This window comes from Heterodontus francisci, chromosome 2 (genome assembly GCF_036365525.1).
Source record: "Heterodontus francisci isolate sHetFra1 chromosome 2, sHetFra1.hap1, whole genome shotgun sequence".
Lineage (NCBI taxonomy): Eukaryota > Metazoa > Chordata > Chondrichthyes > Heterodontiformes > Heterodontidae > Heterodontus > Heterodontus francisci.
Genome location: NC_090372.1, coordinates 205,783,147 through 205,855,235, shown reverse-complemented (window position 1 = coordinate 205,855,235; position 72,089 = coordinate 205,783,147). Strand labels below are relative to the sequence as shown.

Here is a 72,089-nt window from a genome sequence, read left to right as displayed (position 1 = left end):
GGGGAGAGGAGTGAGGAGGGGGGAGAGGGGCGAGGGGAGAGGAGAGAGGAGGGGGCTACATTCAGAATACAGAACCGAGAACATGCTCGAAGTTGCACTAAATAAGCTGATCTACAATGCATTATTCATGCTGATCTGACCCAAGCAGCATTGGAAACTGATTGATCATCTAGTTAGGAAGATAGATTATAAATTAGATAAAACCATCATTACCAAAATGGATTATGAGTGACTACCACTCTCAAATATCCATTAATTAGCAATTCTATTAGATTATCAATGAAGCCCATGGGTTTCTTTCATTTCCAAGTAGCATTTACAACCAATCACTGTTACATATTAATGGTTGCTAATGCTTTACTAGCATAGTTTGATTCACTACTGAACTTCAGAAAAAATATGCATTACTGACATAATTAATGAAACGTTTTAGATACTGCAGACTGAGTGATCCAGTCCTCAGTACAGAATTGTGGAAAAAGAAAAAAAGTGTGCGAGTTGCTGGCACCTGCATTGCTCCACGTAGAGGCAGAATGTGCCATAATCCCTGCTCTTGAGGTGGAGTCACCAAGCGTGTAGGATTGTTCCAGAGTCTGCAGGAATCAACCATTAATTTCTCAGCAATCAAGGCAAAAGTATTATGGAGGTCGTAAAAAAAGTGCTGATTTTTTTACCTCCATTTTCTTTGAACTCTTACTTATTAATTATAAGAATATTGGAGATGGGAGAAATGGCAATTTGACTGATAATCAAGAATCATCCACCTGCGTAAAGAAAAGTGACTGCACTTTCCAATTGATCGGAGAAGGCAATGCGCTGAGAGAAAGGATATGTCTCCCATCTATACAGCCCTCAATGTCGGGATCCGTGGCAGGGCGGGGGCCTGAACATAGCCCCGAATGAGACCCAAGACGGACCTCGATGCCAGCAGGGCCCGATATTACCGGCAGCGGCAAGGCCTCGTGGCTGTACCCACCACACACCACCACCCCCACCGCACAGCGACGGGACTGCAATTTAAATAAATTAAAATACCTGAATTAATTACTCCCCCGTCGCCTCCTGATGTCCCGTGGTGATCTTCACCCCGGCGGCTGGCACTGTCGCATCTTCGGATCTCTGTCCGGGGAACCGAGGCATAGCACTGGTGGGGAGGGGGGAGGGGGTAAGTTTCTCAGTGCAGGGTGGTGGGGGGGTGGAAACAAGGTCAAATTAATGTCATGGATGTAGGGGATGGTGGGAAGTGTTAAAGTTTATAGTTTGTGCAGTTGGTGGGGGGGGAAGGTCAGATGGTAAATGGAAGTGTTTTTGAGCAGGGGGGAGGGTAAATAATTAATTTGTTATTGGATGGGGTGTGAGAGGGGCAAAAGAGATGTATTTATTTAATTTTGTTTAATCTTTCTTTAAATATTTAAATTTGCCAGTATGGCTAACAGATCTTTAAAAATGACAACAGCGCCTGCACACAGGCAGCTGACACCATTGCAGGGGATGGACAGGCTACCCCCTCCACGTGATCGGGGAGGGGAGGGGAGGGAGAGGGAGCCCACCCAGGCTATTTAAATGAGTCGATGTAATTGGAATCACGGCAGCTCTTTGGTGCGCAGCACGCACAGTCGGGCCGCCATTTTTCTCGCAAATTGGCGGTGGGCTTATGGAATTCAGCCCCTAGTGTGTCGAATTCCAGTGTGTATTCTTAGGTTGCTTGACAGGGTAGCTGAGAGACTGTTTTCCTTGGCTGGGGAGAACTAGGGATCATTGTCTCAGGTTAAGAGGTGGGCCATTTAGGAATGAGATGAGGAGAAATGTCTTCACTCAGAAGATTGCAAAGGTTTGGAATTCTCTGTGGATACTCAGTTAATGAGCGTATTCAAGACTGAGACAGATTTTTGGTGTCAAGAGATATAGGGATAGGGCGGGAAGTGGAGTGAAGTGAGTGAAGTGAAGTGGATTAAATTAGCCAGGATCTTATTAAATGGTGTAGCAGGCTCAATGGGCTGTATGGTCTACTCCTGCTCCTATGTCTGATGTTCCTATATGTGAAATCACTTCTATTCACTGCCTTTAATAAAAATCCTGATTCAAATACATAAAATTTGTGCTGAGCTTCAACACTGAGTGCAATAAAATATATTAAATCCTCGGCCTAATGTTGCTCAGACATGGCAACATATTTTAGAAGTCTAACCAGCTTGTGTAAAGTAGATGATAAACGGTTTCCTCTTGTTTAGATTTAATTACTGAGTGAAGAGTGACATGGCATGGAAAACAACCTTTGTCAGTTATGTTTTAAACTCCCCAATATGTATGGTACCTGGTTAGGCAATTATCAGGGCTGGATTGTAATAATTTGAATAATTGTCTGAACAGTTTGAAATTATAACCATGAGGTGATTAATTACAGGCTCGTGTAAACTGGTAGCTGTTTGGGAGATAAGAAGGTTTCTTCTGCTGTGTTAACAGGGCAGTCGATATGTGAAAGGCATCAGTGTGTGCAAAGTTTTCCAGCCTACAGTTAGTGCCTTGTGCATTACCCTTATCAGTGTAATAGATATGTCCCTGGTGCCCTGCAGTGAGACAGATTCAAAACTAGGATAAGTGTTTCCGGGAAACTATTTGACAGCAGCCGAGACCGAACGTAATAGGAGCAACGTGTTGATTGCATCTCTGTTGGGTGCAACATCAGTACAGCCAAGGGGTGAGACACTTCCAACACAAAAAGAAACACAGCATTAAGTTTAACAATTTCAAATCATAACCATTGCTCCCATTTTTTTTCATGCAGCAGCTGTTGTGACTGATTCTGCACTTGTCATTTGCACCTCCTCTGGACCTATCTTTTGTTTATTTGTCCCATTACCTTTCGCCTTGCAACGTCATCCCTTTTATCATTTAATCGGCTTCTGCCTTCCACCCCATCACAGACTTCTCTTTTTGTTCTTTCCTCCCCTCCTTCCTTTTCCTGCCTCTGTACTTTGTTACGAGAGTTTCCATTTTTTGTTAAAACTTGAGAATCTATAATTTTAAAATCTGAAGAGATTTCATGGACATTGAATCATCTGGAGACTGCTGAACTTTGTGGGTGTTTTTTTAAAAAGGAAGGTCAACAAAAAGGTTGACCAGTAAACAAGTACTGGAAAACATGTGATTTCAAGTAAACACAGCAGGTGTTATAACCTGAACGGACAGATGTTTACAAGGAAATGACAGATCATGATATGTGGCTGTCAGAGGATTGTTGCTAAACTGTTTTTGGTTTCATTTTGAACTGTTAAAAGCCAGCTGGTTTTTGGACTAAAGGAGGAGAGCTGAAGAAAATCCAAACAACTGTTACCTCTCTTTGATGAATCCCTGCTCTTGAAAAACAAAAGCATGTATCAAGTTGTACTGTTACCTCCTGTATTTTGAATCTGGAATGTTTGCAGACACCTTGCATCTTTAAAAAGATGTATGTGTGAGAACTGAAACCTTTGTTGTTGCACACCTGATGGAAAACCTATGTGAAGTCTTCTGCAGTTGAATTTCTTTGAATGCCTACCCAAACAGACTGTTCATCAACCTCGCCTGGAAAGATTCCTAGTGGCAGCCACCTATTCGACTTTGGGACACCTCACCAAAACAAAGGACTTCCATCTCTTCTCTTCAGTATAAGTTACTCTTTTATTTCTTCTATTTCTTCGTGACAGCTGGAAACAAAAATCCCTCTTTTTTTTCCAGTTAACTGGTTGTATTTGTGAGTGTGTGTGTGAGGGCTAGGATAAAAATAAGCGGCTTTAATATTTCAATTCACATATATATTTACTTCATTATTGGTTAAGATTTGGTTTTATAATAAACGGATAATTTTGTTGTTTATTAAAGAAACCTGGTTGGTGTGCTTTATTCTGGGGACAAATAGAGTATCTAATCGACTGTTTCAGTAAGTGGGAAAATTTGTTGATATGTTGTGACCTGTGGAGAAGTGGGACTGAATTAACAGTCGTAACAACTTGTTTACATAGGATTACATAGAATAAGAGGATATACAGCCCAGAAACAGGCCATTCAGCCCAACCATCTTTATGTTCCACTTGAGCAACCTCCTTCTTTCCTCATCTAAATCTATCAACATAACCCTCTCTTCCCTTCTCCCTCATATGCTTGTCTAGCTTCCTCTTAAATGCATCTATACTATTCGCTTCAAATACTCCCTGTGGTATCTAGTTCCACATTCTCATCACTCTCTGTGTAATGAAGTTCCTTCTGAATTCCCTGTTGGGTTTCTTGGTGTCTATCTTATATTGATGACACCTAGCTATGCTCATCCCCACAAGTGTAAACATTCTCTCTGTATCCACTCTATCAAAACGTTTCATAATTTTAAAGACCTATATTAGGTCGCCCTTCAATCTTCTTTTTCCAAGATGCAAAATATTGGTTTAAATTATCTGCCATTTCCCTGTTCCCCGTTATCAATTCTCCAGTCGCATCCGCAAAGGGTCCCACACTCACTTTAGCTACTCTCTTTCTTTTAATATACCCGTAGAAGCTCTTGCTGTTTGTTTTTATATTTCTTGCCAATTTACTTTCATAATCAATTTTCTCCCTCTTTATTAGCTTTTTAGTCTTCCGCTGCTAGTTCCTAAAAAAATTCCCAATCCTCTGGCCTACCACTAGTTTTTGCTGCCTTGTATGCCTTAGTTTTTGATTGGATAATCTCCTTGACTGCCTTTGTTAACCACGGGAGGTTCATCCTTCTCATCAAGTCCTTCTTTTTGACCGTGCTAAATTTTTGGTAAGCGTTATGAAATATCTGCTTAAATATCTGCTACTGCTCATCTACTGACCTTCCCCTTAGTCTATCTTCCCAGCCCGCTTTAGACAACTCTTTCTTCATGCCTCTGTAATTGCCCTTGTTTAAGTTGAAGACACTGGTTTGAGACCCGAGTTGCTCACCCCCAAACTGAATTTGAAATTCTACCATGTTATGATCGCTACCTCCGAGAGGATCCTGAACTATGATACCTCTTATTAATCCTACCTCATTACACATTACTAGATCTAAAATAACCTGTTCCCAGGTAGGTTCTGCAACGTATTACTCTAAGTAACAACCCCTGATGTACTCTACAATTCATCTTCCATGTTACCTCTGCCAATCTGATTTGTCCAGTCAATATGCAAATTAAAATCACCCATGACAATTGTAGCGCCCTTCTTACCCGCCTGTTATTTCCCGATTTATACTTTGTCCTAAGGTGTTGCAACTCTTCGGGGGCCTATAGACAACTCCCACCCATGACTCCTTCCCCTTGCTATTCCTTATTTCCACCCAAACTAATGCCACATCATGATCTATTGCACTTATATCACTACTCACCACTGCACTGATACCTTCCTTTATTAACAAAGCTACCCCACCTCCTTTTCCTTTTTGCCTATTTTTCTGGAACGTCGAATACCCTTGAATATTGAGTTCCCAGTCTTGGTCACCCTGCAACCATGTCTCTGTAATAGCTATCAAGTCATATTCATTTATTTTTATTTGTGCTGTCAACTCATCTATCTTGTTACAAATGCTGCATGCATTCAGATAAAGAGCCTTGAGCTTTGACTTTTTACCATTATTACTCATTCTGCTGCACTCTTCTGCTTATAATTTCTGCCCCTTCCTATCACACTTTGATTACCGCTCGCCTCTTCAATACCCTGCACCTCTGCTCTCTCGTTTCTTTTTGACTTTTTAAATTTCCCTTCAATTGAACCCACCCCCTCCACTAATTAGTTTAAAGTCCTACCTACAACCCTAGTTAGAAATATAGAAAAGAGAAAATTCTGTTGAAATATACTGGCCCATTTCCAATCCCCAACCCCTTCCCCTTACCTGGGTCTCACACAGGTGCAGTTTACTTGACTGCATTGCACCAGACCAGGCCTCAGTACACCTACATTTGGCAGGTTGTTTCATTTGATTGACCCAGTCAGACCAATGGGATCTCTGCCCCCAGATAATTGCTTCCTTGCCCCAAATTTTCAACCTTCAAGCTGAGGAAAAGCCACTGGAATCAGTGGTGGGCCGGCTATTTCTGGGCCCATCTGCAAGTGACTACCCTGCTGGTGAAGGAGCAGAAAAAGAACTGGGAGGGCTGGGAGCAGCTTGTCCTACTAGATTTGAATGGCTGCCCTGAGCCAAGCCGATTGTGCAAGCAGACAATCTCTCCCTCCCACCTTAAAACTAATGGAAAGGGGCCGACCCCTTAAACTGAGACAATGATCCCTAGTTCTAGACTCTCCAGCCAGGGAAAACAGCCTCTCAGCATTAACCCTGTAAAGCCCTCCAAGAAATCAATGAGATCAACTTTCATTCCTCTAAACACCAAACCACAGTGAACCTTCATTGCATCTCCTTTGAAGAAAGTATATCCTTCCTTAGACAAGGAGACCAAACCTGGACACAGTATATCAGGTGTGGTCTCACCAAAGCCTGACATATTTGCAGCAAGACTTCCTGGATTAGAAATTAAGATTGTTTGCACCCTTTCTAGGGCGGGGGGGAGGCTACAAGTGCCCTGAGACCTCCAAAATGGCATTCACGCACACTTGTGGGGAAAATAGCACCAGGCGCCATACTGGTGAGGGCTTTAGTATGCATGTAATGAACATCCATTGGAAGTATACAGAACAGGTGGGTCATGATGTCAGTCAGTGTGCAATGCTGATTTGATGCCAGTGATGCCATTTTGGAACGTAACGTCCCAGCTAATGCCCTCTGTTAACCTCCCACAACTAACCACGCGTTCAGCAGCAGGAAGGACCCTCACCAGTGCTCTTTAAAGGGAGCATCAACTACTTACAGGGTAGTTGCTGGTTGATTTCTTCTGGCTATCGCTTCAATTCAACAAACATTCGGTGCTCAAACGTCTACAGGGAGTAATGTGGCAGGTGCTGAAGAAGTTTTTACTGACTTCAAGGCTTCTGCACAAACTGACTATTCCCAGACTTGGTTGTACCATAGAATGGTTACAGTGCAGGAGGCCATTTGGCCCATCGTGTCCATGTGGGCTGTCTGTGAGAAAATGAACAAATGAAAATGACAGACAGGAAAAGACCAATGGGGCCATCATGGTTAATACTTCTACCCTCTCCCACCTCATCACCTCACATCTGCTCTCACAGTCAAATGATCACCCGGGAGAGACAAAAAATACAGAAAAAACCCAGGGCCAATAAAGGAAAAAATACTCTGTAAAATTCCTCTCTGATCCCCTCAGGCGATCAAAACCAGTCCAGGAGATCACATAGACCTCAGAGAGCAGACAGGACCTCGGTTTAATGTCTCATCCAGAAGATGGCACCTCTGACAGTGCAACACTCCCTCAGTACTGCCCTGGAGTGTCAGTCTTGATTTTCGTGCTCAAATGTCCAGAATGGGACTTCAGCCCATAACCTTCTGACTCAGGTGTGAGAATGCTACCAGCTGAGCCACAGCAATGGGCAAGTCCGTTAATTATTTATAGATCTATATCTTTGCTTCAGTATTCACTCGTGAGAGGGACCTTGTCGTTTGTGAGGACAGCGTGAAACAGGCTGATATGCTCGAACAGGTTGATGTTAAGAAGGAGGATGTGCTGGAAATTTTGAAAGACATGAGGATAGATAAGTCCCCGGGGCCAGACGGGATATACCCAATGATATTACGGGAAGCGAGGGAAGAGATTGCCGCGCCTTTGGCGATGATCTTTGCGCCCTCACTGTCCACTGGAGTAGTACCAGATGATTGGAGGGTGGCAAATGTTATTCCCTTGTTCAAGAAAGGGAATAGGGATAACCCTGGGAATTACAGACCAGTCAGTCTTACGTCGGTGGTGGGCAAATTATTGGAGAGGATTCTGAGAGACAGGATTTATGATTATTTGGAATAGCATAGTTTGATTAGAGATAGTCAGCATGGCTTTGTGAGGGGCAGGTCATGCCTCACAAGCCTTATTGAATTCTTTGAGGATGTGACAAAACACATTGATGAAGGAAGAGCAGTGGATGTGGTGTATATGGATTTTAGCAAGGCGTTTGATAAGGTTCCCCATGGTAGGCTCATTCAGAAAGTAAGAAGGCATGGGATACAGGGAAAATTGGCTGTCTGGATACAGAATTGGCTGGCCCATAGAAGACAGAGGGTGGTAGTAGATGGAAAGTATTCAGCCTGGAGCTCAGTGACCAGTGGTGTTCCGCAGGGATCTGTTCTGGGACCTCTGCTCTTTGTAATTTTTATAAATGACTTGGATGAGGAAGTGGAAGGCTGGGTTAGTAAGTTTGCCGATGACACAAAGGTTGCTGGACTTGTGGATAGTGTGGAGGGCTGTTGTAGGTTGCAACGGGACATTGACAGGATGCAGAGCTGGGCTGAGATGTGGCAGATGAAGTTCAACCTGGAAAAGTGTGAAGTGATTCATTTTGGAAGGTCGAATTTGAATGCGGAATACAGGCTTAAAGACAGGATTCTTGGTAGTGTGGAGGAACAGAGGGATCTTGGGGTCCACGTCCATAGATCCCTCAAAGTTGCCACCCAAGTTGATAGGGTTGTTAAGAAGGCATATGGGGTGTTGGCTTTCATTAACAGGGGGATTGAGTTTAAGAGCCGTGAGGTTATGCTGCAGTTCTATAAAGCCCTGGTTAGACCACACTTGGAATATTGTGTTCAGTTCTGGTCGCCTCATTATAGGAAGGATGTGGAAGCTTTAGAGAGGGTGCAGAGGAGATTTACCAGGATGCTGCCTGGACTGGAGGGTATGTCTTACGAAGAAAGGTTGAGGGAGCTAGAGCTTTTCTCATTGGAGCGAAGAAGGATGAGAGGTGACTTGATAGAGGGGTACAAGATGATGAGAGGCATAGATAGAGTGGATAGCCAGAGACTTTTTCCCATCACCAGGGGGCATAATTTTAAGGTGATTGGAGGAAGGTTTAGGGGAGATGTCAGAGGTAGGTTCTTTACACAGAGAGTGGTGGGTGCGTGGAATGCACTGCCAGCAGTGGTAGTAGAAGCAGATACATTAGGGACATTTAAGCGAATCTTGGATAGGTACATGGATGATAGCAGAATGAAGGGTATGTCGGTAGTTTGAACTTAGAGTAGGTTAAAGGGTCGGCACAACATCGTGGGCCGAAGGGCCTGTACTGTGCTGTACTCTTCTATGTTCTATGTCACCTCTAAGTCTAGGCTACTTTGAACTACATAGACCAAGATCTTTCAATCGATCTGAATGACTGAGATTCCTTAAATTAAGAATCATTCTTGTAGCTCACCTCTGGACCTTTTCCAAGGTTACAATATCATCCATCCTGTAGTCCTCTAGATGCAGTCTAACCAGTGACCTGTTTAGTGTCAAAATAGAGTTCCTGATTTATACCAAATGGTTTTGTTAATGTAGCCCAATACCATGTTATTCAGTTTCCCTACAGTTTCCCTATATTCGGCATGAACTCTCAGTGATCTGTGCACAATAGCACCAAGATCTATTTCTCTCTCAACCTCTTTCAGTATTGTTTCCTGCAAATGATACATGTATTCTGTGTTGGCCCAACCAACACTCATGACACTGTATTTATCTAAATTAAATACCATTGTGTGGCCCACTCCCCTGGCACCTCTAAATCTTTTTGGATTTGATTGGCATCCTCCACCATCTTAATCCATGCTGGTGTGATTGGCAATCTTGCTTACCATACTCACACCACCATTGTTTAGGTCATTAATAAAGACTGTAAATAGTAGTAGGCTCAGGACTGATCCTTAGGGGATTCTTCTTCTTCTTCTTTGGCCTCCTTGTCTCGAGAGACAATGGGTAAGCGCCTGGAGGTGGTCAGTGGTTTGTGGAGCAGCGCCTGGAGTGGCTATAAAGGCCAATTCTAGAGTCTACAGACTCTTCCACAGGTGCTGCAGATAAAATTGGTTGTCGGGGCTGTTTCGCAGTTGGCTCTCCCCTTGCGCTTCTGTCTTTTTTCCTGTTAACTGCTAAGTCTCTTCGACTCACCACACTTTAGACCCGCCTTTATGGCTGCCCGCCAGCTCTGGCGATCGCTGGCAACTGACTCCCACGACTTGTGATCAATGTCACAGGACTTCATGTCGCATTTGCAGACGTCTTTAAAGTGGAGACATGGACGGCCGGTGAGTCTGATACCAGTGGTGAGTATCCTTAGGGGATACCGCTAGTAAAACATCTCCAAACAAAACCACACATTCTACTATCTTTTGGCTGTGGGATTGGAGCTGATTTCTAATCCAGTATGTCAAATTACTGCTTCAGTACCTGAGGAGTCGCAAACGGCACTGAATATTGTGCAATCATCAGTGAATATCACCACTTCTGACGTTATGATGGAAGGAATGTCATGAATGAAGCAAATGAAGATGGTTGGGCCTAGGACACTACCCTGAGGAACTCCTGCAGCAGTGCCCTGGGGAGGAAAGGATTGGCCTCCAACAACTACAGCCATTTTTCTTTGTGCGAGGTATGACTCCAACCAGTAGAGAGCTTTCCCCCAAACTCCCATTGACTTCAAGTTTACTAGGGCTCCTCAGTGTCACACTTGGCCAAAGGCTGCCTTGATGTCACAGATAGTAAAAGAAAATATAAACACTCATGGTGTTAGCGAGGTGCAGTTTGTAGCACACTCGCCTCTGAGTCAGAGGTTTATGGATTCAAGTCATCCAAAAACTTGAGCACATAATCTAATCTGATGCTGCAGTGCATTACTGAGGGAGTGCTGCACTGCCAGAGGTGCCATCTTTCACCTGAGATGTTAAACAGAGACCTTGGCTGCCCTCCCAGATGTATGTCAAAGATCCCATGGCATTATTTAAAAGAACAATAGGAGAGTTCTTTCTGGTATTCTAACCAATATTTATCCCCCAAGCAAAATCACTAAAAGATAGATTATCTGGTCATTACCATATTGCTGTTTGTGGGAGCTAGCCCGTGGAAAAGCCCCTGGAAAAGACAGCATTACCCCTGAAATAATCAAGAGTGCCAAGCCTGCTATACTCTCAACACTACATGAACTGCTTTGCCTGTGCTGGGATGAGGGAGCAGTACAACAGGACATGCACGATGCCAATATCATCACCCTCTGTAAGAACAAGGGTGACCTTGGTGACTGTAACAATTACTGTGGAATCTCCCTGCTCAACATAGTGGGGAAAGTCTTCGCTCGAGTCGTTTTAAACAGACTCCAGAAGCTGGCTGAGTGTGTCTACCCTGAGGCACAGTGTGGCTTTCGAGCAGAGAGATCCACCATTGACATGCTGTTCTCCCTTCGCCAGCTACAGGAGAAATGCCGCAAACAACAGATGCCCCTCTACGTTGCTTTCATAGATCTCGCCAAAGCCTTTGACCTCGTCAGCAGATGTGGTCTCTTCAGACTACTAGCAAAGATCAGATGTCCACCAAAGCTACTAAGTATCATCACCTCATTCCATAACAATATGAAAGGCACAATTCAGCATAGCGGTGCCTCATCGGACCCCTTTCCTGTCCTGAGTGGTGTGAAACAGGACTGTGTTCTCACACCTACTGTTTGGGATCTTCTTCTCCCTGCTGCTCTCACATGCGTTCAAGTCTTCAGAAGATGGAATTTTCCTCCACACAAGATCAGATGGCAGGTTGTTCAACCTTGCCCGTCTTACAGCGAAGACAAAGTATGGAAAGTCCTCATTAGGGAACTCCTCTTTGCTGACAATGCTGCACTAACATCCCACACAGAAGAGTGTCTGCAGAGACTCATCGACAGGATTGCGGCTGCCTGCAATGAATTTGGCCTAACCATCAGCCTCAAGAAAGCGAACATCATGGGGCAGGATGTCAGAAATGCTCCATCCATCAATATTGGCGACCACGCTCTGGAAGTGGTTCAAGAGTTCACCTACCTAGGCTCAACTATCACCAGTAACCTGTCTCTCAATGCAGAAATCAAGAAGCGCATGGGAATGGCGTCCGCTCTTATGTCCAGACTGGCCAAGAGAGTGTGGGAAAATGGCGCACTGACATGGAACACAAAAGTCCGAGTGTTTCAAGCCTGTATCCTCAGTACCTTGCTCTAATGCAGTGAGGCCTGGACAATGCATGTTATCCAAGAGCGACGTCTCAACTCATTCCATCTTCGCTGCCTCCGAAGAATCCTTGTCATCAGGTGGCAGGACTGTATCTCCAACGCAGAAGTCCTCGAGGTGGCCAACATCCCCAGGATATACACCCTACTGAGCAAGCGGCACTTGAGATGGCTTGGCCATGTGAGCAGCATGGAAGATGGCAGGATCTCCAAGGACGCATTGTACAGCAGCTCGTCACTGGTATCAGACCCGCTGGCCGTCCATGTCTCCGCTTTAAAGACGTCTGCAAACGTGGCATGACGTCCTGTGACACTGACCACAAGTCATGGGAGTCAGTTGCCAGTGATCGCCAGAGCTGGCGGACAGCTATAAAGGTGGGCTAAGAGGAGCGAGTCGAAGTGACTTAGCAGTTGGCAGGAAAAAAGACAGAAGAGCCAACTGTATAACAGCCCCGAGAACTAATTTTACCTGCAGTGCCTGTGGAAGAGTCTGTCACTCTAGAATTGGCCTTTATAGCCAGTCCAGGCGCTGCTCCACAAACTACTGACCACCTCTAAGCGCTTACCCATTGTCTCTCGAGACAAGGAGGCCAAAGAAGGGAGCTTGCTGTGCACAAATTGACTGCCACATTTCTTTCATTACAACAGTGACCACACTTCAAAAAGTACTTCATTGGCTGTAGAGTTATGGGACTTCTAAGCTTGTGAAAGGCTCTATGTAAATGCAATTTATTTTCATTTCATGCAGGACTGAGTGAGTTGAGGCCCGAAAAAGGAATCCTGCGAAGCAGCCAATTGAAATCCTGATCCACGTACAGAAGAGGTTTTAGCTACATAGTTACAGGTTTGTCAGGATTCATCTGTTGCATGGATGAAAAATGAACGGCAGCAGCAGGAGGGTGGGGGTTTGCTTCTGACCTTTAAAAGCACCTGCTTCAATGACAGCCCTAGGGAAAGCCCTACACTTGTCCTCTACAATGAATACTATGCCGGGGTCAGACAGTCTCAAGGTCTGGCTCGGGCAGCAGTAGAATATAGTGCAGGCTTCCCCAACTGTGAATGCTTAAAGCGATATGCACAAGACTTCAGCTCGCTGGGAATGGCCAAAGGGATTGTAATATCATCAGCGTAGCTTAGAAACTTCAATAGGACAGGAATGTCACACTAGAAGCAAGGAATGCGAATACTACCTTAGGCTCAAGGGGAACTACTCCCTTCTTTATATAGTTCGAGAAGAATGTTAATTTATTGCTGTTTTCTGCTAGGTGGGTTCACGTAACATTGGTAAGTGCAATTGTGACATAGTTGGTCAAAATAAATGATGCCATATACTTTTAGCTCCTCTATTATCTAGACCTTTACAGCACAGTAGGCCATTCAGCCCTGAAGCTGTGCTGGTACTCTGTAAAAGCTATCCATTTCATCACATCCTCTTTCTCCATATCGTTATAATTTTTTTTCAAATGTTTATTGATTTCCCTTGCGAAAACTATTATGAGTTCTGTTCCCACCACTGTCTCTGCTGGTGCATTCCAAACACTGACAACTGGTGCCTTAAACAAACCTCTCCCCTCGTTCCTTTAGTGGCAAGCTTAAATGTATTGACCTCTCCAATATCTCAGTCACTTGGGTCATTCTTCATGAGTGAGCTGAGACAGCAGAAAGGGGAGGCCATCTGGCCTGAGGGGGCACCATTTGCAAGCCTATTTCTGGCCTTGAGGGAACTTTAGACACATATATTTTATAACTGGTGCCCAGTGGATAATGATGAGAAGCAGAGTTCCGAGCTCAGGGTGCTAATGCCAAATCCCCAGCTAAGATCAGTGAACTTAGTATGGACCAGGGATGGAGCCTTCCAGAGAAAAAAAAAATTCCCGCGATGGGGCCATTACTGGCAAAACATTTTTTGCTAACTCCTAGTTGCCCTGATATGACTGAGTGTCTTGGTAAGGCACTTCAGAGGGCTGTTCAGAGTTAACCATGTTGGTGTGGCACTGGAGTCGCATATAGGCTAGACTGGGCAAGGACAGCTGGTTTCCTTCCCTAAAGGATATTAGTGAACCAGTTTTTTTTTTTACAACAATCCAACAGCTTCAAGGTCATTTTTTTAAAAAAATGATACCAACTTTTATTGATTCCAGATATATTTAAATTGAATTCGAATTCTCAAACTGCCTTTGGGAGATTTGAACTCACGTTCTCTGGATTATTCTGTACCGAAACCTGGGACCTTCTTAGGCTTTAAGGGTCAGTTGGACACCAGGCAAAATATTCATGAGTAGGACTGAAAGCATGGTCTATTTTTGACCACTGCTTGAACTCTGAAAGCAGATTAAAGCCTTGTAAAGTTCACGGAGGTTGTTTAAGTCCGTTTTTTGATCTGCATTTTGTTTGCAGATGGCAGCTGTCATGGAGGAAGCTGACAGCCAGTGTGCTCCACATCACTAATGTGCAGTGGCTGGTTATACATACTCCAGAATCAACCTTCCTGGTGTACTTATCAAGGGATCACTAAGTTGATTATACTGGTAAACAATAAGCACCGTAGAGTATGAACGGGCATTGCTTTTCACAAAGGAATGCCCACAGCTCCTCTTCCGTCTACCATCTGTTGTGCGATGTGGATGTACTGTTCGTTTTTTTGCAGGACAGCCCAAAGATACCGGATTTCTGGAGCCGGGGGATTAAAAATTAAGCCTGATTACTTGTATCCAGTGACATAAGGAATCCAACATTGGCAATTTTAGATCCTGCTTTCCTTTGAGGCTCGAGTCCGTGAAAAAGAAGAAACTCATAAACCTGGGGCTTATCAGAGCAAATGATGCATTTCTCAAAGGACAAATCGACAAAAGGCCCCTTCTTCTATTGGTTGAAATGCTTAGCCCTGTAAAGAGATCCTTATGAATTGAAAGACAGCTTTATACAATGATATAGTGAATATTTGATACAATTTTCAATGCAAAGAGTCACGTAAACATCATTTTTTGTTTTTGGGTTAAAGTGGAAATGATTGCCTACCTGCTATAAAGCAAAGACTCCTATAATGCCCAGGCTGCAATATGAATGTGACCATGCAGGAAAAACTCTGAATAATAAAGCAAAATAAAATGACTGTATTTTTGTTTAATGGCTGGGATAGAATCATAGGAGGAGGCCACTCAGTCCATTGTGCCTGTGCCTGCTGTTTGATAGAGCTATCTTATTAGTTCCACTCCCCTGCCCTTTCCCCATAGCCCTTCAAATATTTTCAAGTATTTATTCAATTCCCTTTTGAAAATTACTATTGCATCCGCTTCCACTACCCTTTCAGGCAATGCATTCCAGAGGACAGGAGCATAGTGGTTGGACAAGGGAGCAACAGTAACGCAGAGAAACTGAGCAGAGAGGGGCGTCAGGGAAATCTGCAATTACCATGAATTTCAATCCGAAGCCAAGTTCCAGGAAGGAGGTGCTTTAAACAACAGAAACCTGCTGACTGCACGTAGTGCAATGTAGCAGTGCCGCAAGATCATCAACATCTCTTTCTGGTGGCAGTTTGTTTTAAAGATTTGTCTGTCCAGGCCACAGCATGCTTTGTTGATGTGCTGCACTATGAAATACTGGGATACAGATTCGCCCACATTAGTTTCCACATAGTGCTTCTATTCATAATGGGAAGTCTAGCTTAGACAGTGTTAGTGAGAAATTCCTCTCATCTAAGGAATGGTACAAGGTACAGTGTAACAGTGCAACAAAGAATATTTTTAAGAAGTCATATAAGGGGAGGGGGGGAACTAAAATAAGGCACCAGCTGTAAAAAAATAAAATGCAAAACTATATTTAGCTCATCAGTCCATAACTAGCTACATCTAATGGTAGTACATAACCACATGAATACATAATCATGCATGCCATACATCAGTACATATTGGTATAAACTACTTATCATTATGTATCCACATATGTTGTACACAACACCGCGTACTGTACATCAGTATCTAATAGCACATAATTTGTCAGCGTAAATGCCACATACCCTACGTCAGTCAGTACGTAACGTCACATACTATACGTTAGTACGTAAGCGGACACAACATATATCAGCATAACCACATACACTGTATGTCTGTGAATAATTGCATACATCTCATGTCAGTGTATACTAAGGATTTCTACATGGTTTAACCACCCTTGGCTGCTCCGCTTTCCCTTGGTTCCTTCAATTCCACTTCCTGCTTTTTCTTCTGGTACAGATTCTGCAGGTACTCATCCGGCTCAATCCCACTCTCCCGGAGCTCAGCCATGATTTTCTCCAACCTGTGCAAAGTTCCAGCATTTTGCACTTTCCGCCCGGCAATGTACAGAGTAAACTCCGCAAAGTTCAGCAGCTTGCAGGTGTCCATCACACAGAGATCGTGACACCATTTGGCTTTGGCCAAGGCTGGGAAGAAAGTGACCCCAGACATCTTTTCCAGGTCCTCTAGGTCCATTTGATATTCAGACAGCTGGTGGTCAAAGCCAATTGGCCTATTGGGCACAACAAAGGCTCCCAGAGCCAGCAATTCGGATGACGCATTGCCCTTCTGTGCAAGAATGACTTTGTACAGATGTGTTGGTACAGCAACTTCATTCTTCCCTATCACCTGAACGTAGATACAGTGATACAATGACAAGAATGAGCAATGGACAGAAAATTGGACGTCACAGATAAAAGAAAAAACACAGTGGCTGGAAAATTTCAATGAAACAAAAAAAGGCTGGAAATCACAGCAGGCCAATTGGCAGCTGACAGGGAAAGAAAGGTTAACAGTTAAGGTTTCCTTCAAAAGCAAGTGCAGCAGTTAAACCACTTCTTTCTCTTTCATCTGCTGATCAAACTGCTGTTTTTTTTTTAATTACTTGGCAACAAGTAATTTTTTGATTTTATCTTGCCCCATTATCACTCCTCTATCATAAGGTCTTGGCCACACTTTGCAGCAAAAACCTGACCCAGGACATCCTCGAGCTTTAGGTATGCCAGTTGTGGCTTTTGCTTGGGTCAGTAGGTTGAGGTGCAGGTTGTCAGCTTTTGTTCCATGTTCCTTAATCTACAGTAACATCCCATTCAGGAACCAATGAAATGCGGTCAGCTGTGGCTCAGTGATAGTACTCTCAACCGAGTCAGAAGCTTGTGAGCTCAAGTCCCGCTGACACGCCAGTGCAGTAGTGAGTGAGTGCATTGTTGGAAGTGTCGTCATTTGAATGAGACGTAAAACTGAGGCCCCATCTACTCTCTCAGGTGGACAGGGAAGATTCCATGGCACCATTCCAAAGATCGGGGGAATTCTCCCTTGTGCCCTGGACATTATCTATCACACAACCAACATCATTTAAACAGTTTATCTGGTAATTATTACACTGAGTTGGTGGAACCTTGCTGTATCAAAACCATACAAATTTTGGAAGAAATATCATGTGAGACACAAGGTTGGAATGTACAGGATCAGGAATAATCAGTGTTGCACTCTGGCCAGTGCCAAACTTAAAAAAAAAACACACTTTGCTCCTCATGCCCTCAATTGACTCTTTCACCAATAGCTATCTTGAACGTACCAAGATTATCTGCTTCGGCAGTGTTCACATATTGAAGCAGTTGCATCTGAACTTGCATATTTTCTTTCGAACATTCTTTCGACAGATGCATAATGATTGTATTTCAAACTACACAACACACAGCATCAATCCATAGCCCAGCTTCAACAACCAAAAAACAACTTCACCCTTTCCTCTTAGAGCAAGTTTGGAAGGTTGCCAGCTCTGATTCCACTATCCCCATTAGGACTGGGGACTTGGTTAGTTTTAAACACACCAGAAACAAATGCAAAAGGATGCTCCTTTTACCCACACAGAGAACGCTCACATTTCTATAACTCCAGCGATATTTCCCGTCACAATTCAGGTTTATTAATTATTAAAAACTTATGTTATATGTGCAGCCCTCACTGTCTGGCCCATGAAGCCCCCATAAACCAGTTTTCGTTTGCATTTCTAAGGGTACAGTTTACGATTTAGCTCTCCCAGTGAAGAACTGCGTACCAAAGGAGCACATGTTCTCTTCCACGCCCAATTTCTTGTGTAAGGTTTTCCAGTCAGTGCCAAATTTGAGGCAGTTTTATGACCATTAGGAACTTAGTTGAGACTGCCCAAACTCAATTTGCATACAAAGGAAGATAGGAACAGGAGTAGGCCATTTAGCCCCTCGAGCCTATTGCGTCATTCAATGAGATCATGGCTGATATGCAAGCTAACTCCATGTACCTGCCTTTGCCCCATATCTTTTGGCTAATAAAAGTCTATCAATCTCCATTTTAAAATTAAGAATTGATCTAGCATCAATTCATCAAATAATGCAACACTTAAGAGCAGGACAAGAGACTTTCTGGCTGGACAGTCAGTGCTAAAGTTAAAAAAAAATACTACACTATACTTTACCCCTAATACTCCTCAATCACGACTTAATTGTTCAGACGGAAGCTTCTACTTCTCAGATCAAGTGGGAAGCTCAGTGAGTTAGACAGCTACAAGACACACTCTGCTTGCAATTTGAGCTGAGCCGAATGACAGCTAGATAGATTTGATAATTAGATCATTTGTGCTGTATGGAGGGGAGGCCCATGGCTGGTAATATTGTCTTTACATCAGTCTAATTATTCAGTTAAATGGCATTTCAATTTATATCAACACATTCTATGTCACAGGAGATGACAACAGGTAGCCTCCAGATAAGCTGTGCTCTACTGGTGCAGAAGCCAACTGCAGCAATAGTAACTACAAGCTGTCAAAGTCTACACAGCTTTCCTTCGACGTTATGTACTGAAAACATGGCTTGGCTCAAAACAGGGGATCTCAAATGTAAAACACTAACATGACTAATTTCTGTTGGTGAAACAAGGCAGTCGCATATTACAGCAGGTTTGTGCATGCTGCTACTGTATTCTATAATTCATTAAATCTGAGTGATGATTTTGCCTTCTTTATGGTATCTATGTAACTCAGTAAACTGAGACTATGTTGTTCAAGGTTAGGACTCCAAATGTGAACTAACTGCAATCTGACCTTTAGCTTTTCATTCGCCCTGCCCTCTCTGCCCCAAGTCTCAGTCACACATCACCTGCAGCCAAGATTCAGACAGGTGGAGCTGACATTCTCCTTAGCAAACGATCCTCCAGACTAGCTACCAACACATAAAAGAACATGATGATTGCTGCAAAATGGGAGGCGCATCCTGTCAGATGGACATAAATAAGTTTATTAACAAAACTAGTATCATATTTAGGGAAATACATTCTACAATATAAGCAAGGCCGCTGCTTTGCAGCGAAGGAATAAATCAAATTCCACTTTTATTACAGGGTGCTTTAGGGATCACATTCATCAAATCCATCTGCTTATAGTTAGGCTCATTGGTATAAGATAATTGAATGTCACATTCTCTGCTCAGTTTTATTTCAAATGTGGTAAGACACGTGCAGTCACACAACTTTTCCACAGAGGGAGATAATGGCAGCTCGACTGCAATATTGTCGGTCATTCGACACAAGAAGTGATGAAGGAAAGAATCTGAAAATGTAAAGCTTTGAGGAACTAGATTCTGAACAAAATGAGGCTCCTGAAATCATTCCAGATACATGTGTCAGAAAAGATTGCTGTCCAGGATAAATCCAGGATGTCTGCAGGCCAAGAGGAGTAACAGTCAACTCCAGTTTAACATATATTAGAATTAGAATATTACAGCGCAGTACAGGCCCTTCGGCCCTCGATGTTGCGCCGATCATCTGACCTACACTATTCCATTTACATCCATATGTCTATCCAATGACCACTTAAATGCCCTTAAAGTTGGCGAGTCTACTACTGTTGCAGGCAGGGCGTTCCACGCCCCTACTACTCTCTGCGTAAAGAAACTACCTCTGACATCTGTCCTATATCTTTCACCCCTCAACTTAAAGCTATGTCCCCTCGTGTTTGCCATCCTCATCCGAGGAAAAAGACTCTCACTATCCACCCTATCTAACCCTCTGATTATCTTGTATGTCTCTATTAAGTCACCTCTCCTCCTCCTTCTCTCTAACGAAAACAACCCCAAGTCCCTCAGCCTTTCCTCGTAAGACCTTCCTTCCATACCAGGCAACATCCTAGTAAATCTCCTCTGCACCCTTTCCAAAGCTTCGACATCCTTCCTATAATGCGGTGACCAGAACTGCACGCAATACTCCAGGTGCGGCCTCACCAGAGTTTTGTACAGCTGCATCATGACCCCGTGGCTCTGAAACTCGATCCCCCTACTAATAAAGGCTAACACACCATATGCCTTCTTAACAGCCCTATTAACCTGGGTAGCAACTTTCAGGGATTTATGTACCTGGATACCAAGATCTCTCTGCTCATCTACACTACCAAGAATCTTCTCATTAGCCCAGTACTCTGCATTGCTGTTACTCCTTCCAAAGTGAATCACCTCACACTTCTCCGCATTAAACTCCATTTGCCATCTCTCAGCCCAGCTCTGCAGCCTATCTATGTCCCTCTGTACCCTACAACACCCTTCGACACTATCCACAACTCCACCGACCTTCGTGTCATCCGCAAATTTACTAACCCACCCTTCTACACCCTCATCCAGGTCGTTTATAAAAATGACAAACAGCAGTGGCCCCAAAACAGAACCTTGCGGTACACCACTAGTAACTAAACTCCAGGATGAACATTTGCCATCAACCACCACCCTCTGTCTTCTTTCAGCTAGCCAATTTCTGATCCAAAGCTCTAAATCACCTTCAACCCCATACTTGCGTATTTTCTGCAATAGCCTACCGTGGGGAACCTTATCAAACGCCTTACTGAAATCCATATACACCACATCCACGGCTTTACCCTCATCCACCTGTTTGGTCACCTTCTCGAAAAACTCAATAAGGTTTGTGAGGCACGACCTACCTTTCACAAAACCGTGCTGACTATCGCAAATGAACTTATTCTTTTCAAGATGATTATAAATCCTGTCTCTTATAACCTTTTCCAACATTTTACCCACAACCGAAGTAAGGCTCACAGGTCTATAATTACCAGGGCTGTCTCTACTCCCCTTCTTGAACAAGGGGACAACATTTGCTATCCTCCAGTCCTCCGGCACTACTCCTGTCGACAATGACGACTTGAAGATCAACAACAACGGCTCTGCAATCTCCTCCCTGGCTTCCCAGAGAATCCTAGGATAAATCCCATCTGGCCCAGGGGACTTATCTATTTTCACTCTTTCCAAAATTGCTAACACCTCCTCCTTGTGAATCTCAATCCCATCTAGCCTAGTAGCCTGAATCTCAGTATTCTCCTCGGCAACATTTTCTTTCTCTACTGTAAATACTGGCGAAAAATATTCATTTAACGCTTCCCCTATCTCCTCTGATTCCGCACACAACTTCCCACTACTATCCTTGATTGGCCCTGTTCTAACTCTTATCATTCGTTTATTCCTGATATACCTATAGAAAGCCTTAGGGTTTTCTTTGATCCTATCCGCCAATGACTTCTCGTGTCCTCTCCTTGCTCTTCTTAGCCCTCCCTTTAGATCCTTCCTGGCTAGCTTGTAACTCTCAAGCGCCCTAACTGAGCCTTCACGTCTCATCCTAACATAAGCCGCCCTCTTCCTCTTGACAAGCGCTTCAACTTCTTGAGTAAACCATGGCTCCCTTGCTCGACAACTTCCTCCCTGCCTGACAGGTACATACTTATCAAGGACACGCATTAGCTGCTCCTTGAATAAGCTCCACATTTCGTTTGTGCCCATCCCCTGCAGTTTCCTTCCCCATCCTACACATCCTAAATCTTGCCTAATCGCGTCATAATTTCCTTTCCCCCAGCTATAATTCTTGCCCTGCGGTATATACCTGTCCCTGCCCATCGCTAAGGTAAACCTAACCGAATTGTGATCACTATCGCCAAAGTGCTCACCTACATCTAAATCGAACACCTGGCCGGGTTCATTACCCAGTACCAAATCCAATGTGGCATCGCCCCTGGTTGGCCTGTCCACATACTGTGTCAGAAAACCCTCCTGCACACACTGGACAAAAACAGACCCATCTAAAGTACTCGAACTATAGTATTTCCAGTCAATATTTGGAAAGTTAAAGTCCCCCATAACCACTACCCTGTTACTCTCGCTCCTGTCGAGAATCATCTTCGCTATCCTTTCCTCTACATCTCTGGAACTATTCGGAGGTCTATAGAAAACTCCCAACAGGGTGACCTCTCCTCTCCTGTTTCTAACCTCGGCCCATACTACCTCAGTAGACGAGTCCTCAAACGTCCTTTCTGTCGCTGTAATACTTTCCTTGATTAACAATGCCACACCCCCCCCTCTTTTACCCTCTTCTCTGTTCTTTCTGAAACATCTAAATCCCGGAACCTGCAACATCCATTCCTGCCCCTGCTCTACCCATGTCTCCGAAATGGCCACAACATCAGGATCCCAGGTACCAACCCATGCTGCAAGCTCACCCACCTTATTCCGGATGCTCCTGGCGTTGAAGTAGACACACTTTAAACCAAGTTCTTGCTTGCCAGTGCCCTCTTGCGTCCCTGTAACCTTATCCCCTACCTCACTACTCTCAACAGCCTGTACACTGGCACTGCAATTTAGGTTCCCATTCCCCTGCTGATTTAGTTTAAACCCCCCCGAAGAGCACTAACAAATCTCCCCCCCAGGATATTGGTACCCCTCTGGTTCAGGTGAAGACCATCCTGTTTGTAGAGGTCCCACCTACCCCAGAAAGAGCCCCAATTATCCAGGAAACCAAAACCCTCCCTCCTACACCATCCCTGCAGCCACGTGTTCAACTCCTCTCTCTCCCTATTCCTCTCTTCGCTAGCACGTGGCACAGGCAACAACCCAGAGATAACAACTCTGGTTGTTCTCGCTCTAAGCTTCCACCCTAGCTCCCTGAATTTCTGCCTTAAATCCCCATCTCTCTTCCTACCTATGTCGTTGGTGCCTATGTGGACCACGACTTGGGGGTGCTCCCCCTCCCCCTTAAGGATCCCAAAAACACGATCGGAGACATCACGTACCCTGGCACCTGGGAGGCAACACACCAACCGTGAGTCTCTCTCGTTCCCACAGAACCTCCTATCTGTTCCCCTAACTATGGAGTCCCCAATGACTAATGCTCTGCTCCTCTTCCCTTTTCCCTTCTGAGCAACAGGGACAGACTCTGTGCCAGAGACCTGCACCCCATTGCTTACCCCTGGTAAGTCGTCCCCCCCAACAGTATCCAAAACGGTATACCTGTTGTTGAGGGAAACGGCCACAGGGGATCCCTGCACTGCCTGCTGGTTCCCTCTCCTTCCCCTGACGGTAACCCATCTACCTACTTCTTTTACCTGAGGTGTGACTGCCTCCCTATAACTCCTGTCAATAATCCCCTCCGCCTCCCGAATGATCCGAAGTTCATCCAGCTCCAGCTCCAGTTCCCTAACGCGGTCTGCGAGGAGCTGGAGTTGGGTGCACTTCCCGCAGATGCAGTCAGCAGGGACACTCTTGGCGACCCCTACCTCCCACATTCTGCAGGAGGAACATACAACTGCCTTTACCTCCATTCCCACTATTCTAGATTCCCAATAAATCTACTGAAAAACCAAACGAAAAAAAAAGTCAAAACTTGTTCGCTTAGCAATCCGACGGACTGAAGTTTTAAATAAAAAGCTTACCTTATCAACACCCTAGAGTCCTTTTTTTTTGGTTAGAGGAGGAGGGTGGGTGGGAGACACTACATGTGTAGTGTCTCGGGTACTGCCACTGCCCAAATAAATACTTTTCCCCTACCCAGCAGTCCCCGGTCCTCCGAAACAAAAAAGGGATTAACTTGTAACTTACTGAAATTGACCGCTCAGCTGAAAGTCCGCTCCGCACCCCGTTCTATCAAGGCTGCTCCTCGCAAAAGACAAAGATTTTAAAACTGCCCAAATAAATACTTTTCCCCTACCCAGCAGTCCCCGGTCCTCCGAAACAAAAAAGGGATTAACTTGTAACTTACTGAAATTGACCGCTCAGCTGAAAGTCCGCTCCGCACCCCGTTCTATCAAGGCTGCTCCTCGCAAAAGACAAAGATTTTAAAACTGCCCAAATAAATACTTTTCCCCTACCCAGCAGTCCCCGGTCCTCCGAAACAAAAAAGGGATTAACTTGTAACTTACTGAAATTGACCGCTCAGCTGAAAGTCCGCTCCGCACCCCGTTCTATCAAGGCTGCTCCTCGCAAAAGACAAAGATTTTAAAACTGCCCAAATAAATACTTTTCCCCTACCCAGCAGTCCCCGGTCCTCCGAAACAAAAAAGGGATTAACTTGTAACTTACTGAAATTGACCGCTCAGCTGAAAGTCCGCTCCGCACCCCGTTCTATCAAGGCTGCTCCTCGCAAAAAGCGAGGCCTGTTACAAAGGTATTAGAAACAAGATAAATTGCATAGATGTATTGATGAATAGGAAGATCTGAATTGTCGACACGAGATGAAATTTGACCCTGCAGGAAGATGGGCTGTACCATGGGACTAGTTGTTTTGGCTCCACCGGGGCCGGGAATGGAAGTGGGCAAGTTTGGAATTTTGTGCCGCAGGCTGGCGTGCTGGTTTCCAGGCTCCATCCGGCCCCAGGGCCATTTTCCCGGAGGCGGGATGGGGGGGTGGGGTGGGGGCAGGTAGCCAACTGAGCTTGTTAATGGCCACTTAAGGTCAATTGGCAAAGGCTGACTGAGATTTTCTAATCTGCCTCCAGATCCCCACAGCCACCTGGAGGCGGACTCCCAGCAACAGACCCAGGGTTCAATGCTCCAGGCAGGCTTAGAGGCCCTTCCTGCCTTCCTGGGTTCAGCAGCAACCTCAGGCTGCCCTGTGGATGGGTCCTCCTATTAGCCCTCCAGCTTCGAAAGCCTGCCTGCCATCCTTAATTTGATTGCAAGCTCACCCTCTGGCCACTAATTGGTCAATTCAGGGAAAATCACAGGTGAGTGACTGTTTCCCATACAGTGCAGGTTTCTGACCCCTATTTGAGTTTGTCGCCGGGGTCCTGAAGCCCACGGGAAAATCCTGCCTATGGATGGAATTGGAGAATGAACTCTTCACCTTCTCAAGTACTTTCCCACTGCTGCTTATGGACTGCATTGGCCCCATTAGATGGGCAGGCAGTGAATCTCACAATTTGCTTCTGAGTCCAAATTTATTTAAATTCAGTTTATTGTCTGCTTTCTCTCCAGAGGCCGATGGCACAGAGCCAACCAATCTAAACACTGACCAACACTGAATCAGAGGAGGCATTTATGGAGATCATTTTCTCCTCTTTTACCTCACCCATAACTCTTTGGAGGCACAAGTGGAAACTTCAGCTGTCACTCGATCACTTAGTCCCCATTCCTGTTAGTACTGGGACAGACTGTACATCCAAGGCCCTGTCGCTCTGAAGTATTTTGATGACATCTCCATAGCCATGAAAGCTTCATCTGACTGATGTAGAATCCAGGCTCTGGCATTTGATGAGTGGGAGGAGGATCCTTCTAATGGCATCAACACTATCCTTGGATCTTTTCCCCACACCAGCAGTAGCAGCATATCTCCTACATCAAAAAAAAGTTGACTTTTTTTCTTCCTGATTCCTTTTCTTAGTTTACAGACTTTCCTGAAGTTTTGTTTTGTAATCGTGAACTCAAGTTTTGGGCCGTGACCCAGTAGAAGCAGAGCGTGATTGAGGGTGAAGGCACTTTGTTGGAACCTAGGAATCTGAGACCTAGGAACAGAATGACTGCGGGCATTTTGGGGAGGTTGGTTCAAGAAGAAATACACAAGAGCTTCAAGTATCTTTGAGTTCTGGAGGAAATGAAATTTGTTGACAAGCCACTGAGCAGATGATGTCAACTCTTCGCTCAGGAGTTGGCCTAGTGTGATGATATCCCAATCTCAGTGAACATGTCATAGAGTTATACAGCACAGAAACAGGCCCTTCGGCCCATCGTGTCTGTGCCGGCCATCCAGCACTCAACTATTCTAATCCAATATTCCTGCACTTGGCCCGTAGCCTTGATGGCGTTTCAAGTGCTCATCTAAATACTTCTTAAATGTTGTGAGGTTTCCTGCCTCCACCACCTCTTCAGGCAGTGCGTTCCAGATTCCAACCACCCTCTGGGTGAAAATTTGTTTCCTCAAATCCCCCCTAAACCTCCTGCCCCTTACCTTAAATCTATGCCCCCGGTTCTTGACCCCTCCGCTAAGGGAAAAAGTTTCTTCCTATCTAACCTATCAATGCCCCTCATAATCTTGTACACCTGGGGCGGCACAGTGGCGCAGTGGTTAGCACCGCAGCCTCACAGCTCCAGCGACCCGGGTTCAATTCTGGGTACTGCCTGTGTGGAGTTTGCAAGTTCTCCCTGTGTCTGCGTGGGTTTCCTCCGGGAACTCCGGTTTCCTCCCACATGCCAAAGACTTGCTGGTTGATAGGTTAATTGGCCATTATAAATTGCCCCTAGTATAGGTAGGTGGTAGGGAAACATAGGGGACAGGTGGGGATGTGGTAGGAATATGGAATTAATGTAGGATTAGTATAAATGGGTGGTTGATGGTCGGCACAGACTCGGTGGGCCGAAGGGCCTGTTTCAGTGCTGTATCTCTAAAACTAAAACTAAAACCTCAATCAGGTCCCCCCTCAGCCTTCTCTGCTCCAAGGAAAACCACCCTAGCCTTTTCAGTCTCTCTTCATAGCTGAAATGCTCCAGCCCAGGCAACATCCTGGTGAATCTCCTCTGCACCCTCTCCAGTGCAATCACATCCTTCCTATAGTGTGGTGACCAAAGATCTGTTCGGTGTCAGACAGTTCCCAATTTCATCAGGTTAAAGAGACTGTCTAAATGTAGATAGTACCTGTACTCCCATGGTACGTATATCTGTTTGACGTATGTTTTTTCTGGGAGCTTATGAAGGATAGACTTGGACAAAGGTTAGCAATTTCCATTTCTAAGCACAGGCATTCGATGCAGCCACTGCTCCAGTCTAACAGCCATTAAGGTGGGCAGTCCAGTAGTAAAAGAAACAAAAGAGATAAAGAGGAAAGTGAAGCAGAATCAAGGTAAGTAGATAAATAGGATGGTACCAGAACTGAGAGGATATACATATCAGGAAAGAATGAACAGGTTGGGGCTCTTTTCTCTAGAAAAAAGAAATAGTTTCTTTTAATAGATGATACTTCTCAGAGTAATATAGAATTCTTATAGAAACAGTAGACATAGTATGAAACTGACCCACAGAAAAGATGTTTTCCTCTTTTTCAAAAGGGACAGAGAAGCAGTTCCTAATGCCAGGGTCATTACTGGTGCAAACAAGGGGAGAGGGGTTCCTGATGAAATTCCTGATGGTGTCACCTGGAAGCCACTAGACACCATAGACATCCCTAAACTGATGGGAGGGGATCTTCTGGTCCCTTGTGTACCCTCTTATCTGTGCAAGGGCCTGGCAAAGGCTGACAAATGGCCTCTAGTATGGAGTAAACTGAAAGATGACCTTGAGCTCAAGTGATGGACAAGGGGGAGTACCTGTCCTATAGTCATTGGTTAGAAGGGTTCAAACAGGTGATTGACATAGGTTGAACTACCAGCCCCCAAAAATAAGGTATATCAATGGATGTCTGGAGGAGCAGAGAGAGAGCTGCAGCTCCTGTCTGGCAGAAGATAGAGTGCTTCCTGACACCTCAGCTAACTGGAGGAGGTGAAAAGACAGGGGTGGGGGAGAGAGCGAGACAGAAAGAGGAAATTGCCCTTCCAGCTGCAGAGATTGGCTGCAATATCATCTGTCACGGGTGGTATACTTCTTCTGTCTATTTAGCTTATGCATCATATCTAAACTGTTGCTTCTTAATAAACTATTTTAAAATTACTTATGAGTTCTCAACCACCTATTTGGGTAATCTGTGACTCCCAAAACTAAATCTTACAAAACTGAGGGATAACCCAATAGAGGTCTTCAAGGTTATGATTGGGTAGAGATAGAGAAGACGTTTTCACTTGCGGGCAAAACCACAACTAGGGACTACGAATATAAGACAGTCAGGATTAAATCCATTAGAGAATTCAAGAGAAACTTGTTTACGCAGAGAGTGGTTACAATGTGGAACTCACTAACACAAGACTAGTATAAGATATATTCAAGGGGAAGCTAAATACACATAAGGGAGAAAGAAATAGAAGGATATGTTGATGGGGTTAGTTGAAGAGGGGTGGGAGGAGGTTGTGTGGAGCATAAACACTGTCATGGACCAGCTGGGCCAAATGGCCTCTCTCTGTACTGTAAATATTTTGTAATAAGTTGATAAACTTATTTATGCCAATCTGGTGGGATGATATTTCTTTTTTGACCCTGCCACATGGAACCATAGGGCTTTTTCTGGTGTTTGGAGGATTTCACTCCATGATTACATTCATTTTTCCTTGCAAACCACAGATTGCTGGCTTTCACTGTCAGATTTCAAACTGGTTCAGAGAGGGTTCCATAATGTTATCAGATTTCTGCTCGTTTGAAGCTGGGTATATATTTATCCCTCGACTAATATCACTAAAAGCAGATTTTCTGGCCATTATCACGTTGCTGTTTGTGGGAGCTTGCTGTGTACAAATTGACTGTCATGTTTCCTACAGTACAACCGTGAATACACTTCAAAAGTACTTCATTGGCTGTAAAGCACTTTGTGGGCATCCTGAGGTTGTGAAAGGTGCTTTATGTATGCAAGTGTCTTATTTCTTACTTTTTACTGTACCCTATGAGCTTAGCATTTCAAGAATGGTGCCGTCTATATTTTGTCTGTACTTTACTCATTGGTACATTATTTCTGAATATGAATAAATATTTGTCTCCAGTGATAACGGGGTTTCTTTCCAAAGCTAGGATACAGGGGTTACCACGAATGTGTTGCTATGTGCAGGGGATTCCCCCATATAAAAAAGTTGGAAGTCATTGAAGTTACAGTCAAGTAACCAAACACGCCAATATCATTCACTTGCACAAGTACAGCAACAGGGAAAGCGTGCTTCAGTGGTGATTTGTGTGAAATAATTTAAGTACTATTTTCGTGCTTGCATACTATTTTTAAATGCACATTTGGTGCTGAATAATATTCAAACTATGCTAAAAAGAAAATTAAGACAAACCTGATGAGAGGATCACTCAACTTGCTAACTTTACACAAGAGCCAGCCAGGACAATAACAACTTGCATTTATTCCTCTTTTGGGCCTCCTTATCTCGAGAGACAATGGATACGCGCCTGGAGGTGGTCAGTGGTTTGTGAAGCAGCGCCTGGAGTGGCTATAAAGGCCAATTCTGGAGTGACAGGCTCTTCCACAGGTGCTGCAGAGAAATTTGTTTGTTGGGGCTGTTGCACAGTTGGCTCTCCCCTTGCGCCTCTGTCTTTTTTCCTGCCAACTACTAAGTCTCTTCGACTTGCCACAATTTAGCCCTGACTTTATGGCTGCCCGCCAGCTCTGGCGAATGCTGGCAACTGACTCCCACGACTTGTGATCAATGTCACACGATTTCATGTCGCGTTTGCAGACGTCTTTATAACGGAGACATGGACGGCCGGTGGGTCTGATACCAGTGGCGAGCTCGCTGTACAATGTGTCTTTGGGGATCCTGCCATCTTCCATGCGGCTCACATGGCCAAGCCATCTCAAGCGCCGCTGACTCAGTAGTGTGTATAAGCTGGGGGTGTTGGCCGCTTCAAGGACTTCTGTGTTGGAGATATAGTCCTGCCACCTGATGCCAAGTATTCTCCGAAGGCAGCGAAGATGGAATGAATTGAGACGTCGCTCTTGGCTGGCATACGTTGTCCAGGCCTCGCTGCCATAGAGCAAGGTACTGAGGACACAGGCCTGGTACACTCGGACTTTTGTGTTCCGTGTCAGTGCGCCATTTTCCCACACTCTCTTGGCCAGTCTGGACATAGCAGTGGAAGCCTTACCCATGCGCTTGTTGATTTCTGCATCTAGAGACAGGTTACTGGTGATAGTTGAGCCTAGGTAGGTGAACTCTTGAACCACTTCCAGAGCGTGGTCGCCAATATTGATGGATGGAGCATTTCTGACATCCTGCCCCATGATGTTCGTTTTCTTGAGGCTGATGGTTAGGCCAAACTCATTGCAGGCAGACGCAAACCTGTCGATGAGACTCTGCAGGCATTCTTCAGTGTGAGATGTTAAAGCAGCATCGTCAGCAAAGAGGAGTTCTCTGATGAGGACTTTCCGTACTTTGGACTTCGCTCTTAGACGGGCAAGGTTGAACAACCTGCCCCCTGATCTTGTGTGGAGGAAAATTCCTTCTTCAGAGGATTTGAACGCATGTGAAAGCAGCAGGGAGAAGAAAATCCCAAAAAGTGTGGGTGCGAGAACACAGCCCTGTTTCACACCACTCAGGATAGGAAAGGGCTCTGATGAGGAGCAACCATGTTGAATTGTGCCTTTCATATTGTCATGGAATGAGGTGATGATACTTAGTAGCTTTGGTGGACATCCGATCTTTTCTAGTAGTCTGAAGAGACCACGTCTGCTGACGAGGTCAAAGGCTTTGGTGAGATCAATGAAAGCAATGTAGAGGGGCATCTGTTGTTCACGGCATTTCTCCTGTATCTGACGAAGGGAGAACAGCATGTCAATAGTCGATCTCTCTGCACGAAAGCCACACTGTGCCTCAGGGTAGACGCGCTCGGCCAGCTTCTGGAGCCTGTTCAGAGCGACTCGAGCAAAGACTTTCCCCACTATGCTGAGCAGGGAGATTCCACGGTAGTTGTTGCAGTCACCGCGGTCACCTTTGTTTTTATAGAGGGTGATGATGTTGGCATCGCGCATGTCCTGGGGTACTGCTCCCTCGTCCCAGCACAGGCATAGCAGTTCATGTAGTGCTGAGAGTATAGCAGGCTTGGCACTCTTGATTATTTCAGGGGTAATGCTGTCCTTCCCAGGGGCTTTTCCGCTGGCTAGGGAATCAATGGCATCACTGAGTTCCGATTTGGTTGGCTGTATGTCCAGCTCATCCATGACTGGTAGAGGCTGGGCTGCATTGAGGGCAGTCTCAGTGACAGCATTCTCCCTGGAGTACAGTTCTAGGTAGTGCTCAACCCAGCGGTCCATCTGTTTGCGTTGGTCAGTGATTATGTCCCCCGATTTAGATTTGAGGGGGGTGATCTTCTTGATGGTTGGCCCAAGAGCTCTCTTCATGCCATCATACATTCCTCTGATGTTTCCGGTGTCTGAGGCCAGCTGAATATGACTGCATAGGTGTTGCCAGTAGTCGTTTGCGCAACGCCTAGCTGTTCTTTGTGCAGTACTTCTGGCTGCTTTAAGTGCTGCAGATGTTAAATCGCTGGGGGCTTTCTTGTAGTTCAAAAGTGCAATGCGCTTAGCGGCTATGACAGGTTTCAGCTCTTCATTATGAGATTGAAACCAGTCTGCATTTCTCTTCGCACTTTTGCCGTAGGTGGTCAAAGCTGACTCATAGATGGCGTCTCTGATGTGGGCCCACTTGGTCTCAGCATCCCCTGTGGGAGTGTTTTGAAGGGCTGTTACAAGTGAATTTAGAAATTTTTGTAACAGCTGTGGGTGAGAAATTCTGCTCGTGTTGATGCGCGGATGGCCCTTCTGCTTGGAATGATGCAACTTCTTTGGTCTGAGTCTAACCTTGCTGCACACCAGGGAGTGGTCGGTGTCGCAGTCCGCACTGTGGAAGCTGCGTGTGATTTGAACACTGTTTAAGGCGGCTCGCCTTGTGACAATGAGGTCTAGCTGGTGCCAACGACGTGATCTTGGGTGCCTCCATGAAACCTGGTGACAGGGTTTAGTGTGAAAGAACGAGTTGGTGATGCAGAGGTTATGATAGGTACACAACTCAAGCAGTCTCTGCCCGTTCTCATTCATCCTTCCAACGCCATAGCGCCCAAGGCAGGAGGGCCATGAGTCATGGTCGGCCCCAACCCTGGCATTAAAGTCCCCCAGCAGGAATAGGTGTTCGGTGTTGGGGATGCTGCTAATGATGTTATGGAGTTGTTCATAGAACTGGTCTTTAGCTTCAGGTGCGGAGCAGAGTGTTGGAGCATAGATGCTGAGTAGGTGTACTGGACCAGAGGTGGTGAGCAGTCGGATGGACAGTATGCGTTCCGAGCCATTTGAGGGAGGCTCTATCATGCTGAGCAAGGAGTTTCTGATGGCGAAGCCCACTCCATGCTGTCTTGGTTCTTCAGGATCCCTGCCCTGCCAGAAGAAGGTGTAGTCTTGCTCTGCTAGAGAGCCACTCGCGGGGAGGCGAGTCTCCTGAAGTGCTGCAATGTCCACATTGAATCTACTGAGCTCGTTGTTAATGATGGCGGTCTTCCGAGAATCGTTGATTTGTGTAAGGTCTTCCGACAGGCCAGGACACATAGTTCTGACGTTCCAGCTTGCAAAGCGAAGGGCTGGTACCTTCTTTCCTTTTTTCATGTTGTTTGGTGCGGTGTATCAGTCCACCTTTCGGGCAATGACCCTGAGCTCCAAGCACCCATTGAAGCAGGCAGACTGTGGCGGGACAGAACCTTATTGACCGGGGGCTGCCCGGTTTGAGGCGGGCGGTAGCTGTCCAGTGAGGTGCAATGACCTCTCCCACCGACAAAGGCAACCCGTGGCGCCCAGTTTCTACGCCAATTTATCTGGACTTTTAACCCGTAACTGCTGCCTTCCGTGTTGTTTTAGTCGCTGTGAGGCAACTATGGAGTGACCTCTCCATGGCGCATGCCTGGGCAAATTTATGGAGGTTGAGAATTGCCCAGTCGTCAAAACCCCCCTCTCGGCCTTTCTGGTGGGGTCCAAAGGAGTGCAGGACACGACGTTTGGCACCAGTATGGCTGCAGGAACTGCCGGAAACATGCCAAAGGTGACACATGACCGCCTACGGGGTTCCGCTCCGGATTTTCTGTTAGGGTTTACTCCCTTAGCCTTGGTCTCTCCCGAGACGCCCACAAGGCAGAGGGGTTGTTGGGGCCCCTACACAGGTGTAGGATGGTGCCGGTGGGAGGAGGGGATGCAAGGGGGAGGGGTAGAGGGAGGGGGTGGGGGGGGGTGCAGGGGAAGGGGGTGCGAGGTGAAGATGGTGCGAGGGGGGGGCGGGCTGGGACGGGGTTGTGAGGGGGTGAGCTGAGAGGGTGGAGCAGGGAAGGGGACGGGGGTGGGGGGGGTGGAAGGGGGTTAAAAGGGGGGGGAGGGGGTGGAATCTGGTGCAGGTAATAAGCCATTTCCTCAGTGCCCACCATCGACGTCCGGAAAGCTCATCCACGTCCTTCGGGAGGTGAAGCATCATTTGGCAGACTTAGAGGTGATTACATTTGCTAAGGGTTTTTTTTTGCAGTGGTTTAAATAAAAGCATGCAGCATTGCCGACAGTGCGCTGCAGATGCTCTCCGAGCCATCTCCCGCGGGCGCTTTGAAGTTGCGGCCGGGGGGGCCGTTCGTGGATGTTTTGGGTGTTCGGGGCACCTTTTCACAGGACTTCTCTCGGGTCCCGCAGCTCCTTCTTCACCTCAATGGACTTACCGCATGCCGTGGCTGCAGACACTCTGGACTGTGAAGACAGCAGGATCGGAGATTGAAGTATCGGCAGCTGTTCTCGTCAGTTTCATCCGGATCAATTTCATTGAGAAAACAAAGAGCAGGTGTGGCTGGGGGAGGGCAGTGGGCCCAGGTAACTTACACTAAACTAACTGTTAACTTTTAGATCGGGCTAAAATGAACTGATTTAAAGAGCCAGGGGAATTTAAACAGTTTAAGAGGGCAGATTGGGGGAGAAAACGTTAGGGATGGCAGCAGATGGCCATGGATAGAGTTGAACAGCAAGGGAGCTTCCTAGGGAGCTTCCAGCCCAGGAGCCATCTTGAACAGAACCTGCCTGTACTTGCATTTATATAGCACCTTTAATGTAACAAAATGCCCCAAAAACAAAATATGACACCAAGCACATAAGGATATATTAGGCCAGATGATTGAAAGCTTGTCAAAGAGATAGGATTTAAGGAGTGGTTTAAAGGAGGAAAGCGAGGTAGAGAGGCAGAGATGTGTAAAAAGGGAAATCCACAGCTTAGGGCCCAGGCAGCTGAAAGCACAGCTACCAATGGTGGAGCGATTAAAATCAGGTATGCTCAAGAGGTTAGAATTCAGAATCACAGAATTGTTGCAGCGCAGCAGAAGGCCATTCGACCCGTGTCTGCACCGACTCTCCAAATGAGCATTTCACCTAATGCTATCCCCACACCTTCTCCCCGTAATCCTGCACATTCTTCCTTTTCAGATAAGTCTAATTCCCTTTTTGAATGCCTCGATTGAACCTGCCTCCACCACACTCTGATGTAGTGCATTCCAGATCCTAACCACTTGCTGTGTGAAGAGGTTTTTCCTCATGTTGCTATTGCTTCATTTGCTAATCACTTTAAATCTGTGCCGTCTCATTCTCGATCCTTTCACGAGTGGGAACAGTTTTTTCCTATCCACTCTGTCCAGACCCCTCATGACTTTGAATACCTCTATCAAGTCTCCTCTCAGCCTTCTCTTCTCCAATCTATCTTCATAACTGAAGTTCCTCATCCCTGGAACCATTCTCGTGAATCTTTTCTGTACTCTCTCCAATTTCCTCACATCTTTCCTAAAGTGCGGCGCCCAGAACTGGACGCAATACTCCAGCTGAGGCCGCACTAGTGTCTTATACAAGTTTAACATATCCTCCTTGCTCTTGTACTCTGTGCCTCTATCAATAAAGCCCAGGATACTGAATGCTTTATTAACTGTTGTCTCAACCTGTCCTGTCAACTTCAATGACTTATGTACATATACCCAAGGTCCCTCTGCTCTTGCACCCCTTTTAGAGTTGTATCCTTTATGTTATATTGCTACTCCACGTTCTTCCTACCATAAGAATGAGTTCGCATTTCTTCACATTGAACTTCATCTGCTGCTTGTCTGCCCATTCCACCAACTTGTCTTTGTCCTTTTGATGTTCTACACTATTCTCCTCACAGTTCTCCAAGTTTCGTAACGTCTGCAAATTTTGAAATTGTGCCCTGTACACCAAGGTCTAGGTCATTAAAATATATCAGGAAGAGCAAGAGTCCCAACAATGACTCCTGGGAAACTCCACTACAAACTCTCCTCCAGCCCAAAGAACATCGGAGAACATCCATTAAACACTACTATGTTTTCTGTCACTCAGCCAACTCCGTATCCATGTTGCTATTGTCCCTTTTATTCCATGAGAATTAGATGAGCGCAGGTATCTTGGGAGGGGCGGTTGTGGGGCTGGAGGATATTACAGAGATAGGGAGGGGCAAGGGCCATGGAGCGATTCGAAAACAAGGATGAGAATTTTAAAGTCGAAACATTGCTTAACTGGGAGCCAATGTAGGTGAGTGGGCACAGGGGTGATGTGCGAACAGGACTTGAGCGAGTAAAGGCATGGACAGCAGAGTTTTGGATTACCTTAAGTTTACAGAGGATAGACCGTGGGAGGCCGGCCAGGAGTGAGCTGGAATAGTCAAATCTAGAGGCAGCAAAAATCATGGGTGAGAGTTTCAGTATCAGATGAGCTGAGGCAGGGCAGAATCAGGAATAAAAAGCATCTGACAGCAAGCCACATAAGGAGATAGCAGAATAGGTCACCAAAGGTTTGGTCCAAAAAGTAGTTTTAATGAGTGTCTTAAAAGGATAGGCAAGACATAGTTGCTAAGAGTGAGAAACTGGTTATGACAAGTTATTAATTTTCCACTGCTACTACTAACAGCCCAAGTAAAACGCATGCATGTGTATGGCCAGTCAGATACAGTGATGTATTGTTTTAAGATAATGGTGAGAAGTTTATTTGAATGGCAACTGAGGTGTCCACCCCAATGTCCTCTGAGCAGATGACTGGGGTTCACTCAGCGCAGGACTCCAGCCATGCCTTCAGAGAGGAAACCTTTCTTTTCTAAATATAAATCAAGTGCCCTACATGGCTCTTATGAATTATTTGAGATGGCACTAAGTCATCCAGATTAGGAGAGTCCCTAGGATCAGTGTTAAATCAGGTAAACTCTGCTGGGCTACAAGTTGGGGCGACACAATTAGCGTCGGCATTCCTGAATATGGGACAGGGAAATTAGCTAGGGATCTCAATCCTTATAATTATCCAGTGACCTCGACTAGTAAGTGCTGGACTGATTTATAGCATCAGGCACAGCTACGATGCTCACTGTGTTTAAACAGCCTTTTGATACTAGCAATCTGGTTTCACTTTTTTTTTTTAAATGTCCCCCTTAGGGCTTTCAGTTTGATTGGAATTGCATGCCTGTCTGGCTCAGTGATATGAACAGAAAACACAGCCAATTTATATTTTCGAATCAAGGGAAATCATGTTGCATTTCGCAGGCGGGCTCCTTACTCTGCTGGATCCTTAGTGCTGACTTTAGATACAGAGGCACTAACAATTACTAAGATGAAGATAACAGCAAACAAGAATGACAGAACAGCAGAATGGGAGAGAAAATGAGTGCGCGAACAAATGCAAGAGAATGACAGTCTGCCTGAGAAGAACAGCCACTTAGAGCGAGAGAGAAAAGGGAGTGAGCAAATTGCCAAGTCAAGCTGAAAGAAAAGTCAAGTTGATTTTTTTTGGTATCTGTGAGAGTAAATTATAAAATTAGAAGAACTGGGCTGAACAAAACCAACCTGATTCAAGATTTTATTTATTCAATTCTACACTACATGCAGTGAACATGGCTGACTCCAACTGGCCACTGCCATTCTGCTTCACGGTAAAACTTGCCAGCATTCACCAGGTTGCCAGTTCAACTCCTGCCAATTCAATTATAACATTAAGTGTGAGACAGTATAGAGAGAGCGACAACAGACAGGAAGCAGCAAAGAGCTGGCTGGCAGTGGAGAAGCTATAAAGCAAAACCTTGTTGCATTTATGGTCTGGTCTGGTAATGACAGACTGGTAATGAATTAGGAAACATTTTGATTCAGTTTTTTTCCCTTTTACTTGTTTCGATCACCATTGTTTGACCAGCACCAGCTGGTATCATCAACTTGGAAGCGATGCTGAGACAGATAGTGTGAAGACTACAAGTGGCATGAGATGGCATGGGATAAAGAGTGTATGTGCACGGTCAGCCTCTCCCACTAACCTCAGTAGCTAGTTTCACTGATGAGGCCATTAGTACTCTCTGTTGACACAATCAGAGACAAACACAAGGGTATCTGTGGCATTCGTCTGGAACTGATATCTTTAGAAGCAGCCTTGACATTGACTTGGGAACAGGAGTAGACCATTCAACCCTTCGAGCTTGTTCTGCCAGTCAGTTAGATTGTGGTTGATCTTGATCTTAACTCCATTTACTCACTTGGTTCCATACCCCTTAATACCCATGCCTACCAAAAAACTATCAATCTCAGTTTTGAAATTTTCACTGCCTCCTTCCCGCAACTCCCCCAAGCCTCACCAATTTTTTCACAGAATCACAGAATAATACAGTGCAGAAGAGGGCCTTCAGCCCATTGAGTCTGCACCGATGCATTAAAGACACCTGACTACCTAATCCCATTTGCCAGCACGTGGCCCTTTGTGAAAAAGAGTCCCATATTTCCGACTACTCTGAGTGCTGTTTCCTGACATCACCCCTGAAAGGCCGAAGTCTAATTTTAAGGTTAAACCTTTAATGTTAATTTTTAATTAAAATTATTTTAAATTAAAATTAATCTTAACTTTAACGTTCTGAATCATCTTTAACGACCAACTGGAAAGCTATGGAGTGAAGTGCATTCAATGAATAATAAATTCACCTGTACAATAGGAAAACAGAACTCAAGTTCCCAATTACTAGAATGCTATCTCTTGAAGCATCCTGGGCACAGTATCAGTTATACTCCTACAGTGTAATCAACTTAAAACCTCTTTAGTCATCGCTAATATAATGCTGATTTTCAAATAATATTCTATGACACACTGATGACTGTGTACTTTGTGCTTGTTAAACATGAATGTAAAATATCCTGGCTGTATATATGGCACTGTTCACTTCACCAATTATTTTCTATCTATTTATGATGTCTCCATGAAACAAATATTGACCAGATATATCAGGTTGTAATTAAATCTATCAACCCCCATCAGTGTCAACAGCAACTATCTGCTGCCTTCATATTAAACAGAACAGCACAGGCTTCAGAACCACAGAGTATTAATCACCTTCAAACAACCTGTATTTATACAGCATCTTTAACAGAATAAAACGTCCCAAGGCATTTCAAAGAAGCATTATAAAACAAAATTTGACACCGAGCCACATAAGATATTAGGGCAGATGACTGAAAGCTTGGTCAAAGAGGCAGGTTTTAAGGAGCGTGTTAAAGGAGAAAGGAGAGGTAGAGAGGCAGGGAGGTGTAAGGAGGGAACTCCAGAGCTAAGGCCCTTGGCAGCTAAGGGCACAGCCAGAATTAGTGGAGTGCGGATATCTCAGAGGGTTGTGGAACTCGAGGAGATGACAGAGATAGGGAGGGATGAAGTAGGTCATAGAGGGATTTTAAATCGACATGTTGGTTAACTGGAGGTTAATGTAGGTCAATGAACACAGATTTGGTGTAAGGACAAGAGCTGCAGAGTTTTGGTTGACCTCAATTTTACCGAGAGTAGAACGTGGGAGGCTGAGCAGGATTACGTTGGAATACTCAAATCTAGACACCAGATATTCAACACCAGATATTTGTTCTAACACACATAAATTATTATATTTTCATGAGAATGTGTAAAAATTCACAACTGCTGAGGACAGCAGAACGGGCGGTGGCAGAGAGACAGATAGGCAGGGGCAGTAAACAACCGACTGAATGGTGGACCAGTATGGTATGAGCAGGGATGAAGACTGGCAGGTCAGGCTGACATATAGGAGACAACATACCCTGTCCTGACAGGGGAAGAGCACAGTGCACCAGCAGCCTGGTACAGAAGCAGAAGTCTAGGGGATTTAGGTATAAGGCCTGGCAAAAGACAGTGATGTAAAAACACGTCTGCTGGCTAACGGCAAAAATTGAAGATTGGAATCCTTCAACAGGTCAGGCAGTATTATCTGTGGAGACAGAGAGTTAATATTTCATGTCTGACAAAAGGCCAATGACCTGAAACATTAACTCTGTTTCTCTCTCCACAGATGCTGCCTGACCTGCTGAGTGTTTCCAGCATTTTCTGTTTTCATTATAGATTTCTAGTATCCAAAGTACATTGTTTTTGTAAAAACTGTAGGCCAGGCAAACTGCAAAACTTTAAAAAAAAAATGGCAGTAGAAGCCGAGTACCTGTCCTGTGAGCACCTCATAGTGCCATCAATGTTAGGAAGCTAGCAACCACAGTGTGATAGGCAAATAGGTTTAACTCATTATAAAAATGATATAGATCGTCCATTATAAAATATTCACGTAGAAATGTGACAAAAAAATCAAGAGACAGGAAGTAAGTTCTTGTGAACAGAATATGGCAGCATACTGGTACAATTTTAAAGGGGGTCCAAGAAGGGAGACACCTTGGGGCGCTTGTGCACAAATCTTTGAAGATGGCAGGGCAGGTTAACAAAGCAGTTAATAAAGCATGCATTAATAAAGCAGGCATTAGTATAAAAGCAAGGAAATTAGACTAAACCTATAAAAAACACAAGCTCGATGCCTGATGAAATAATGTGTCCAATTCTGGACACCATACTTTCGGAAGGATGTGAAATTGTGGAGAGGGTACAGAAGAGATTTACTAGAATGGCTCCAGGGATGAAGGATCAGTTACGTGGATAGATTGGGGAAACCGGGATTGTTGTCAGAGCAGAGAAGTCCAAGATGAGATTTGATAGAGCTGTTTAAAATCATGAAAGTTTTGGATAGAGTAAATAAAGGGAAACTCTTTACAATATCTTAAGGATCGATAACCCGAGGGCACAGATTTCAGGTGACTGACAAAAGAACCAGAAACGACATGAGGAAAAACATTTTTATGCAACAAGTGATTAGAATTTAGAATGCGCTACTTGATAGATTCAGAAGAAAATAGATAAATATTTGAAGGAGAAAAAATTGCAGGGATATGGGGACTAACTGGATTTCTCTTTGAAAGAGCTGGCATAGACTTGATGAGCTGAATGTCTTTCCTCTGTGCTATACTATTTTATGATTCTATAAGCGACACTTTAATTAATACACTTGGTAAAATTGGGATTTTTTTAGTGGAGATGTAAAATACTCAGCGTTCACAAATTTATAAAGGGTCTCGTATTCTTAAAAGGTTCAAACAAATCAACATTGTGGCAGTAAGCAGCAGGAACAGCTCAACAAAATTGCACAGGCAAAATTAATGCACTTACTTGCTCATCTCACCATCACAGTGTCATCCATGAAGTAATGCAAAATTACAAACAAGAATTGTTTGATTTACTGCATCACTCAGCAATTCCATTTTTCTAACCCCAGGAAATGGCATAAACAAGACGGTTTCATTTTTAAAAAGCGCGAGTGGTTGTTAAAACATGTATTGGGTTAAACAGTAACTGTTGAATTATTTAACATTTCAGTGTTGGCACGTGAAAATCCTGATGAGCAGCTAAAAGGTTCACAGCAGAATTTAATTTGGCAGATGGCAGAGAGGCGCAATATGCGAAAGCTGAAATGCGAGCCTGGAGTGATGTGTTATTGGCAGACTGCTCTGCTGTGTGAATCTGGACTGTGATCATTTTCATCAGAACTAAGGAATGGTCATCGAACTGAAACGTTAACTCTGTTTCTCTGTCCACAGATGCTGCCAGACCTGCTGAGTATTCCCAACATTCTGTTTTTATTTCAGTTTTCCAGCATTTGCATTTTTTTTTATTCATTCACAGGATGGGGCATCGCTGGCTTCTTCTTCTTCTTTGGCCTCCTTGTCTCGGGAGACAATGGGTAAGCGCCTGGAGGTGGTCAGTGGTTTGAGGAGCAGCGCCTGGAGTGGCTATAAAGGCCAATTTTAGAGTGACAGACTCTTCCACAGGTGCTGCAGAAAAAATTGGTTGTCGGGGCTGTTACACAGTTGGCTCTCCGCTTGCACTTCTGTCTTTTTTCCTGCCAACTGCTAAGCCTCTTCGACTCTAGGCCAGCATTTATTGCCCATCCCTAATTGCCCTTGAGAAGGTGGTGGTGAGCTGCCTTCTTGAACCGCTGTAGTCCATGTGAGGTAGGTGCACCCACAGTGCTGTTAGGAAGGGAGTTCCAGGATTTTGACCCAGTGACAGTGAAGGAACGGCGATATAGTTCCAAGTCAGGATGGTATGTGACTTGCAGGGGAACTTGCAGGTGGTGGTATTCACATGCATTTGCTACCCTTGTCCTTCTAGTTGGTAGAGGTCGTAGGTTTGGAAGATGCTGTCTGAGCAGCCTTGGTGCATTGCTGCAGTGCATCTTGTAGATGGTAGACACTGCTGCCACTGTGCATCGGTGGTGGAGAGAGTGCATGGGGTGCCAATCAAGTGGGCTGTTTTGTCCTGGATGGTGTCGAGCTTCTTGAGTGTTGTTGGAGCTGCACCTATCCATGCAAGTGGAGAGTATTCCATCACACTTCTGACTTGTGGACAGGCTTTTGGGAGTCAGGAGGTGAACTACTCGCCACAGGATTCCAAGCCTCTGACCTGCTCTTGTAGCATATTTATATGGCTACTCCAGTTCAGTTTCTGGTCAATGGTAGCCCCTAGGATGTTGATAGTGGGGGATTCAGTGATGGTAATGCCATTGAATGTCAAGGGAAGACAGTAGATTCTCTCTTGTTGGAGATGGTCATTGCCTGGCACTTGCCACTTATCAAGCCCAAGCCTGGATATTGTTCAGGTCTTGCAGCATTTCTACACAGACTGCTTCAGTATCTGAGGAGTTGTGAATGGTGCTGAACATTGTGCAATCATCAGCGAACATCCCCACTTCTGACCTTATGATTGAAGGAAGGTCATTGATGAAGCAGCTGAAGATGATTGGGCCCAGGACACTACCCTGAGGAACTCCTGCAGTCATGTCCTGGAGCTGAGATGATTGACCTCCAACAACCACAACCATCTTCCTTTGTGCTAGGTACGACTCCAACCAGCAGAGAGCTTTCCCCGATTCCCAATGACTTCAGTTTTGCTAGGGCTCCTTGATGCCATACTCGGTCAAATGCTGCCTTGATGTTAAGGGCAGTCACTCTCACCTCCCCTCTTGAGTTCGACTCTTTTGTCCATGTTTGAACCAAGGCTGTAATGAGGTCAGGAGCTGAGTGGTCCTGGCAGAACCCAAACTGAGCGTCACCAAGCAGGTTATTGCTAAGCAAGTGCCACTTGATAGCACTGTTGATGACACCTTCCAACACTTTACTGATGATTGAGAGTAGACTGATGGAACGGTAATTGGTCGGGTTGGACTTGTTCTGCTTTTTGTGTACAGGACAGACCTGGGCAATTTTCCACATTGCCGGGTAGATGCCAGTGTTGTAGCTGTACTGGAACAGCTTGGCTAGGGGTGCGGCAAGTTCTGGAGCACAAGTCTTCGGTACATATTACTGGAATATTGTCAGGGCCCATAGCCTTTGCAGTATCCAGTGCCTTCAGTCATTTCTTGATATCACGCGGAGTGAATCGAATCGGCTGAAGTCTGGCATCTGTGATGCTGAGGACTTCAGGAGGAGGCCGAGATGGATCTTCAACTCGGCATTTCTGGCTGAAGATTGTTGCAAATGCTTCAGCCTTATCTTTCGCACTGATGTGCTGGTCTCCCCCATCATTGAGGATGGGGATATTTGTGGAGCCACCTCCTCCAGTTAGTTGTTTAATTGTCAACCACCATTCACGACTGGATGTGGCAGGACTGCAGAGCTTAGATCTGATCCGTTGGTTATGGGATCGCTTAGCTCTATCGCATGCTGCTTATGCAGTTTAGCATGCAAGTAGTCCTGTGCTGTAGCTTCACCAGGTTGACAGCTCATTTTGAAGTATGCCTGGTGCTGCTCCTGGCATGTCCTCCTATACTCTTCATTGAACCATTGTTTATGTTCACAATAAGGGAGCTTTGAAGGGGGGAATGGAGGGTTAGTACCTTCTACCATGTTTCCCTTCCCCAATGTGCTTGTGCACTTACCATCATCATATACCAGCTGAGCAGCCTAATAAGGATGACCAGCTTATCCTATCTACCTTCCCTCTTTAAATTCACAGGCTCTTAATATCTGCAATGCCTTGATTTTGATATGCTAATCTTGTTTTTAAATCCCTCCGTAGCATCGACCCTCCCTATCTCTGTAACTTCCTCCAACCCTACAAGAATTTTGCACTCATCCAAATCCGGCCTCTTGAGCATTCCTGACTTTTATCACTCTACCATTGATGGCTGTGACTTCAGCTACCTAGGCCCTAATTTCTGGATTCGTTTCCTAAGCCTCTCCACCTACCTCTCTTTCCGACTTTAAGTCGCTTCTTAAAACTTGACTATTTGCCCAAGCTTTTAGTCACCTTTGTCCAAAGTTCAGAATCCACTGTTCCCGATGTCAGCACCTGTCAGCTGTGAAACTGACTTGCAATTTTTTTTAAAAATCTCACCAATCACAAAGCTGCTGTGTTAAGCATTCCCACTCCCTGCAGTGCAAAAGATAAGGCTGAAGCATTTGCAACAATCTTCAGCCAGAAATGCCGAGTGGATGATTCATCTCAGCATCCTCCTGAAGTCCCCAGCATCATAGATTCGAGTCTTCAGCCGATTCAATTCACTCCGCGTGATATCAAGAAACGACTGAAGGCAGTGGATACTGCAAAGGCTACATCATCAGTAAAGTGTTGGAATATGTCGTTGACAGTGCTATCATGCGGCACTTGCTTAGCAATAACCTGCTCACTGAGGCTCAGTTTGGGTTCCGTCAGGGCCACTCAGCCCCTGACTTCATTACAGCCTTGGTCCAAACGTGGACAAAAGAGCTGAACTCAAGGGGGGAGGGGGGGTGAGAGTGACTGCCCTTATCATCAAGGCAGCATTTGACCGAGTATGGCATCAAGGAGACCTCGAAAATCTGAAGTCAATGGGAATCTCCGCTGGTTGGAGTCATACCTAGCACAAAGGAAGATGGTTGTGGTTGTTGAATGTCAATCATCTGAGCTCCAGGACATCACTGTAGGAGTTCCTCAGGGTAGTGTCCTAGGCCCAAACATCTTCAGCTGCTTCATCAATGACCTTCCTTCAATCATAAGGTCAGAAGTGGTGATGTTCACTGATGATTGCACAATGTTCAGCACCATTCACAACTCCTCAGATACTGAAGCAGTCTGTGTAGAAATGCTGCAAGACCTGAACAATATCTAGGCTTGGGCTGATAAGTGGCAAGTAACATTCACGCCACACAACTGCCAGACAATGACCAGAACCAGAGGTGACATGAGGAAAAACTTTTTTATGCAGCGAATGGTGATGATCTGGAATGCACTGAGAGTTTGGTGGAGGCAGGTTCAAAGAAAAGAACAAAGAACAAAGAAAATTACAGCACAGGAACAGGCCCTTCGGCCCTCCAAGCCTGCGCCGATCCAGATCCTCTACCTAAACATGTCGCCTATTTTCTAAGGGTCTGTATCTCTTTGCTTCCTGCCCATTCATGTATCTGTCTAGATACATCTTAAAAGACGCTATCGTGTTCGCATCTACCACCTCCGCTAGCAACGTGTTCCAGGCACCCACCACCCTCTGCGTAAAGAACTTTCCACGCATATCCCCCCTAAACTTTTCCCCTCTCACTTTGAACTCGTGACCCCTAGTATTTGAATCCCCCACTCTGGGAAAAAGCTTCTTGCTATCCACCCTGTCTATACCTCTCATGATTTTGTACACCTCAATCAGGTCCCCCCTCAACCTCCGTCTTTCTAATGAAAATAATCCTAATCTACTCAACCCCTCTTCATAGCTAGCGTCCTCCATACCAGGCAACATCCTGGTGAACCTCCTCTGCACCCTCTCCAAAGCATCCACATCCTTTTGGTAATGTGGCGACCAGAACTGCATGCAGTATTCCAAAATGTGTCCTATACAACTGTAACATGACCTGCCAACTCTTGTACTCAATACCCCGTCCGATGAAAGAAAGCATGCCGTATGCCTTCTTGACCACTCTATTTACCTGCGTTGCCACCTTCAGGGAACAATGGACCCGAACACCCAAATCTCTCTGTGCATCAATTTTCCCCAGGACTTTTCCATTTACTGTATAGTTCACTCTTGAATTGGATCTTCCAAAATGCATCACCTCGCATTTACCCTGATTGAACTCCATCTGCCATTTCTCTGCCCAACTCTCCAATCTATCTATATTCTGCTGTATTCTCTGACAGTCCCCTTCACTATCTGCTACTCCACCAATCTTAGTGTCGTCTGCAAACTTGCTAATCAGACCACCTTTACTTTCCTCTAAATCATTTATGTATATCACAAACAACAGTGGTCCCAGCACGGATCCCTGTGGAACACCACTGGTCACACGTCTCCATTTGGAGAAACTCCCTTCCACTGCTACTCTCTGTCTCCTGTTGCCCAGCCAGTTCTTTATCCATCTAACTAGTACACCCTGGACCCCATGCGACTTCACTTTCTCCATCAGCCTACCATGGGGAACCTTATCAAACGCCTTACTGAAGTCCATGTATATGACATCTACAGCCCTTCCCTCATCAATCAACTTTGTCACTTCCTCAAAGAATTCTATTAAGTTGGTAAGACATGACCTTCCCTGCACAAAACCATGTTGCCTATCACTGATAAGCCCATTTTCTTCCAAATGGGAATAGATCCTATCCCTCAGTATCTTCTCCAGCAGCTTCCCTACCACTGACGTCAGGCTCACCGGTCTATAATTACCTGGATTATCCCTGCTACCCTTCTTAAACAAGGGGACAACATTAGCAATTCTCCAGTCCTCCGGGACCTCACCCGTGTTTAAGGATGCTGCAAAGATATCTGTTAAGGCCCCAGCTATTTCCTCTCTTGCTTCCCTCAGTAACCTGGGATAGATCCCATCCGGACCTGGGGACATGTCCACCTTAATGCCTTTTAGAATACCCAACACTTCCTCCCTCCTTATGCCGACTTGACCTAGAGTAATCAAACATCTGTCCCTAACCTCAACATCCGTCATGTCCCTCTCCTCGGTGAATACCGATGCAAAGTACTCATTTAGAATCTCACCCATTTTCTCTGACTCCACGCATAACTTTCCTCCTTTGTCCTTGAGTGGACCAATCCTTTCTCTAGTTACCCTCTTGCTCCTTATATATGAATAAAAGGCTTTGGGATTTTCCTTAAGCCTGTTTGCTAAAGATATTTCATGACCCCTTTTAGCCCTCTTAATTCCTCGTTTCAGATTGGTCCTACATTCCCGATATTCTTCCAAAGCTTTGTCTTTCTTCAGCCGCCTAGACCTTATGTATGCTTCCTTTTTCCTCTTAGCTAGTCTCACAATTTCACCTGTCATCCATGGTTCCCTAATCTTGCCATTTCTATCCCTCATTTTCACAGGAACATGTCTCTACTGCACGCTAATCAACCTCTCTTTAAAAGCCTCCCACATATCAAATGCGGATTTACCTTCAAATAGCTGCTCCCAATCTACATTCCCCAGCTCCTGCCGAATTTTGGTATAGTTGGCCTTCCCCCAATTTAGCACTCTTCCTTTAGGACCACTCTCGTCTTTGTCCATGAGTATTCTAAAACTTACGGAATTGTGATCACTATTCCCAAAGTAGTCCCCTACTGAAACTTCAACCACCTGGCCGGGCTCATTCCCCAACACCAGGTCCAGTATGGCCCCTTCCCGAGTTGGACTATTTACATACTGCTCTAGAAAACCCTCCTGGATGCTCCTTACAAATTCTGCTCCATCTAGACCTCTAACACTAAGTGAATCCCAGTCAATGTTGGGAAAATTAAAATCTCCTATCACCACCACCCTGTTGCTCCTACATCTTTCCATAATCTGTTTACATATTTGTACCTCTATCTCACGCTCGCTGTTGGGAGGCCTGTAGTACAGCCCCAACATTGTTACCGCACCCTTCCTATTTCTGAGTTCTGCCCTTATTGCCTCACTGCTCGAGTCCTCCATAGTGCCTTCCTTCAGCACAGCTGTGATATCCTCTTTGACCAGTATTGCAACTCCTCCACCCCTTTTACCTCCCTCTCTATCCCGCCTGAAGCATCGATATCCTGGGATATTTAGTTGCCAATCATGCCCTTCCCTCAACCAAGTCTCAGTAATAGCAATAACATCATACTCCCAGGTACTAGTCCAAGCCCTAAGTTCCTCTGCCTTACCTACTACACTTCTTGCATTAAAACAAATGCACCTCAGACCACCAGTCCCTTTGCTTTCATCATCTACTCCCTGCCTACTCTTTCCCTTAGTCACGCTGACTTCATTATCTAGTTCCTTACAGGCTTTAGTTACTACCTCCTTACTGTCAACTGACCTCCTCATTTGGTTCCCAACCCCCTGCCACATTAGTTTAAACCCTCCCCAACAGCGTTAGCAAAAGCACCCCCAAGGACATTGGTTCCAGTCCGGCCCAGGTGTAGACCGTCCAATTTGTAATAGTCCCACCTCCCCCAGAACCGGTCCCAATGTCCCAAAAATCTGAACCCCTCCCTCCTACACCATCTCTCAAGCCACGCATTCATCCTGACTATTCTTTCATTTCTACTCTGACTATCACGTGGCACTGGTAGCAATCCTGAGATTACTACCTCTGAGGTCCTACTTTTTAACTTGGCTCCTAACTCCCTAAATTCTGCTTGTAGGACCTCATCCCGTTTTTTACCTATATCATTGGTGCCTATGTGCACAACAACAACTGTTGTTCACCCTCCCCCTTCAGAATGTTCTGCAGCCGATCTGAGACATCCCTGACCCGTGCACCTGGGAGGCAACATACCATTCGGGAGTCTCGTTTTCCATCACAGAACCGCCTATCTACTCCCCTTACAATCGAATCCCCTATGACTATAGCCCTTCCACCCTTTTTGCCGCCCTTCTGAACAGCAGAGCCAGCCACGGTGCCATGAACCTGGCTACTGCTGCCTTCCCCTGGTGAGCCATCTCCCTCAACAGTATCCAAAACGGTATACCTGTTGTGGTGGGAGATGACCGCAGGGGACACCTGCGCTGCCTTCCTGCTCTTTCTCTGCCTTTTGGTCACCCATTCCCTTTCTCCCTCAGCAATCCTAATCTGCGGTGTGACCAATTCGCTAAACGTGCTATCCACGACCTCAATCGAGGCATTTAAGAGGGAATTGGATTGTTATCTGAAAAGGAAGGATGTGCAGGGCTACAGGGAGAAGGCAGGGGAGTGGCACTAGATAAATTGCTCTTTTGGAGAACTGGCACAGAGATAGTGGGCTGAATGGGCTCCTTCTGTGCTGTAACAATTCTGTGACATTTAATTTGCAATGTTTACCGAGCAGAATGATTTTGGAGGTGAATCCTGAAGTAGTTGAGTGTGAGGCAAGCAAAATTATTAATGGATTAAAAATGAAAATTATAGTTAAGCTAACAGAAGACAAAATGCCCAGTGAGATACATTCTCGGATCCCGAAGGCAGAAATTGTTGAGGCCTTCGAAATGATATCTCAGGGCTCTCTGAGTGCATGTGTGTGTCAGATGATTGGAGCGTGGCCATTGCAGCACTCATTTGTAAAAAAGACACAGCTATTCTGGATAATTACAGGCCAGTTCACTTAACATCTGCAGTAGGGAAAATTTTAGAATATTTAATTCAGAATGGAAACGACCACCCATCCCAATAAAGAGAAAACAGTTAGATGTAGCTGGCACAGATTTCAAAAGGGGCTATCCTGCTTGACAAGCTTCGTAGAATTCGAGATGGTAACGGATCAGCAAAATCAAAAAATCATTCTTTTAGTCTGAGGACAGGACAATGGCAGTGATTTTAATATACTATTTTAATTCAATAGCTCTGACGATGTCAAGCTGTAGTTTCTATAGATCCTATCTGATTGAATCAATGCTCAAGGCTCTACTGGCCTCTTGTACTTTGCATTTCTCTCTTCCTGTAACTGCTTCTCTCCAACGCTGATGCTTTGTCTCCCTCTTCTCTCATTTTCCTTCCAAGTGGCAATAGCAAATATCCACAAGTCTGCTGTGCACATACATTCAATATCCACCTCTTATCTCACCTGGTAGGTAATGGTTTTCTTCCCATCAGTTTCTGATGTTGGTAGAGTCAAAGGTCCAGAAATGACCCAAACATTTTCATACCTCTGGGTCAGCTCACGGCAGTACATTTCCAGCCTGCCAAAAACAATACAATACAAATGCCTTGTCTGAGTTAATGGTTTTACTTATTTCCTTCACTCCACTATTGGCCATAGAAGGGATAACTGCGTCACCTGGAGGTAGCCATATATATCCCTGATTTGGCGAGTACTGTGAACGGGCTGCTGAGGGGCAAATAACTACTGCTCAAACTCCAGGGCTCCAAATGGCGGAAGGGATTGTCAATAGGCTATCATGTGGCAATGAACTCATACATTTTGTGCTGAGTCTTGATGAGTTGTGGTGAGCTGCTTCTGAGGAGCTCCTGGAGCTAGCAAGAACTCAAACTTACATTTATTAGTTTTTTAATTATGACTCACTTTTGGATTTGGGCATTGCCAGCAATTATTGCCCATCCCTAGCTGCCTTGAGAGTTTGATACAACTAACCAGCTTGCTAGGCCAATTCAGAAGGTAGTTAAGATTCGACCATATTGGTGGGGGACTGGAGTCATATACAGACTAGACTGGGTAAGGACAACAAATTTCCTGCCCTGAAGGACATTAGTTAGGTTCTTACAATAATCCGACAGCTTTATGTTTTTTTTTTACTGATGGCAGCTTTTTATTTCAAGATTTCAAACCCGTGACCTCTACCACCGAGAAGAACTAGGGCTGTAGGCAGCACCTGCATGTCCCCCTCCAAGCCACACAACATCCTAACTTGGAAATATATCGCCATTCCTTCTTCTGTCACTGGGTCAAAATCCCGGAACTCCCTTCCTAACAGCACTGTGGATTTGCCTACAGAAGGAGCAGTTCAAGAAGGTGACTCACCACCACTTCTCAAGGGCAATTAAGGATGGGCAATAAATGCTGGCCTTGAATGAATAAAAAAATGTTTTCTTTGAAACCGAATACAACTTCTCAAACTGTTATGATGGGATTTGAACTCACTCTCTCTGGATTATTAGTCTAGAACCTGGGCTACTAGTCCAGTAACATAACCATTACACCACCATACCCAATGACTAAATATTAATTTCTTTTTTTTTTAAGTGGAGTTAAGTAGTCTCCTCAGGTTTGAAATGGCTCCAGAATGTCACACCTGGTAATGAAAGTTCAGAACCAAGTCAATCCTCTGTGGTAATCTGCTAAACTGATACCTGCACCAGGCAACTCCACAGTACTCCAGGGCACGAACAGGCAGACGGAGTCTGGATTAACACCTCATCTGACAGAAAACACTTCCGACAATGCACCACCCCTTCAGTGTCCTGCCACTATGTCATCTAAGCAAAGGGGCATTGAAGGAGACACAGTATATTTACTACCATGGTACCTGTTATGTGGAGAGATCAGAAAAGCTTGTGGCAGGAAGAGTTAAAGGGAGATTTAATCGTGATGTTCCAGATCGTGAGAGCTTTTGGTGGAGTAAATAAGGAAACCATGTATTGTTGGGATCCAGAATGCACTGCCTGACAGGGCAGTTGAAGCAAATTCAAAAGTAACTTTCAAAAGGGAACTGGAGATAAACTTGAAAAGGAAAAAAATTGGAGGTGTAGGCGCAGGGGGTCATGAGAAAAGGACAGAGGGCTGGGACTACTTGGATAACTCTTTCAAACAACCAGCACAGGCAGGATGGACTGAATGAACTCCTGCTGTGTGAAGATTCTATTCCATGTTTGCACCCAGCATAAATCCCAGAAGTAGAATAAGGTCCCAACTTTGGGTCTATTAACTTCCAAATCCCATTAGCTGTAGCACACTGAGCTGTGCAGGCAGTGGAAATGGGGATTAAGTCAACTGCCTTGAACTTAGATCATCGAACTCCCCTTGTAAGACTAGAACAAAAGTCATTTGCGCTATGAGCGTGATTTGGGAGATCAGCAAAAGAGCAGATCTCAGATTCAGGTCTACAGAGAAACAAATATGACCATACTGCCTGATCAGAAGCATGCCGATTTGAATATAAAGGCAGGGGTGTAGCCACAGACATACCTAACATTTCTATCGCAAATGAATGCTGTCTTTATATCTCCGTAAATGCTGCACCACATTTACCTCAGTCACCTGTTGAAGGAAATGTTGCCTTGCTGTATATATAGCAGTACAACAAAAACAATCTGCATTCAATGCAGTAAAAATGGCCCAAGGCACTTCACAGGAGCACAATCAGACAAAATTTGACACCGAGCTACATAAAGAGATATTAGGGCTGGCGAAGAGGTAGGTTTTAAGCAGCACCTTCAAGGTGGATTGAGAGGTGGAGAGGTTTAGGGAGGGAAACGCAGAGCTTAAAGGTGCAGAAGTAACAGGGTTGTTATCATGGGTGACTTCAACTTCCCTAATATTGATTGGAACCTCCTTAGTGCAAATAGTTTGGATGGAGCAGTTTTTGTCAGGTGTGTCCAGGAAGGTTTCCTGACTCAATATGTAGATAGGCCGACTAGAGGGGAGACTATGTTGGATTTGGTGCTTGGCAACGAACCAGGCCAGGTGGCAGATCTCTCGGTGGGAGAGCATTTCGGTGATAGTGATCACAACTCCCTGACCTTTACTATAGTGATGGAGAGGGACAGGAGCAGACGGGATGGGAAAATATTTAATTGGGGGTGGGGAAATTACAATACTATTAGGCAGGAACTGGGGAGCATAAATTGGGAACAGATGTTCTCAGGGAAATGCACGACAGAAATGTGGAGGTTGGTTAGGGAGCACTTGCTGCGACTGCTGGATAGGTTTGTCCCGATGAGGCAAGGAGGGATGGTAGGGTGAAGGAACCTTGGATGACAAGAGATGTAGAACAGCTAGTCAAGAGGAAGCTTACTTAAGGTTGAGGAAGCAAGGATCAGACAGGGCTCTAGATGGTTACAAGGTAGACAGGGAGGAACTGAAGAATGGACTTAGGAGAACTAGAAGGGGACATGAAAAAGTCTTGGCGGGTAGGATTAAGGAAAATCCCAAGGCGTTCTACACTTATGAGGGGAACAAGAGGATGGCCAGAGTGAGGGTAGGGCCGATCAGGGATAGTGGAGGGAACTTGTGCCTGGTGTCGGAGGAGGTAGGGGAGGTCCTAAATGAATACTTTGCTTCAGTATTCACTAGTGAGAGGGACCTGGTCGTTTGTGAGGACAGCATGAAACAGGCTGATATGCGCGAACAGGTTGATGTTAAGAGGGAGGATGTGCTGGAAATTTTGAAAGACATGAGGACAGATAAGTCCCCGGGGCCAGACGGGATATACCCAAGGATATTACGGGAAGCAAGGGAAGAGATTGCCGCCCCTTTGGCGATGATCTTGCGTCCTCACTGTCCACTGGAGTTGTACCAGATGATTGGAGGGTGGCAAATGTTATTCCCTTGTTCAAGAAAGGGAATAGGGATAACCCTGGGAATTATAGACCAGTCAGTCTTACGTCGGTAGTGGGCAAATTATTGGAGAGGATTTTGAGAGACAGGATTTATTATTTGGAAAAGCATAGTTTGATTAGAGATAGTCAGCATGGCTTTGTGAGGGGCAGGTCATGCCTCACAAGCCTTATTGAATTCTTTGAGGATGTGACAAAACACATTGATGAAGGAAGAGCAGTGGATGTGGTGTATATGGATTTTAGCAAGGCGTTTGATAAGGTTCCCCATGGTAGGCTCATTCAGAAAGTAAGGAGGCATGGGATACAGGGAAAATTGGCTGTCTGGATACAGAATTGGCTGGCCCATAGAAGACAGAGTAGATGGAAAGTATTCAGCCTGGAGCTCGGTGACCAGTGGTGTTCCGCAGGGATCTGTTCTGGGACCTCTGCTCTTTGTGATTTTTATAAATGACTTGGATGAGGAAGTGGAAGGCTGGGTTAGTAAGTTTGCCGATGACACAAAGGTTGCTGGACTTGTGGATAGTGTGGAGGGCTGTTGTAGGTTGCAAAGGGACATTGACAGGATGCAGAGCTGGGCTGAGATGTGGCAGATGAAGTTCAACCTGGAAAAGTGTGAAGTGATTCATTTTGGAAGGTCGAATTTGAATGCAGAATACAGGCTTAAAGACAGGATTCTTGGTCGTGTGGAGGAACAGAGGGATCTTGGGGTCCATGTCCATAGATCGCTCAAAGTTGCCACCCAAGTTGATAGGGTTGTTAAGAAGGCGTATGGGGTGTTGGCTTTCATTAACAGGGGATTGAGTTTAAGAGCCGCGAGGTTATGCTGCAGCTCTATAAAGCCCTGGTTAGACCACACTTGGAATATTGTGTTCAGTTCTGGTCGCCTCATTATAGGAAGGATGTGGAAGCTTTAGAGAGGGTGCAGAGGAGATTTACCAGGATGCTGCCTGGACTGGAGGGCATGTCTTTAGAAGAAAGGTTGAGGGAGCTAGGGCTTTTCTCATTGGAACGAAGAAGGATGAGAGGTGACTTGATAGAGGGGTACAAGATGATGAGAGGCATAGATAGAGTGGATAGCCAGAGACTTTTTCCCAGGGTGGAAAGGGCTATCACCAGGGGGCATAATTTTAAGGTGATTGGAGGAAGGTTTAGGGGAGATGTCAGAGGTAGGTTCTTTACACAGAGAGTGGTGGGTGCGTGGAATGCACTGCCAGCGGTGGTAGTAGAAGCAGATACATTAGGGACATTTAAGCGACTCTTGGATAGGTACATGGATGATAGTAGTATGAGGGGTATGTAGGCAGTTTGATCCTAGAGTAGGTTAAAGGTTCGGCACAACATCGTGGGCCGAAGGGCCTGTACTGTTCTATGTTCTTAGGGCCCAGGCAGGCGCGGCTGTCAATGGTGGAGATATTAAAATTGGGGACGTGCAAGAGGCCAGAGTTAGAGGCAGCGCAGAGATCTAAGAGAGCTGTAAGGCTGGAGGAGGTTACAGAGATAGGGAGGAGTGAGGCCCTAGAGATATCTGAACACAAGGATAAGAATTTTAAAATTACAGCATTTCTTGACTGGGAGCCAATATAGGTCAACAAGCACAAGGGTGAGGGGTGAACGGGATTTGGTGCACGGAAACAGTTTCCATTTATCTACTCTATCTAAACCCGTCATCAAATCTCTCCTTAACCTTCTCTGCTGTAAGGAGAACAACCTAGCTTCTCCAGTCTATTCACATAACTGAAGTCCCTCATCCCTGGTACTACACTACTAAATCTCTTTTATACCTCCCCAAGTTCTTGATATCCTTCCCACGTGCAGTGCCCAGAATTGAACACAATACTTCAGCTGAGGTCTAACCAGTATTTTATAAAGGTTCAGTATAATGTCCTTGCTTCTGTACTCTATTCCTCTAGTAATAAAGCCAAGGATCCAATATACTTTAACAGTGTTCTTAACTTGTCCTGCCACATTCAAAGATTTCTGTACCTATACCCCCAAGTCTCTCTGCTGCTGCACCCACTTTAAAATCGTACCATTTAGTTCATATTGCCTTTCTCCATTCTTCCTAACAAAATGTATCACTTTACACTTCTCTGTGTTAAATTCATGCTTTCCGAGTCATTGTCTATGTCCTACTGAAGTCTGCTACTATCTGCCTCATTGTTTACCACATTTTTGAAATTTGTCTCATCTATGAACTTTGAAATTATGCCCTCTATACCCAAATCGAGGTCATTAATATATATTAAAAAGAGCTCTGGTCATAGTACTGACCCTGGGGAATACCACTGTATACTTCCCTCCAGTCCAAAAAAACAACCATTCACCACTACTCTCCGCTTTCTGCCCCTTAGCCAATTTTATATCCATGCTGGCACTGTCCCTTTAATCACACAGGCTTTAATTTTGATAAGTCAAACCAATTAATGGTTTACATGGACCATTCATACTGAATATTGGGACTTGAGGCTATTAACTAGCACATTATACTGCCAATTAAAAGATTGGGGTTTTGCACTGTGTCAACAGCTGCACTAGGAGAAACAAAGTCCAATATGGCCCGAAGCCATACTGATCAGGAAGGTCCTCAGTTCCGATACTGTTTTGTGTAGTTGTTGACTACACGTTGCACTGAAGCTGGGATGTCACAATTGGCTTTCACGGCCCAAGGCTAGTCAGTGGATAATGGGCAAGGTTTCCATGTTGATGACCAACGTACTCTATTGGCTGTGAAGCGCTTTGGGACATCCCGAGGTTGTGAAAGGTGCTACAGAAATGCAAGCCTTTCCTGCTATTTGAATGAAATGGGGAGGCTATGATGCTGTCATGTTAATTGTCTGTCAGAAGACAGTGATGTTGCACAGTGAGTAACTAATTTTACCGCTCGCACTAACCTGGTCAGAGGCCACTATGCCCAGGCATGCCTCACAGATTTATCTCCATGAATCACTACTGGACGTGTGGACCTTGGGTGGCCAGAATCAGGCTCGGTTGTGATGCCCTCCCATGTCAATGAGGCAGCTGACAGTCAAAGGCAGGACGCTAAATGGGGGCCAACACCTGTGAGGCCGCAGCCATCATGTGCCCACAGAGAAGTAAAAGCTGGCAGCTAGAAACTAGCAGCCATTTGCTCTGACATTTTATTAGGCACTGGCACTGGGTTTAAATTCAGAGAACTGGAGCTCTCACCTGTTCCAGAAGCCAGCATTGTTTTCATAGTTCTGAGGCACAATGTTGGATAGATAGAAAGTTTCAGCCATGGCTTGCTGCAAAAGAGAAAAAGACAACATATGATAAACTTTGAATTTACTTTTAACAGACAAAGCCTTTGCAAATTTGTTTGTTTGAGAGGGATAAGGGTTAATCAGACTGACTTGACGAGTGATAATGCAAGACTATAGTTGATTATTCTTTATATTGCAGTAAAGTTAGCGTTCAGCTTTTGTTAATTTGGGAAATATAATTCCATTTTAAAGGAGCAAGCACTGAATGTTTGAGTCGAGACTGACCCTACGGCAATGGCTAGTTTTAATATACGAAGAATTAAATAAAAGGCTTGCCATTGCGTACTGACTCCCTTGTTTCAGGGAGCTGTGATCAGTTTCCCATTCCTGGAAACATCGTGGTGAATCAATGCCATATGCGCTCTATAGCTTTATAACTCCCCAGAAAGAGAGAATAGGAGTCATTTTTAACAATAACTTCTATTTATATAGCATCTTTAATGTAATAAAACCTCCCAAGGCACTTTACAGGAAAGTGATAAAGCAAAATTTGACACCAAGCCACATTCAACGCTATTAGGTCAGATGGCCAAAAGCTTGGTCAAAGAGGTAGGTATTAATGAGCGTCTTAAAGGAAGAAAGAGAGACAGAGAGGCGGCGAGGTCTAAGGAGGGAATTCCAAAGATTAGGGCCCAGGCAATTGAAGGCACAGCCACCAGTGGTGAAGCAATTAAAATCACGGATGCTAAAGGGGCCAGAATTAGGGGAGATTAGATTACAGAGATAGAGAGGGGCGACACTACAGAGGGTTTTGACAATAGGGATGAATATTTTAAACAGGCAGTATAATCCTAACATCCTCAAAACAACTGAAAGGGCAACAATGAATTCCTAGGCCCATGTCCCATCACTATGTGGTGCAGTGATTCATGGAGATAAACCTGTGAGGCATGCCCAGGCACAGTGGCCTTTGACAAGGTTAGTACGAGTGGTAAAATTAGTTACTCACTGTGCAACATCACCGTCTTCTGACAGACAATTAACATGACAGCATCATAGCCTCCCCATTTCATTCAAATAGCAGAAAAGGCTTGCATTTCTGTAGCACCTTTCACAACCTCGGGATGTCCCAAAGTGCTTCACAGCCAATGGACTACTTTTTGAAGCATAATCACTATTGTAAATTTGCACACAGCAAGATCCCACAACCAGCAACGTTATATTGACCAGATAATTCCTTTTTGTGATGTTGGTCAAGGGATAAATCTTGGCAAAGACACTGAGAAGAACTTCCCTGCTCTTCTACAAAATAGTGTCTTGGGTTCATTTACATTCACCTAACAGGGGAGACAGGGCCTCATTTTAATCCTGATTTGAAAGACATCACCTTGGTCAATACAGCACTCCCTCAGTACTGCACTGCAGTGTCAGTTTAGATTGTGCTAAAGTCCTGGAGTGGGAACTTGAACCTACAACTTTCTAACACAGAGCCAAGATTAATATCCACTAAGCCACAACTGATGCTAAAATTAAAAGTTCTGTTTTCTCCACCTCAGACTTCATTTCTGGACTTGGCTTCAACTTTCTTCAGGTAAACATTCCCCCCTTTTCTCCCCCATGCCAGGCTCTGTAGCTAGTTGCAAGGGGGTGCCATGGACTGTCCAACTATGAGCACCCATTGCCAGCGTATGCTTCCACACAGCATAGAGTTGAGAATTTGCTTGGTGCTGGTAAATAGGTACCTGTATTCAAATCACTGGCTACACCTGTGGATGAGTGAGCTCTGCAGCTATCTGAGAACTTTTCATGAGTTTCTTTGTCTCTCTCTCTCTGTCTCTCTCACACACACACATACACACACAAATCAAGACAATGCTGCTCTCATTTTGTTCTTTACTGGTGAGAACTTGTTGTCTCCTGCTGGAGCCATGTGTCCTCGACTCCATCCGCTACCGAGGTAGTCTTCGTTCGTAGCGCTGAACAGTGCTGGAATGCTAGGATCCGGCTTAAACTTGCAGTGCTTCCGATCCATTGCTCCTGTGTAAAAACATATCCCGAAGCAAACAAAATTTTACTGGCAGCACTTGGCATTTCAGTTTCTCTCAGGCATTCTCCTTTGATCTATTATTATTCAAGAAATTAAACACTAAAAGTTTCTGTCCGTCTCAATGCCTGTAATTCTACAAAGACAAGGTGAAGTTCGCTGCTCTGTGTTCGATAATCACAGGACTCAGACTGAAAGTGATTAGTAAAAGAACCAGAGGCGATATGAGGAAAAACTATTATTTTTAAACGCAACGAGTGGTTAGTGTTTGGACTCCACTGCCTGATAGGGAGAAGGAAACAGACTCCCCTACAGTGCTCTCTGGGGTAGAGAATTCCAAAGATTCAGGACCCTTTGAGAAGAAATTCCTCCTCATCTCCGTCTGAAAAGGGAGACCCCTTCATCTGAAACTATGTCCCCTAGTTCTCCTCGATGAGGAGAAAACACGCTCGCAGCATCTGCCCTAACAAGCCCACTCAGAATCTTATGTTTCAATATCACCTCTCTGTCTTCTGAACTCCAATGAGTATAGGCCCAACCTGCTCAACATTTCCTCATAAGACAACACCCCCAGGAAACAACCTAGTGAACCTTCTCTGAATTGCCTCCAATTCAAGTACATCCCTCCTTAAATAAGGAGATCAAACTATATGCAGTACAGGAGGAACTCTCTGTCTTTCCTGTCACACACAAAGTTGGTGGCAGAACTCATTTTATGCTCCACATGAGCCTCCTCACACGCAGGCTTGGAACATCTGTTCCATCGATCAATTTGCCCACTTTGTCAAATGGTGTATGGAACAAGAGTCTTGAAAGGAGAGACAGAGAGAGAGAGAAAGGAACATTCAGCACAGGAGTTCGGAAAAGAATTAGTTTCTGGTTTACAACCGTAAGCAATACCAGCACCAAGCAAAGAAAATCAAGAGGTTTGATTTTACAGTCTGTACCTTTCAATTTGTCTTTTGTAATATGCTCAAGAACCCATTTGGGAGTCCTCTTAGCCTGATCATATGATGATACATGATTGGTGCAATAGCGAACCTCTGTGCCAATTACAGGCAAGCCATACTTTTCCAGCAGGCTGTCCCTTGGATGCTCTACGGAGAGAAGAACAATCAGTTGTGAGCATTGGTCGAAGCAACAAGGCAGACATTAACACCCAACATTTTTTAAACAATAGGTCCATCAATAAGCCCCGATAACTAGAGCAGCTTTAGCATTGCTCAGAGACCCACTGATTACCCAGTAAATATAAACCAGATAATGAACTGCATAATACAGATTTAACCTAAACTATTTGCACTGATAATACAGCCTTTTTAATTACGTATCAGCACAGAGTGCAGTGCGATCTGAGTGCAGTTGTCTACATTCGTTGTATAGTATGAGACCACCGCTGCAGAACACTGCAGCTACGTGTTAAACTGAGCAGAGGACCTATTTTTGATTTGTTCATGCCATATAGACATCGCTTGCACGGCTAGCATTTATTGCCCATCCCTAATTGCCCTCGAAAAGGTGGCAGTAGCTGCCGCAGTCTATGTAGTGTAGGTACACCCACCATGCTGTTAGGTAGGGAGTTCCAGGTTTTTGACCCTGTGGCAATATATATATATCTTATTTATTTATTTCATGGGATGTGGGTGCTGCTGGCCAGGACAGCATTTATTGCCCATTCTTAATTGCCCTTGAGGTGGTGGTGGTGAGCTGCCTTCTTGAACCTCTGCAGTCCATGTGGGGTAGGTACACCCATCTGTGCTATCAGGAAGGAAGTTCCAGAATTTTGACCCAGCGACAGGGAAGGAATGGCAATATAGTTCCAAATCAGGATGGTGTGTGGCTTGGAGGGGAACTTGCAGGTGGTGGTGTTCCCGTGCATCTGCTGCCCTTGTCCTTCTAGGTGGTAGAGGTCGTGGGTTTGGAAGGTGCTGCCTGAGTAGCCTTGGTGTATTGCTGCAGTGCATCTTGTAGATGGTACACACTGCTGCCACTGTGCGTCGGTGGTGCAGGGAGTGAATGATTGTAGATGAGGTGCCAATCAAACGGGTTGCTTTGTCCTGGATGGTGTCGAGTTTCTTGAGTGTTGTTGGAGCTGCACCCATCTAGGAATGTGGACAGTCCTGACTTGTGTCTTGTGGACAGGCTTTGGGGAGTCAGGAGGTGACTTACTCGCCGCAGGATTCCTAGCCTCTGCTGACCTGCTCTTGTAGCCACGGTATTTATATGGCTACTCCAGTTCAGTTTCTGGTCAATGATAACCCCCAGGATGTTGATAATGGGGGATTCAGTGATCGTAATCATAGAGTCATAGAGTTATACAGCACAGAAACAGGCCCTTCGGCCACCGTGTATGTGCCAGCCAACAAGCCTATCTATTCTAATCCTATGTTCCAGCACTTGGCCCGTAGCCTTGTATGCTATGGCATTTCAAGTGCTCATTTAAATACTTCTTAATGCCATTGAATGTCAAGGGGAGATGGTTAGATTCTCTCTTGTTGGAGATGGTCAATGCCTGACACTTTGGAGGCGTGAATGTCACTTGCCACTTATCCGCCCAAGCCTGGATATTGTTCAGGTCTTGCTGTATTTCTACACAGACTGCTTCAATATCTGAGGAGTCGTGAATGGTGCTGAACACAGTGCAATCATCAGCGAACATCCCCACTTCTGGCCTTATGATTGAAGGAAGGTCATTGATGAAGCAGCTGAAGATATTTCAAAGTCAGGACAGGTACCTGGAGGTGGTGGTGTTCCCATGTTCCAGTTTCCCTTGTTCTTCTAGTTGGAACTCTTCCAGACTGTGCTCTACCAATCCAGACAATGAAAAGGACACAGGTTGTGGAAATCACGTCGATCAATCCCAAGTCACCATCAATTGATATGGCTCTCAATCTGGTATCTGTAGAAATGGGCCTTCTGCCTTTGCTTCTCATTCATTTGTTCAGAAGCTGGATTAATTGGTTTGCTGACGGTTAAAGAAAGGAACTTGCATTTATATAGCGTCTTTCCTGACCTCAGAATGTCCCAAATTTGTGGCTTGGTGTCAAATTTTTGTTGGAGAATGCTCCTCTGAAACTCCTTGGAGCAGCTTATTTTGCTACAAAGCATTAACAGCACAGAAACAGGCCATTCAGCCCAGCAGGTCCATGCTGGTCTCCTCCCACCCCTCTTCATCTAACTCCATCAACAAATCCTTCCATTCCCTTCTCCCTCACGTACTTATCTTGCTTCTCCTTGAAGAGGCTTTATAAATGTAACTTTGTTGCTGTTAGTCATAGAGCCATTTACAGCACAGAAGGAGACCATTTGGTCCATCGAGTCCAGGCCGGCTCTCCATGGAGCTATCCAGTCAGTCCCACTCCCTGGCTCTAACCACACAGCCCTGCAAGTTTGTTTCTCTCAGGTGGCCATCCATCTTACTCCTGAAGTCATTGGTTGTCTCCGCTTCCACCAACCTTGTGGGCAGCGAGTTCCAGGTCATTACCATCCGCTGTGTAATAAAGTGCTTCCTCATATTCCCCCTGCATCTTTTGACTAAAATTTGCAACCTGTGTCCCCTATTCCTTGTACCATTTGTTAATGGGAACAGTTTTTCCCCATCTAACCTATCTAGCGTCAGGGTTAAGGAAAAAAAAAAGACTTGTACTTATATGGCATATTTCATGACCGCAGGATGACCCAAAGCAATTTACAGCCAATGAAGCACTTTTGAAGTATAGTCGCTGTTGTAAGAAACATGGCAGCCAATTTGAGAACAGCAAGCTCCCACAAACAGCAAAAATATAATCACCAAGTAATCTGTTTTTGATTGATGGATAAATATAGGCCAGTGATAACTCCCTTGCTCTTCATTGAAATAGAGCCAAGGGTTATTTAACCTCCACCTGAGGGGGCAGACAGGACATAATTTAACAGTGCAACATTCCCTCAGTACCGCACTGCAACGTCAGCTGAGTTTTTTTTGCCTTCATGTATCTGGAGTGGCACTTCAATCCACAAACTTCTGACTCAGAGGGGAGAATGCTACCAAATGAGTTGCTACTGACACGTAAAGGTGAGGGTTAAGAATTAAAAACACGATCGGCAGCGCCCGGATTGGGCCGGCCAACTGCCCCTGCGCCCGGATTGGGCCGATGTCCTGCCTGCAGAGGTCTTAGATGACAGCATGAGGGAGAGACTGGACAAGCTGCTAACTCTGGACGAGCTGACAAAGGCCGTCGAGTCCTTCGAGACGAGTAAAACTCCCGGGAGCAATGGCTTACCGGTGGAGTTGTATCCGGCCCTGTGGGACTGGGTCGGCCTGGACTTGCTGGAAGTATACGAGAGTATGCTCCTGGCCGGTAGCATGTCAGAATCCATGAGAAAAGGCATCATCACCCTCATTTACAAGCGGAAGGGGGAGAGGGCAGAAATCAGAAATTGGCAGCCCATCTCACTGCTTAATGTTGACTACAAGATTCTGTCCAAAGTCATAGCCAGTCGAGTCAAGTCTGCTCTGGAGTTGGTGATCCACCCCGATCAGACCTGTACTGTACCCGGCAGGAAGATCTCTGATAGTCTCGCGCTACTCAGGGATACGATCACCTATGTACAGGACAGGAGGGTGGACACCTGCCTCATCAGCCTGGACCAGGAGAAGGCTTTTGACAGGATATCGCACACCTACATGATGGACGTGCTTTCCAAAATGGGGTTTGGGGAGGGAATCTGCAATTGGATCAAACTGCTCCACACAAACATCAGTAGTGCAGTCTCAATCAATGGGTGGGAATCGGAAAGTGTCCCGATCCAATCTGGAGTCAGACAGGGCTGTCCTCTCTCCCCGGTCTTGTTTGTTTGCTGAGTCTATTAGGAAGGATGTGGGCATAAGAGGGGTGACAATCCCAGGCAGTGGAGGCACTCAGGTGAAAACCTCCCTGTACATGGATGACGTCGCCGTCCTCTGCTCGGATCCGCTGTCTGTGCGCAGACTGATGAGCATCTGCTACCAGTTCGAACTGGCCTCGGGAGCCAAAGTTAACCACGGCAAGAGCGAGGTCACGTTCTTTGGGAACTGGGCTGACCGATCCTTTGTCCCCTTCACTGTCAGGTCAGACTACCTGAAGGTGCTGGGGATATGGTTCAGAAGGGCCGGGGCGTGCACCAAAACCTGGTAGGAGTGAGTAGCCAGGGTACAACACAAGCTGAGAATGTGGGGGCAGCGATCTCTCTCCATTGTGCATAAGAACCTGGTCAGCAGGTGCGAGGCGCTCACGTTGTTACTGTACGTGGCGCAGGTCTGGCCCATACCCCACTCCTGCGCTGTGGCGGTCACCCGAGTCATTTTCCACTTCATCTGGGGATCCAAAATGGACCGGGTCCGGAGGGACACCATGTTCAAACCTCTGGATAAGGGCAGGAAAAATGTACCCAACGCGGCCCTCATCCTGATGACTACCTTCGTGTGCAGCTGCATCAAGCTGTGTGTAGACCTCCAGTACGCAAACTCCAAGTGTCACTACGTGCTGAGGTTCTATCTGCCCCCGGTGTTGTGAAGGATGGGCCTGGTCACACTGCCGCGGAACGCTCCATCCAGTTGGACTGTGCCGTACCACCTATCCTTCGTGGAGCAGTTTCTGCGGGAAAACACCTTTGATTACCGATCCATCAGGCAGTGGTCTGCACGGAATGTCCTCAAGGCCCTACAGGAAAAGGAGACGGTGGATCCTGTCGGATGGTTCCCCGAGCAGATCGCCCAAGTCATTTGGCGGAATGCCTCATCACCAGAACTTTCAAACAAGCAACAAGATGTAGCTTGGCTGGTGGTGAGAAGAGCCCTCCCTGTCAGATCCTTCCTGCACGCCCAAAGTCTCACCCCCTCCGCACAATGCCCCCGTGGTGGCTGTGGTGGGGAAGAGACGGTTGCCCACCTCCTTCTGGAATGTGTCTTTGCAAAGCAGGTGTGGAAAGAGATGCAGTGATTTTTGTTGAGGTTCATCCCAAGCAGCTCGGTAACACAGGAGTCTGTGCTCTACGGGCTGCTCCCAGGGATGCACACCGAGACAAACATCAACTGCTGCTGGAGGACTATCAATTCGGTGAAAGACACCCTTTGGTCTGCCCAAAACTTGCTGGTCTTTCAGCGCAAAGAGTTGTCCACGACCAAATGTTGCAGACTGGCACATTCCAAGGTCCAGGACTACGCGCTGAGGGACGCTTGGGGCAGAGGCTCAATGGGGAAAGACCACTGTGTAAGGTCACCCCACCAAGCTGAACGGAGGGGCTGGGTATATGGGAAACCCCTCGAACTGTATCGGGAAAATTTTCGTTTGCTGCAAAATGTAAAAATGTATATGGCATGACAAATGAAATGGAAGGGTTGTGAGGCAACTCATGATTGTATTGAAGGAAACTTTCCACTGTTTGTATTTTTTGACTTGGTGCTGTTTGAAACTGTTCGGTAATGTATTTTTTTTTTTTACAGATTTTTATGAATAAAGTATATTTTGGAAATAAAAAAAAGTCTTGCCCTACTCCTGTCTCTCACCTCGCAGCTTCTCTTCCTGCTCCTGCTGCCGGTACCAGTGCAGGGCCAGAGCGCAGCCGGCGGAGCCGAGTAGCGAGCCGGCCAGGAAGCCCGACCCGAAGCTGCGCCCAAACCGAGTAGCATCAGGGCCCGGTCTGCCGGCACCAGGCCGCCTCAGCACTCGCAGCATCCACACGCCACCTCTCCCCGCCATGAGAGCCCGTATCAACAACAGCAGCTCAGCACACACTTCATCCTCCCACAGAACAGCGCCACCTAGCGCTTGGAGGACCGCCTCTACCGACCATGGCAACCAGCTTCACCGCCTCATACCAGTACAGAGCTACCTAGCGGTGGGAGGACCGCTTCTCCCAACCATGGCATTCAGCCTCACACCCTCCTCCCAGTACAGCGCCCCCTAGCGCTGGGAGGCCCACCTCTCCCAACCATGCCAACCAGCCGTCATCGCCTCTTCCCAACACAGCGCCACCTAGAACCGGAAGACCGCCTCTTCCGACCATTGCAACCAGCCGTCACCGCCCCCAGTACAGCGTCACGTAGCGCTCGGAGGGTGGTCTCTCCCAGCCATTACTAGGAGCCACCACTTACAGCGCAGGGAGGTTAGAATGGAGATTCTGGGGCTGTTCTCCTTGGAGAAGAGCAGGTGAGGAGGAGATTTGATAGAGGTGTTCAAAATCATGTGGGGGTCTGGGCAGAGTAGATAAACTATTGCAGTTGGCAGAAGGATCTATGTGAACATACAGATTAGGAGCTTGAAGGCCACTTGGTCCCTGGAGCCTGCTCCGCCATTCACCAAGTTCATAGCTGATCTGATTGTAACCTCAACCCCACATTCCCGCCTACCCCAAATAATCTTTCACCCCCTTGCTAATCAAGCATCTATCTACCTTTGCCTTAAAAATATTCAAAGACTCTGCTTCCACTGCCTTTTGAGGAAGAGATTTTCAAAGACTCATGATCCATTGAGCGAAAAAATTTCTCCTCATCTCTATTAAATGGGCGACCCCTTATTTTTAAACAGTGACCCCTAGTTCTAGATTCTCCCACAAGAGGAAACATCCTATCCACATCCCTTCAGGATCTTATAAGTTTCAATCAAGAATCAAGTCTCCTCTTACTCTTCTAAACGCCAGTGGATAGAAGCCCAGCCTGTCCAACCTTTCCTCATAAGACAATCCGCTTCCAACGCATTAACTTCCTTCCTTAAATAAGGAGATCAATACTGTACACAGTACTCCAGATGTGGTTTCACCAATGCCCTGTATAACAGATGTATAACCTCCCTACTTTAGTATTCAATTCCCCTCGCAGTACATGAACTGCTGCAGTCCATGTGATGTAGGTACACCCATCTGTGCTGTTAAGGAGTTCCAGGATTTTGACCCAGCGAAAGTGAAGTAATGGCGATATAGCTTCAAGTCAGGGTGGTGCGTGACTTGGAGGGGAACTTGTAGGTGGTGGTGTTCCCATGCATCTGCTGTACCTTGTCCTTCTAGGTGGTAGAGGTCGCAAGTTTGGAAGGTGCTGTCTAAGGAGATTTGGTGAGTTGCTGCAGTGCATCTTGTAGATGGTACACACTGCTGCCACCGTGTGCACTGATGGTGGAGGGAGTGAATATGTAAGGTGGATGGAGTACTGATCAGCTGAGCTGCTTGGTCCTGGATGGGTTCAAGCATCTTGAGTGTTGTTGGAATTGCACCCATCCAGGCAAGTGGGGAGTAATCCATCAAACTCCTGACTTGTGCCTTGTAGATGGTGGACAGGCATTGGGGAGACAGGAGCTGAGTAACTCACCGCAGAATTCCCAGCCTCTGGCCTACTCTTGTAGCCTCAGCATTTATGTGGCTGGTCCAGTTCAGTTTTTGGTCAATGTTAAACCCCCAGGATGTTGATAGTGGGGGATTCAGCAATGGTAATGCTATTGAATGTCAAGGTGAGATTGTTAAGATTCTCTCTTGTTTGAGATGGTCATTGCCTGGCACTTGTGTGGCGCGAATATTACTTGCCACTTATCAGCTCAAGCCTGTTGTCCAGGTCTTGCTGCATCTGAACACGGGCTGCTGCAGTATCTGAGGCGTCATGAATGGTGCTGAACATTGTGCAATCATCAGCAAACATCCCCACTTTTGACCTTATGATGGAGCGAAGGTCATTGATGAAGCAGCTGAAGACACTACCCTGAGGATCTCCTGCAGTGATGTCCGAGGACTGAGATGATTGACCTCCAACAACCACAACCATCTTCCTGTGCACTAAGTACGACTCCAATCAGTGGAAAGCTTTCCCCTGATTCCCATTGACTGCAGTTTTGCCAGGGCTCCTTGATGCCAAACTCATTCAAATGCTGCCTTGATATCAAGGGCAGTCACTCTCACCTCACCTCTGGAGTTCAGCTCTTATGACCATGTTTGGACCAAGGCTGTAATGAGGTCATGAGCTGAGTGGCCCTGGCGGAACCCAAACTGAGCGTCACTGAGCAGGTTATTGCTGAGCAAGTGCCACTTGATAGCACTGTTGATGACCCCTTCCTTCTTCTCTGGCCTCCTTGTCTCGAGAGACAATGGGTAAGCGCTTGGAGGTGGTCAGTGGTTTGAGGAGCAACGTCTGGAGTGGCTATAAAGGCCAATACTAGAGTGACAGAGTCTTTCACAGGTGCTGCAGAAAGAATTGGTTGTCGGGGCTGTCACACAGTTGGCTCTCCGCTTGCGCTTCTGTCTTTTTTCCTGCCAACTGCTAAGTCTCTTCGACTTGCCACACTTTAGCCCCGCCTTTATGGCTGCCCGCCAGCTCTGGCGATTGCTGGCAACTGACTCCCACGACTTGTGATCAATGTCACAGGACCTCATGTCGCGTTTGCAGACGTCTTTAAAGCGGAGACATAGATGGCCGGTAGGTCTGATACCAGTGACGAGCTCGCTGTACAATGTGTCCTTGGGGATCCCGCTATCTTCCATGCGGCTCACATGGCCAAGCCATCTCAAGCGCCGCTGACTCAGTAGTGTGTATAAGCTGGGGATGTTGGCCGCCTCGAGGACTTCTGTGTTGGAGATGCGGTCCTGCCACCTGATGCCAAGGATTCTCCGGAGGCAGCAAAGATGGAATGAATTGAGACGTCGCTCTTGGCTAACATACCTTGTCCAGGCCTCGCTGCCATACAGCAAGGTACTGAGGACACAGGCTTGATACACTCGGACTTTTGTGTTCTGTGTCAGTGCGCCATTTTCCCACACTCTCTTGGCCAGTCTGGACATGGCAGTGGAAGCCTTTCCCATGTGCTTGTTGATTTCTGCATCGAGAGACAAGTTACTGGTGATAGTTGAGCCTAGGTAGGTGAAGTCTTGAACCACTTCCAGAGCGTGGTCACCGATATTGATGGATGGAGCATTTCTGATGTCCTGCCCCGTGATGTTCGTTTTCTTGAGGCTGATGGTTAGGCCAAATTCGTTGCAGGCAGCCGTAAACCTGTCGATGAGATTCTGCAGACACTCTTCTGTGTGAGATGTTAATGCAGCATCGTCAGCAAAGAGGAGTTCCCTGATGAGGACTTTCCGTACTTTGGTCTTCGCTCTTAGACAGGCAAGGTTGAACAACCTGCTCCCTGATCTTGTGTGGAAGAAAATTCCTTCTTCTGAAGACTTGAACGCATGTGAAAGCAGCAGGGAGAAGAAAATCCCGGACAGTGTAGGTGCGAGAACACAGCCCTGTTTCACGCCACTCAGGATAGGAAAGGGGTCCGATGAGGCGCCGCTATGCTGAATTGTGCCTTTCATATTGTCATGGAATGAGGTGATGATACTTCGTAGCTTTGGTGGACATCCGATCTTTTCTAGTAGTCTGAAGAGCCGACGTCTGCTGACGAGGTCAAAGGCTTTGGTGAGATCAATGAAATCAGCGTAGAGGGGCATCTGTTGTTCGCGGCATTTCTCCTGTAGCTAACGAAGGGAGAACAGCATGTCAATGGTCCATCTCTCTGCTCGAAAGCCACACTGTGCCTCAGGGTAGACATGCTCGGCCAGTTTCTGGAGCCTGTTTAAAACGACTCAAGCGAAGACTTTCCCCACTATGCTGAGCAGGGAGATTCCATGGTAGTTGTTGCAGTCACCGCGGTCACCTTTGTTTTTATAGAGGGTGATGATATTGGCATCGCGCATGTCCCCTTCCATCACTTTGCTAATAATTGCAAGTAGACTGATAGGGCGATAATTGGCTGGGTCTGATCTGTCCTGCTTTTTGTCCACAGGACAGACCCGGGCAATTTTCCACATTGCCGGGTAGATGCCAGTGTTGTAACTGTACTGTAACAGCTTGGCTAGGGGTGTGGCTAGTTCTGGAGCAGAAACCTTCAGTACAATTGCCAGAATGTCATCAGGGCCCATAGCTTTTGCAGTATCCACTGCCTTCAGTCGTTTCTTGATATCACGCTTAGTGAATTGTATTGGCTGAAGACTGGCATCTGTGATGCTGGGACTCAGGAGGAGGCCAAGATGGATTATCCACTCGGCACTTCTGGCTGAAGATGGATGTGCTGGACTCCCATAGCGTTGAGGATGGGGATATTTGTGGAGCTTCCTTTTGTCGGTTGTTTAAATGTCCACCGCCATTCATGACTGGATGCGGCAGAGCTTAGATCTGGTCCGTTGGTTGTGGGATCACTTAACCCTGTCTGTCGCATGCTGCTTCCGCTGTTTGGCATTTAAGTAATCCTGTGTTGTAGTTTCACCAGGCTAACACCTCATTTTTAGATATGCTTGGTGCTGCTCCTAGCATGCCCTCCTGCATAATTCATTGAACCAGGGTTGATCTCCCAGCTTGATGGTAATGGTAGAGTGGAGAATATTCCGGGCCATGAGGTTACAGATTGTAGTTGAATACAATTCTGCTGCTCCTGATGGCCCACAGCGCTGCATGGATGCTCAGTTTTGTGTTGCTAGATCTATTTGAAATCTATCACATTTAGCATGGTGGTAGTGTCACACAACACGATGGTGAGTATCCTCAATTTGAAGACAGTACTTCGTCTCCACAGGGACTGTGCGGTGGTCACTCCTACCAATACTGTCACTGACAGATGCATCTGCGACAGGTAGATTGGTGAAGACGAGGTTGAGTATGTTTTTCCCTCACCACCTGCCGCAGGCCCAGTCGAGCAGCTATGTCCTTTAGGGCTTGGTCAGTAGTGGTGCTACCGATCCATTCTTGGTGATGGACATTGAAGTCCCCCACCCAAAGTACATTTTGTGCCCTTGTTGCCCTTAGTGCTTCTTTCAACTGATGTTCAACATGGAGGAGCACTCATTTCTCAGCCAAGGGGGCATGGTAGTTGGCAATCAGCAGGAGGTTTCCTTGCCCATGTTTGACCTGATCAAGGTGAACAGAATGGACTTCATGGGGACTGGAGTCAATGTTGAGGATGCCCAAGGCAACATCCTCCTGACTGTATACCACTATGCCGCCACCTCTGGTGGCTCTGTGTTGCCAGTGGAACAGGATATACCCAGGATGGTGATGGTGTCTGTGACATTATAAGGTATGAATCCATGAGTATGACTATGTCAGTCTGTTGCTTGACTAGTCTGTGGGACAGCTCTCCCAATGTTGGCACAAGCCCCCAGATGTTAGTAAGGAGGACTTTGCAGGGGTGACAGGGCTGGGTTTGTCGTTTTCGTTTCCAGTGCCTAGGTCAATACCGAGTGGTCCGTCTGGTTTTATTCTTTTTCTTAGACTTCGTAGCGGTTTGATTCAACTGAGCGGCTTGCTAGGACATTTCAGAGTCAACCATATTGCTGTGGGTCTGGAGTCACATGTAGGGATGTAGACCAGGTAAAGACACCAAAATTTCTTTTCCTAAAGGACATTAGTGAATCAGATGGGTTTTTACAACAATCAACATTGGTTTCATGGTTACCATTAGACTAGCTTTTTAATTCCAGATTTATCAATTGAATTCAAATTTCACCATCTGCCATAGTGTCCCAGAGCATTAGCTTGGGCTCTGGATTACTAGTCCAGTGACATTACCACTGCACCACTGCCTGAGAGCATGGTGGAGGCAGATTCAATCGAGGCATTCAAAAGAGAAGAGTAAAAAATGTGCAGGGCTATGAGGAAAAGACAGGGAGTGGGACTAGATGAGTTGCTCTTGCAGAGAGCTGGCACGAACACGATGGGACGAATGGCCTTCTTCTGTGCTGTATGATTCTACAAGTCTATAAAAATATTGCATTTGTATAGCATTTCTAATGTCATCCCTGCACTATAACTCACAGAACCAGCCCAGGCAATTGTTGTAGATCAACCTGGAATTAAAATTGACACGGCTTCACTGCAATTAGATGACAGGAAAGGACGTAATGGAGAATGGGAGGTCAGGAGACTCTTTTCTTCCACCCAGTCTGGGAATGTGTCAGATGTATTGGCATCAATCGAGTCAAGAACTGCTGAGCAGAAAAGACTTGTCATGAACGGAACTAGTGAGTGCCAGGGGGCCGCTTCAGCAATGTAAGTGACGTCAATGACGTCAAAGGTGTTTTGAACCATTTAGAGTTTATGTCATTGGATAAGGAGGGTGTTAGAGATAATGCCACCTCCTCGTTATCACTCAGACAAGGTTTGATTGCAATTTAACTGTGGGTAGATTTCCTTCCCACATCCAACAGAACTCTATCCAGCAGGAGTTGGCAGCCCCAGTCACAGGCAAACTGAAAAGAAATAGATAGCAGTGATGCAACTGGAAAAAGGAATGGAAATCAGCAGCAATCGCACACCTTCGAACCTATCAGTGTGACATTTGCGAAACCACGAAAATGACCTGTGTAGGGATTTGAAGGAGGTTATGGAGTTTTCTGCTTCCATTAATTTCCACTGCCGATGACATTGGCCACTTTCTATGTTAGCTATGCTTCCAAGGTTGCAGCCAGAGCGTACAAACTGGTAACAATGTCAAAACGCAGGGAGGTAGCAATGGCGACTATGGATACCCATAATACCTTGCACCGCTGAAACCGCCCTATTCTGTGAACGGCGTGGCCATGCAAGCGCAGACTGACTGTCCATTACTCCATCTCAAAGACTCCTGCTTAGTGCAGTCCAGATCTAACCTGATCAATTCCCTAATTGATACACTGCCAGGCTAATAGTTGAAGGAGCATCTTAAAATTATACACACAAGCTCATCTGAAAACCACAGGAACTATTAATAAATACTATTACACAAGTGCTTAATTGAAGCCACTTGCAAATTCCGAATGTCGCAACATGTCGTGCATAGCATGTAGAATTTACATCACAGAAACAAGCCATTCAGCCCACCTGGTCTAAGCTGGTGCTTATACTCCAGACGAGTCTCCTTCAACCCTTACTTCATCTCACTCATCAACATATCCTTCTATTCCTTTCACCCTCAACTTCTTCATCTACCCCTTAAATACATATCAATGCCAGCCACATCAACTACTCCTTATGGTAGCAAGTTCCACAGTCTAACTAC

General features: G+C 45.7%; 1 protein-coding gene across 1 annotated transcript; it reads right to left on the bottom strand.

Annotated features, from left to right (window-relative positions):
* Positions 1 to 15,877: 15,877 nt before the first annotated feature.
* On the bottom strand, positions 15,878 to 64,837 carry LOC137350511 (nuclease EXOG, mitochondrial-like). The gene is made up of 6 exons (XM_068015177.1): positions 64,604 to 64,837; positions 59,025 to 59,174; positions 57,931 to 58,070; positions 55,999 to 56,075; positions 49,361 to 49,475; positions 15,878 to 16,706 (listed from the first exon to the last, which is right to left on the bottom strand). Exons 1-6 carry the CDS (start codon positions 64,794 to 64,796, stop codon positions 16,245 to 16,247), a joined length of 1,137 nt encoding a protein of 378 aa, XP_067871278.1. The 5' UTR covers positions 64,797 to 64,837; the 3' UTR covers positions 15,878 to 16,244.
* Positions 64,838 to 72,089: the final 7,252 nt, after the last annotated feature.

What these genes read in the sequence shown, in the direction of transcription:
- LOC137350511 (XM_068015177.1), bottom strand. Translation starts at nt 64,796, where the DNA reads ATGGCGGGGAGAGGTGGCGTGTGGATGCTGCGAGTGCTGAGGCGGCCT. An exon ending in GCAGGAAGAGAAGCTGCGAG is followed by an intron (nt 59,175 to 64,603) that starts GTGAGAGACAGG and finishes TTCTCTCCGTAG; the next exon opens with AGCATCCAAGGGACAGCCTG. An exon ending in AATGCTGGCTTCTGGAACAG is followed by an intron (nt 49,476 to 55,998) that starts GTGAGAGCTCCA and finishes TGTTTTTGGCAG; the next exon opens with GCTGGAAATGTACTGCCGTG.